The sequence below is a fragment of the Meles meles genome, chromosome 19 (assembly GCF_922984935.1).
Source record: "Meles meles chromosome 19, mMelMel3.1 paternal haplotype, whole genome shotgun sequence".
NCBI lineage: Eukaryota > Metazoa > Chordata > Mammalia > Carnivora > Mustelidae > Meles > Meles meles.
Genome location: NC_060084.1, coordinates 5,959,975 through 6,032,063, shown reverse-complemented (window position 1 = coordinate 6,032,063; position 72,089 = coordinate 5,959,975). Strand labels below are relative to the sequence as shown.

The 72,089-nt window shown below is 42.4% G+C and overlaps 1 protein-coding gene across 1 annotated transcript; it reads right to left on the bottom strand.

The window, feature by feature from the left end:
* Window positions 1–24,647: 24,647 nt before the first annotated feature.
* On the bottom strand, window positions 24,648–45,810 carry MPHOSPH6 (M-phase phosphoprotein 6). Its single transcript, XM_045988182.1, has 5 exons — window positions 45,704–45,810; window positions 39,851–39,963; window positions 30,234–30,324; window positions 25,760–25,854; window positions 24,648–25,346 (listed from the first exon to the last, which is right to left on the bottom strand). The coding sequence occupies exons 1-5, from the start codon at window positions 45,752–45,754 to the stop codon at window positions 25,211–25,213; spliced, it is 486 nt and encodes a 161-aa protein (XP_045844138.1). The 5' UTR covers window positions 45,755–45,810; the 3' UTR covers window positions 24,648–25,210.
* Window positions 45,811–72,089: the final 26,279 nt, after the last annotated feature.

Genomic DNA, 72,089 nt, shown 5'->3' with positions numbered 1-72,089 from the left:
CTTTATTACATATGGGGCAGATAAATGCCTACAAATAAACCTTACTATATTATTTGAATGGAACATTAAATTGCATTAGTTTCATTATACTGGTGGTAAAGACCATGTTTTGGAATGCTCTTCTGGATAGTGTAATTCTGAAGAACAATAATTCCATGCACACAGCTCTGTGGAACGGTGACACCTCCTGCCCAGTGAAATTCCTCAGTCCAGGTCACACATAGTGGGCCACTCAGGGGTTAGGACACCTGCTCTGGAGTGGCTCAAAATAAAGTACTTCTCTACCCATTTGTTGGAAGCCAATATTTCCCTCCAGGATCTCAGGCTTGGGGATGATCATGGCAGGACTGGACAGGTGTTTCTGACCAGTTCAATTCCTAGCTAAGAATTCCACATCAAGAAATAAAAATCACGGAGGAGTCAAGATGGCAGAGGTGTAGCGGACTGAGATGACATCAGGTTGCAGGAGTTCAGCTGGATAGTCATCAAACCATTCTGAACACCTATAAACCCAACAGGAGATTGAAGAGAAGAATAACAGCAATTCTAGGAACAGAAAACTGACCACTTTCTGAAAGGTAGGATGTGCGGAGACGTGAATCCAAAGGGATGTGAAGATAGACCATGGGGGGAGGGGCCAGCTCCTGGCAAGTGGTGAAGCAACAGAGCACAAAATCCAAACTTTTAAAAGTCTGCTCCATGGAGGGACATTGCTCCAGAGGCTAAGCGGGGGTGGAGCCCTCGAATGGACAGGATGGGGGTGTCTGAGTGTCGCAGAGCTCGCGGGTATTGGAGCAGGGAGGCTGGCTACAGAGACGGAGATGAGGAGTGAGCTCTCAGCTCGGGATTACCTTAAACTGTGATCTGAGGTACAATCAGGCCACTGCTCCTTGAGCATGGACCCCACAAGTGGCAGATCGGGGGCCACCAGAAGAGCAGATCGGCAGGAATCTGCTGGGTTTGAGACTCCAAACAGGGCTACGTGCCAGAGACAGAAATGCTCAGTCACAGGCTGGGTGAGCTTGGAGCATGGCTGGAGTCCAGGGAGATGTGAGTGATTGAGCTCTTTTCCCCAAGGGCGCACTGAGCAGTGGGGTCCTCAGCTCTTGGCTGCTCCAGCCAGAGACTGGAAAGCCGCCATCTTCATTCCTGGCCTCCAGAGGTCTACAGAAAGGAGAAAGGGTTCAGGGAACAAAAGCTCCAGAGAACGAACTTGAGCAGATTACTTAGCCCGGCCCCTGGCACGGGCGGTGCAATTCCACCTCAGGCAAAGACATTTGAGAACCATTACAACAGGCCCCTCTTCCAGAAGATCAGCAAGAACTTCCAGCCAAGACCAAGCTCACTGATCAAGAACAGTGGAATTCCAGAGTTGGAGAAAGGAAAGCATGGAATTCATGGCTTTTTCTCCATGATTCTTTAATCTTGCAAAGTTAATTGAATTTTTTAAAATCTTAAAAAAATTTTTTTTCTTATTCTAATTTTTAAAAACTTTTCCTCTTTCCTCTTTTAACGTTTTTAAAACTAGTTTATCTTAACAATACCTTTCTAAAAATATTTTTAAACTTTCATTATTATAGTCATATTTTAACTTCATTGTATCTAACTTCATTTTTTGTATACATACAGGGTTTTTCCTTCTAAAAAAATTTGGGATACAACTTCTAATAGATCAAAATATATCCTAAACTTATATCACCTCACACCAGTTAGAATGGCCAAAATTAGCAAGACAGGAAACAACGTGTGTTGGAGAGGATGTGGAGAAAGGGGAACCCTCTTACACTGTTGGTGGGAATGCAAGTTGGCGCAGCCACTTTGAAGAACGGTGTGGAGATTCCTCAAGAAATTAAGAATAGAGTTTCCCGGGGCACCTGGGTGGCTCAGTGGGTTAAAGCCTCTGCCTTCGGCTCAGGTCATGGGACCTGGGATCGAGCCCCGCATCAGGCTCTCTGCTTGGCAGGGAGCCTGCTTCCTCCTCTCTCTCTCTCTGCCTGCCTCTCTCCCTACTTGTGATCTCTATCTGTCAAATAAATAAATAAAATCTTAAAAAAAAACAAAGAATAGAGTTTCCCTATGACCCTGCAATTGCACTATGGGTATTTACCCCCAAAGATACAGATGTAGCGAAAAGAAGGGCCATCTGTACCCCGATGTTCATAGCAGCAATGGCCATGGTCGCCAAACTGTGGAAAGAGCCAAGATGCCCTTCAATGGACGAATGGATAAGGAAGGTGTGGTCCATATACACGATGGAGTATTATGTTTCTATCAGAAAAGATGAATACCCAACTTTTGTAGCAACATGGATGGGACTGGAAGAGATTATGCTGAGTGAAATAAGTAAAGCAGAGAAAGTCAAGTATCATATGGTTTCACTTATTTGTGGAGCATAACAAATAACATGGAAGTCACGGGGAGATGGAGGAGAAGGGAGTTGAGGGAAATTGGAAGGGGAGGTGAACCATGAGAGACTATGGATTCTGAAAAACAACCTGAGGGTCTAGAAGGGGCGGAGGGTGGGAGGTTGGGGGAACAAGGTGGTGGGTATTAGTGAGGGCACGTGTTGCATGGAGCACTGGGTGTCGTGCAAAAACAATGAACACTGTTATGCTGAAAAGAAACAAAAAAAGAAAAAAGAAAAAAAATATATCCTAAACCTAGCACAGGGCTTTGTTCTAGTCTCCACCCTGAGCAAATTCTCTCCACTTTCTTTTTCCAACCAACTTATCTTATCAATTCCTTTCTTAGAATTTTTAAAAAATTTTCATCTTTACAGTCAATTCCATCGCTTCATCATGTTTACCCTTATTTCTGAATAGATCTAAGTTTTTCTTTCTTTAAAATTTTGGGAGGTAGTTTCTTCTAAGAGACCAAAATACACCCAAAATCAAGTGATCAAGTGGGTGGCTCTGTTCTACTCAGCAGTCTATTTTATATATATATTTAAATTTTAATTAAAAAAAAAACTTTTAACCCTTTTTCTTCTCCCCCCAATTTGGGGTCTCTTCTGATTTGGTTAGCATACATTTTTCTGGGGTCTTTGCCATCCTTTTAGTATTTTATTCTCTCATTCATATATTCTTATCTGGATAAGATGACAAGGTGGAAAAACACACCACAAAAAAAAAAGAACAAAAGGCAGTACCGATGGCTAGAGACCTAATCAATATAGACATTGGTATTATGTCAGATCTAGAGTTCAGAATGACAATTCTCAAGGTCCTAGCTGGGCTCTATAAAGGCATGGAAGATATTAGAGAAACCCTGTCTGGAGAAATAAAAGAAAAAAAATCTACCCAAGCTAAAATTTAAAAAAAGCTATTAATGAAGTTCGATAAAAAATGGAGGCTCTTACTGCTAGGATAAATAAGGCAGAAGAGAGAATTAGTGGTATAGAAGACCAAATGATGGAAAATACAGAAGCTGAGCAAAAGGGAAACAGACAACTACTGGACCGCAAGGGGAGAATTCGAGAGATAAGTGATACCATAAGACAAAACAATATTAGAATAATTAGGATTCCAGAAGAAGAAGAAAGAAAGAGGGGGGTTAGAAGGTTTATTGGAGCAAATTATTGTAGAGAATTTCCCTAATATGGCAAAGGGAACAAGCATTAAAATTCAGGAGGCACAGAGAACCCCCCTCAAAATCAATAAGAAAGGGTCCACACCCCATCCTCTAATAGTAAAATTTACAAGTCTTAGTGACAAAGAGTAAATCCTGAAAGCAGCCCAGGACAACAAGTCTGTAACATACAATGGTTAAAATATTAGATTGGCAGAAGACTTATCCACAGAGACCCAGCAGGCCAGAAAGAACTGGCATGATATATTCAGAACACTAAATTAGAAAAATATGCAGCCAAGAATACTATATCCAGCTAGGCTATCATTGAAAATAGAAGGAGAGAGAAAAAGCTTCCAAGACTGGGGCGCCTGGGTGGCTCAGTGGGTTAAGCCTCTGCCTTCAGCTCAAGTCATGATCTCAGGGTCCTGGGATTGAGCCCTGCATGGGGCTCTCTGCTCAGCAGGGAGCCTACTTCCTCCTGCCTCTCTGCCTACTTGTGATCTCTCTCTCTCTGTCAAATAAATAAATAAAATCTTAAAAAAAAAAAAAAGCTTCCAAGACAAACAGAAACTAAAAGAATTTGTAAACACCAAACTAGCCCTACAGGAAATATTGAAAGGGGTCCTCTAAGGAACGATAGAGCCTAAAAGTAGTAGACCAGAAAAGAACAGAGGCAATAGACACTAACAGTCACCTTACAGGCAATACAATGGCACTAAATTCATATCTTTCAATAGTTACCCTGAATGTAAATGGGCTAAACGCCCCAATCAAAAGACACAGGGTATCAGAATAGATAAAAAAACAAAACCCATCAATACACTGTCTACAAGAAACTCATTTGAGACCCAAAGACACCTCCAGATTTAAAGTGAGGGGGTGGGAAACAATTTTACCATGCTAATGGACATCAAAAGAAAGCTGGGGTAGCAATCCTTATATCAGATGAATTAGATTTTAAACCAAAGACTACAATAATAAGTGAGAAAGGACACTATAGCATACTCAAAGGGCCTGTCCAACAAGAAGATCTAACAATTTTAAATATCTATGCCCTTAGATATGGGAGCAGCCAACTATATAAATTGCTAACAAAAATTAAAGAAACACATTGACAATAATACAATAAATATAGGGGACTTTAACACCCCCTCTCACTGAAATGGACAGATCATCCAAGCAAAAGATCAACAAGGAAATATAGGCCTTAAATGACACACTGGACCAGATGGACATCACAGATATATTCAGAACATTCCATCCCAAAACAATAGAATACACATTCTTCTCTAGTGCACATGGAACATTCTCCAGAATAGATCACATCCTGGATCACAAATCAGGTCTCAACTGGTACCAAAAAGTTGGGATCATTCCCGCATATTGTCAGACCACAATGCTCTGAAGCTAGAACTCAATCACAAGAAGAAAGTTGGAAAGAACTCAAATACATGGAGGCTAAAGAGCATCCTACTAGAGAATGAATGGGTCAACCAGAAAATTAAAGAAGAATTGAAAAAATTCATGGAAACAAATGATAATGAAAACACAACTGTTCAAAATCTGTGGGACACAGCAAAGGCAATCCTGAGAGGAAAATATATAGCAGTACAAGCCTCTCTCAAGAAACAATAAAGTCTCAAGTACACAACCTAACCCAACACCTAAAGGAGCTGGAGAAAGAACAGGAAAGAAAGCCTAAACCCAGCAGAAGAGAAATAATAAAAATCAGAGCAGAAATCGATGAAATAGAAACCAAAAAAAAAAACAGTAGAACAAATCAATGAAACTAGGAGCTGGTTCTTTGAAAGAATTAATAGGATTGATAACCCCCCTGTCCAGACTTATCAAAAAGAAAAGAGAAAGGACCCAAATAAATAAAATCATGAATGAAACAGGAGAGATCACAACCAACACCAAATAAATACAAACAATTATAAGAACATATTATGAGCAACTATATGCCAGCAAATTTGACAATCTGGAAGAAATGGATGCATTCCTGGAGTATAAAATACCAAAGCTGAACGAGGAAGAAATAGAAAACCCAAACACACCCAGAACCAGTAAGGAGATTGAAGCAGTCATCAAAAATCTCCCAAAAAACAAGAGCCCAGGGTCAGACGGCTTCATTTGAAGAAGAATTAATTCCTATTCTCCTGAAACTGTTCCAAAAAAAAAATAGAAATGGAAGGAAAACTTCCAAACTCACTTTATGAGGCCAGCATTACCTTGATCCCCAAACAGACAAAGACCCCATCAAAAAAGAGAATTGCAGATCAATATCCTTTATGAACACAGATGTGAAAATTCTCACCAAAATACTAGCTAATAGGATCCAACAGTACATTAAAAGGATTATTCACCATGACCAAGTGGGATTTATTCCAGGGCTGCAGGTTTGGTTCAACATCCACAAATCAATCAATGTGATACAATCCATTAATAAAAGAAAAAACAAGAGCCATATGATACTCTCAATAGATGATGAAAAAGCATTTGACAAAGCACAGCATCCTTTCTTGATCAAAACTCTTCAAAGTGTAGAGATAGAGGGTACATACCTCAATATCATCAATGCCATCTATGAAAAACCCACAGCGAATATCATTCTCAATGGAGAAAAATTGAGTGCTTTTCCGCTAAGGTGAGGAACACAGCAGGGATGTCCATTATCACCACAGCTATTCAACATAGTACTAGAAGTCCTAGCCTCAGCAATCAGACAACAAAAAGAAATTAAAAGCATCAGAATCGGCAAAGAAGTCAAACTATCACTCTTTGCAGATGATATGATCCTTTATGTGGAAAACCCAAATAGCTCCACTCCAAATCTGCTAGAACTTGTACAGTAAAGTGTCAGGATATAAAACCAATGCACAGAAATCAGTTGCGTTTCTATACACCAACAACAAGACAGAAGAATGAGCAATTAAGGAGTCAATCCCATTTACAATTGCACCCAAAAACACAAGATACCTAGGAATAAACCTAACCAAAGAGGCAAAGAGTCTGTATTCAGAAAACTATAAAGTACTCATGAAGGAAATTGAGGAGGACACAAAGAAATGGAAAAATCTTGCATGCTCATGGATTGGAAGAACAAATACTGTGAAAATGTCTATGCTACCTAAAGCAATCTACACGTTTAATGCAATCCCTATCAAAATACCATCAATTTTTTTCAAAGAAATGGAACAAATAATCCTAAAACTTATATGGAATCATAAAAGACCTCAAATAGCCACAGGGTTGTTGAAAAAAAAAAAAAAGCCAAAGTTGCTAGCATCACAATTCCAGACTTCAAGTTCTATTACAAAGCTGTAATCATTAAGACAGTGTGGTACTGGCACAAAAACAGACACATAGATCAATGAAATGAATGGAGAGCCCAGAAATAGACTCTTAACTCTATGGTCAACTAATGTTTGACAAAGCAGGAAAGAATGTCCAATGGAAAAAAGACAATATTGGGCGCCTGGGTGGCTCAGTGGATTAAGCCGCTGCCTTCGACTCAGGTCATGATCTCAGGGTCCTGGGATCGAGTCCCGCATCAGGCTCTCTGCTCAGCGGGGACCCTGCTTCCCTTCCTCTCTCTCTGCCTGCCTCTCTGCCTACTTGTGATCTCTCTCTCTCTCTGTCAAATAAATAAATAAATAAAATCTTTAAAAAAAAAAAAAGACAATATCTTCAACAAATGGTGTTGGGAAAATTGGACAGTCACAGGCAGAAGAACGAAACTGGAGCATTTCCTTACACCACACACAAAAATAGACTCAAAATGGATGAAAGACCTCAATGTGAGAAAGGAATTCATCAAAATCCTTGAGGAGAACACAGGCAGCAACCTCTTTGACCTCAGCTGCGGCAACTTCTTCCTAGAAACATCGCCAAAGGCAAGGGAAGCAAGGGCAAAAATGAACTATTGGGACTTCATCAAGATCAAAAGTTTTTGCACGGCAAAGCAAACAGTCAACAAAACCAAAAGAGAACTGACAGTATGGGAGAAGATATTCATAAATGACATATCAGATAAAGAGCTAGTATCCAAAATCTATAAAGAGCTTACCAAACTTAACACCTAAAGAACAAAGTATCCAATCAAGAGATGGGCAGAGGACATGAACAGACATTTCTGCAAAGAAGAAATCCAGATGGCCAACAGACACATGAAAAAGTGCTCCATACCACTCGGCATCAGGGAAATACAAATCAAAACCACAATGAGATACAACCTTACACCAGTCAGAATGGTTGAAATTAACAAGTCAGGAAATGACAGATGCTGGCGAGGATGCGGAGAAAGGCGACCCCCTCCTACACTGTTGGTAGGAACGCAAGCTGGTGCAAGCACTCTGGAAAACAGCTCTAAAAAGTTGAAAATAGAGCTACTCTATGAACCAGCATTCACACTACTGGGTATTTACCCTAAAGATACAAATGTAGTGATCCTAAGGGGCATGTGCACCCGAATTTCTATAGCAACAATGTCCACAATAACCAAACTATGGAAAGAACCTAGATGTCCATCAACAGGTGAATGGATAAAGAAGAGGTGGTATATATATACAATGGAATACTATGCAGCCATCAAAAGAAATGAATCTTGCCATTTGCAATGACGTGGATGGAAATAGAGGGTATTATGCTGAGCGAAATAAGTCAATCAGAGGAAGACAATTATCATATGATCTCCCTGAAATGAGGAATTTGAGAGGAAACATTGGGGGTTTTGGGGGAAGGTAAGGAAAAAAATGAAACAAGGTGGGATTGGGAGGGAGATTAAGAGACTCTTAATCTCACAAAACAAACCGAGGGTTGCTGGGGGTAGGGGGGTAGGGAGAAGGTGGTTGGGTTATGGACGTTGGGGAGGGTTTGTGCTATGGTGAGTGCTGTGAAGTGTGTAAGCCTAACAATTCACAGACCTGTACCCCTGGGGCTAATAATACATTATATGTTAATAAAAAATAAAAAAAAAGAAATAAAAATCAAAAGGAAGGAAGAAAGATTGGAAACTAATTTGAAGGCTAAAAATAGAGAGATCTCAATATGTTTGTAGTCTGAATTTGCATACTCTTCCGCCTGCTACCAATATTCGTTTTTAGGGGATTTTGTCATTCAAGAGATCCCACCTTCCTACTGTAGGGTAGTCATGTGACCCAGGCTGGCCAATCAACTTATAACCTTGGCTCCAGAGGTTGGTTCAAGGGTAGACTCCTGAATCAAGAAGAGCCAGTCATGGCTCCCAGTGGTGGAAGAATTTCTAAGGCTATGGGAAAAAGGGGAACCTTCTAGAGCCCACCAAAAGCCCACCAACAATGAAGCCAGGACAGAGGAAAATGGAGCAGAATCATGAAGAAAAACCAGGGTCTGATAACATAGTTTGAACTCCTTGATTTTGCTACACCTACAGAGCCATCATTCAGATTGATTTCCAAATTGGATGAGCCAAAACATTTTCTTTTAACTATTTCAGGTTGGCTTTCTGTCTTTTACAACAGAATTAATTCCTGACAAATACATACTCTAGGGAAGAGCTCAGTGAGGAACAAGGAAAATAATGCTTGACAAAGAAAATAAGCATGGCTGCAGTGTTCTAAGGGAGGAAGAAATAGATGAAACCAAAGAATACAAGACAGGAGTTAGAGTGGGTATTACCACTCAGTGGCCCTCTCCCATAGAAAAGCAATTTTTCTTTCTTTCTTTTTTTTTTTAAAGATTTTATTTATTTATTGGACAGAGAGAGACCACAAGTAGACAGAGAGGCAGGCAGAGAGAGAGAGAGGGAAGCAGGCTCGCTGCTGAGCAGAGAGCCCGATGTGGGACTCGATCCCAGGACCCCGAGATCATGACCCGAGCCGAAGGCAGCGGCTCAACCCACTGAGCCACCCAGGCGCCCAGAAAAGCAATTTTTCTATGAAAATTTCTTGTGAGGTTTTTATCCACACAACCTGTGAGCACAGTCCCTCTGGAGTAAGGTGAAACAAAATCCTTGCCGAGCCTCAGGGTGCAAACCAAATATTTCAGTGGATCACTGGCATGATGTTTGCCTAGGATAACAGTGTGGCTAGGGTGATAAGACATTCTGTTCTGGTTCATCATAAAACTTATTTACCATATTACAAAATGTAATGTAAAGATGTAAAGGTCAAGATGACTAAAATGAGAATTCCAGTTTACCATGGGAAACAGGAAGATTCATAAGCCAACTCAAGGCTTTTGTCCTAAATTATTTTACTTTCAGGATATTCCATTCATGTTCAGGGTGTTCTGGTGACCTGCTAATCACCCGCAAATTTTACCTATTTAGATCTACTTTCTGCGCTTCCTCCAATTCTCATACTAGGCAATGATCCACTGATAGATACAATGTAACCTCTCTCTTTGGCATTGTCTGGTCTTCTCTCTCCTGATTATTTAAGAATAATTCCATAGAGAGTAGGTCCTGACTTGAAACATACATGTCTTTGGTCTGGGTACGACTTCTAGGTAAGACTCACATATTTGCACCAAAAGATTTCATTGATAAACTCAAAATTCACACTTTCGTCTTGAATACCCATGGTAAATAACAAAACTGGTCTGAAAAATCATAAGAGGTCTAGGCCAATACATGTCATTGCCATTGTAACGCGGGACTTTTTTTCTGCGGGGGTCGGGGGAGGAAAGACGCTGTCCAGCGTTTACTTGCCTTCCTATTTGGAAGCCATTCCCCAAGGGTAAGATCTTGGTGGAAAGCAATGCTTTTCCTCAAACTACAGCAGCCTGAAGATCGAAATGCTGCCTCTACCCACATCTCGGCCTCGAGGATTTGGGTTTAATGGACGAATGTTATGACCTTCCTGGGACATGGAACGTCAGTTGAGGCATGGAGAGCGACGGTGGCAGTCTCCCACAATGACGGTTGTGTTTCCTTTTGCTTAGCCCTTTGGAGACATTTGGTCCTGTTAATCAATTTTCCAAGTCTCATCCTTCAACCTTCCCTTGATGATGCAAAATAAATAAATAAATAAATAAATGAATAAATTTTGTTCAAAGATGGAACTGGGGTTCTGTTGCTTGTAACCACAAGCATTCGAATTTATGTCCTCCCCTGCCTCCTCCTCACTAACACAGTGTTTCGAAGACTCACTCCCAATACACAGCTCCACACTTTCATGGGTTCTCAGGGTGAATGGCACCAAGAAGAATGCACCCTTTACAAATAGGGATGACATGTGCATTTTCCCTGTATACCATGCCGGTAGCCCCCTCCTCCTCTCCTGCTCTGTCTAGGGCTCTCTCCCTCCGGCTCAATTGCAGTGGGAAGGGGCTCCGGGCAGGTCCTGGATTCCCATCTCTTCTTTTTGGTTTCTACTGAGAAACGTCTTTATAACACCCAGATAGAAGCCTTTGGGCTGTGTTGTAAGGGACAGGTTGGGAGGGACAAAAGGAAGAGGATTTTGGAGGAAGCCCTTTTCCAGGGAGGCTTATATACAAAGGGCTGATGGCTCTACTAATCTCTCTTTGCTTTGAGGTCAAAGGACCACTCTCTCCTCCTCCCGTGCCATGATTTGTTTTTTTTCCATGTTTGGAATACTAGTTAATATCGCTTCAAATAGGTCACATTCTTGGTGTCTGAGTGGCCAGGTGGAATGCTGTGGGCATTTTGGAGTTGCACAGGGTTATGGGCGGCATGTGTCCCCTCAAAATTCCGGTGTTGAAACCCTAACTCCCAGCGTGACAGTATTAGGTAGAGCTTCGGGAGGTAATTATATCATCAGGGTGGAGCCCTTGGGATGAGATCCGTGCCCTTCAGAGGAAGAGAAAGGAGAGAGCTTGCCTTTCTCTCTCAGCGTGTGAGGATACAAGAAGATAGCCCTCTCCAAGCCAGCAAGCGGACTTTCTCCAGTCATGGGATCTGCCAGCATCTTGGTCGTGTCCATCTCAGGCTCCAGAACTATGAGAAATAAATATGTGTCATTGAAGTCACTAAGTCTGTGGTGTTTGTTAGAGCAGCCTGAGCTACTAGAAGACGCAGGCTTGGGTTCAAAGCTTGAGTCCGCTCTTCAATAACCAGATGGCCTTCAGCAAGCTGTTGAACTTCTCTGATTCTTGGGTTATTTTTCTCTTTTTACTCCAAACGTAGGGGCAGTGGTAATGTTAATCTCATGCAGTCGATGTGATGATTAAACAGAATAGTTATGCAAAGGATTTAGCCAGTGCCTGGCATCTAACGCGGGCCCCATAAATGGAGTAATGGTAGTTGTTTAGTTCCCCTTTCCCTGGGAATGCTTTTACTGGAGACTCAGGTCGCACTGGTGGGTTCTTTCTAGGTAGAGGCCAGATGCTGGGAAGGCCAGTATCATGCTGTGCGTTTACAGCCAGGACTTTAGGAACATTCTGATCCAAATGGGGATTTTCAGTGCCAATTGGCTAATCTTCCTACAAGGACACAAAGGCATCTTTCATGGACAATGAAGTCACACCCTTTACTCTTCCGGATAAGAATCCCTACTGTCTTCTCTTTTTTATTAAGCTGACAGTCATTCATGACTTGCCATGTGCCAGGAACCATTTAATCCTTACAATAACCCTATGACATCTGTACGTTTTCATCTCCAGTTTTTAGACAAGAAACTAGGCTTAAGGGGGACCGTGCCTAAAGTCATACTTCAGGGGCGCCTGGGTGGCTCAGTGAGTTAAGCCTTTGCCTTCAGCTTGGGTCGTGATCTCAGGGTCCTGGGATCAAGTCCTGCATCAGGCTCTTTGCTCAGCGCGGAGCCTGCTTCTCCCTCTCTTCTCTTTCTCTGCCTGCTTCTCTGCCTACTTGTGATCTCTCTCTCTGTCAAATACATAAGTAAAATCTTGGCTCGGTGAGTTGGGCCGCTGCCTTCGGCTCGGGTCGTGGTCCCGGGGTCCTGGGATCGGGTCCCGCGTCGGGCTCTCTGCTCGGCGGGGAGCCTGCTTCCCTCTCTCTCTGCCTGCCTCTCTGCCTACTTGTGGTCTCTCTGTCAAATAGATAAATGAAATCTTAAAAAAAAAAAAAATAAAGGTCACACTCCAAAGCTATTATGTAGTAGAACTGAGGGTTGTTTCTTTTTTTTTTTAAATTGTGGTAAAATATACACAATATAGGGGCACCTGGGTGGCTCAGTCTGACTCTTGGTTTCAGCTCAGGTCATGACCTTGGGGTCCTAAGATCAAGCCCTCTGTCAGGCTCCGAGCTCAGCAGGCAATCTGCTTGAGGTTCTTTCCTTCTCCCTCGCCCTCCCTCTCTACCTCCCCACTGCTCGAGTGCATTCTCTCTCTAATATAAACAAATAAAATCTTTATAAATATATGTACACAATATAAAATTTGTCATTTTAACAATTTTTAAATGTATAATTCAGTGGTATTCAATATATTCATAATTTTGTACAACCAATACCTCTATCCATTTCCAGAATTTTTCATCATCCCAAGGATAGAGCTTTTTAAGCTAAGTTTGTTCAACTTTCTAATTTGTGAAAGGTACTGTCATGCAGTGGTTAAGAGCACAAATTCCTCTGGGGTTCCAATCTCAGTTCTGCCTTGATGAGTTACGAGATCTTGGAGAAGTTACTTGATTTTTCTAGTGCTTCCATACCTTAATGTGTACATGGAGAGGGTGATTATCAGTGGTACCTCTCTCACAGAATGGCTGTAGTATTAAATAATTTAAATCCTATTAAGTATTTAGAATCTGCCTGGGAAAGAGTAGGCCCACCATGAGTATTAGTTACTATTACTCCATATTGCTAATTATAGGGTGCTACTCTAATGATGGGTGGGGAGCTAGAACATGAGCATTGTGTGAAGGAATGAAAGGATAATGATTTGCAGAGTGGGCTTGGGCTTGGGGTGATATATTGCTTCCTGACATAACATTGATGGGGTTTCATTGGGTCACTAAAATCTGATGTGGAAAGATACCAACAAGGTATCTCTTATCACTAGCTAACCAGGTAGCCTGAGCAGGATACTGACAATACGTATGTTCCTCTCTACCTGCAGAGAGGGGGCTTCCCTGCAGATGGAGAGCCCAGGATAATCTGGAGAATGCAAGCTTGTATAGGTACCTACCTCAAATTCCTCTCCTCCTCTGACTCCAGACCAGGAAGGCAGGACTCAGGACTTCTGTGACATCCACACTCCTCCTTCTACAGTGGCAAAGAATATTTTCAGAAGATATTAAAAATTTCATACAAGTACCCAGTGAACACTCACCAAAGTTTTACTGAATTCATTAATGAGAGGGCCAGTGGAGAACCAGAGAATCAGCAACACCTCTCTGGCTTAGTCACGAAGAAAGACCTAAATAAAAACCATCCCTCAGGGCGCCTGGGTGGCTCAGTGGGTGAGGCCTCTGCCTTTGGCTCAGGTCATGATCTCAGGGTCCTGGGATCGAGGCCTGCATTGGGCTTTCTGTTCAGCGGGTATCCTGCTTGCTCTGCTCTCTCTGCCTGCCTCTCTGCCTGCTTGTGATTTCTCTCTCTCTGACAAATAAATAAAAACAAAATCTTAAAAACAAAATAAAACAAAACAACCATCCCTCATTGAAGGAAGGTGAAAGGGCAAAGAAAATTTGACGTCAAAGTCTGCTATTTTTTTTTTCCCATCCTAGACAGGTCCTAAGTCAGGATTTCATAGAAAAGCTCCATGGCTTCAGGGCTCCTTATTACATGCTGATGGGTTGTTTTGGCTGCATTGACTGTAGACTTGTATGTTAATGCATGAGGAACGTGGCAGTGGATGGGGAATTTGTTTTTAGTTATGGTGGGTGCTGCTAGTGACCTTACAAGAGGCGTATGGTCCGTCCATCTAGTAAAGGGACCTGCTATAACCAAGAGAAATGGGACGATTAGGACCCAGGAGGAGAAACAATCATCCACTGTCACCTAGGGGAAGCTGTCAGAGAGTGTCTCCCCAGCACGATCATGAGACCTTCTGGTACTATTTTGTAATGCGTTTCTTAAGTGAGTGAGGGCCCATGCAGCTCTTCCAGTAAAGGCCTGTCCATCTGTAGTAAGACAGAAGACTTAAGCAGTGTGTCCATGTCCTTTGTTGAAATGTTCTTTCTTATAATTATGCTTTCTTATAGTAATTATGCACTTTAAACTGTCAAAATTTCCTGCTTGAAAATTACACTTGACATTTGTATTTCTATGCGGAATTGGGGAAAAGTTGGTTCACCAAGAACAGTAATCCAGTTCATTTGGGTATTTTATTTCTGTCCTGAGTGAAATAATAAAAGGGGACAGAACATTTCCCTCTAAGGACAGCTATGAATGGACAATTGAAGAAAAGCACGAGGAGGCAGAGACCAGAGCGAAGAAGGTGATACCTCGCATCCTGATTTGTATGTCTTGGTGTCTGTGACTTTTACTTCATTGTTAACCAATAATGAATTTCCTGCCTTGTTGAGAGATGGGAGACAGCTCCACTCTGGTATATCCTGAAGCAAAAACACTGAGTGAGCCACTGTGGGAGGCAGGAGTGGATCCAAAATAAAGGAGACAGCCCCTGTCTTCCCCGAACTCACTGTTTGATAGATAGGATTATATCAAGACTTTCCTCAGACTTCTGAGGGTCATTGTCCACAAAGACATTGAAAATGAGACAGCATCGATATGAGAAACATCCTAAGACTGAAGGCAGGAAGATTAAAAAAAAAAATACTTGCACATACTAATCAGAAATAACTTAGTGTAACTATACTCATACCAAAGTAAATTCTAAGGGAAAAGCATTCAGACATTATCTATCCCACACACCCCAACGGGAGCACAGCAGTTTGGCTCTGTGACTCCAGGCTCCTCTGCCTCCTCTGATCTTCCCAGTCTGCTTTGTCCATCCAACCCATACTGTTCGCAGGAGGCGGTCCTGATTCAACATCAAACCCTAGTTTTTCTCTTTCGTCTCTCACCCACTGCATTAGCAACGCCTTCTCCCACTCAAGTTTTTCTGAGCTCCTACCTGTGTCAGGCGTGGTCCTCGGCAATGAGGGCATATCTGGGAATAAGTCAGATGGAACCCTGCTGTCCTGGGAAATGACAGTACGGTGGGGAAGACAAACAAGCAGCAACTCAATAAATAGTTGTTTGATGTGAACGTGTGATTGGTAATATTAAAGTATGAGTGCCCAGGGAGTTCCAGACATATATTACAAAGGGTTCTAGATTTTAACTGCTTGCTACCAGGGCTCCAACCACCAAGCCAACCACCACTGGCTTTTCTGAAAAGAAGCCCATAAATAAATCTGTTGACAGGGGCCCCAGGTGTAAGAAGGCAACCGCTCTCCCCTGAATAACTGCCTGACATCTTAGGCTACTCAAGTCATTCTAACTCAGAAGTCTCCTGCTCCTAGACTCTTGAGAAATAACTCCAGTACCCATCTGGGACCTGTTGGGGATACGTGATGCTGCAGAGCTGGATCGTAAAGCCAACCCCAAAGTAGAGGCACAGCACCCAGAACACAGGGAGGAGCCTATGTTCTAGCCAGAGGTGACAAGCTGCAGAATCAGTTTCATCCAGGAATTGGTTGTGAAACACCAAGACACAATCCTGGTGACAGAGGACCAAGGAGGGGTGAGGGCATCTTTGGCCAAAGGTGAGTGGATGACGGAACTTGGGCACAGGGTCTGTGACTGATTTTATACAGTTAGGCCTCACTGAATACTGGCTCATGCCTTTAGGCTGCCTTCTTTCAGATCTACCCAGAGAAGCCTGTAAAACTTTGCCATCGCCTTCTGGGACCTCAGGATCCTGCACCGAGCCAAAGCCGATGTCCCTTCCTGTCTTCCCCAGGCTAAGGTTCAGGGTGGATACTAGCCTCTATGGAGCCTTTTACAAATTAGCAAACAATTTAATATTGTCTGGCAGATAGACACAGTCCCAAAGATCGATAGCTTAGTAAGGGGGCTGAAGGCTGGATAGCAGGCCCCTGTTACTGCGTAAGCCGTGTATACTGGGAAATGCATAAGCTGCAGTAGCCTGTGTGTCAGCCTTGTCCAGCTTTATGGTCTCCAAGGATAGTTCCCATCATCTCTTCCTTAGAATGCATCCTGGGATGCTCCAGTTAGCGCCAGACTCAAGAGGACGAGCAGTTGCGACTGGAGAAGAAAATGTAGCCATCAGCTCGGACTCTACCTCCCTGCAAGGCCTTTGGCTCTAGCGGCAGCAAAGATGATTCTGGATGCTGAGTGGCAATTCATCAGGTAAGGAATAACGGCACAGACTCTGATAAGACACCCAGAAGGCAGGGCAAGCAAATTTGGGGTTCTAAAGCCCAAACTAACGACCAGGAGTGGTTGCTCTTACCTCTTGCCTTGCCATCCTCAGTATCTTGCAAGATACAGCCTAGCAGGCTTTTCCGGTGAAAGAGGATGAGGAGACTGGGATGGGAAGACAAGGAGAGAATGGGTGCCAAGGTGCCGAAGGGCCTTGGAGGGAATGGTGCAAACCTACTGGGGAAGGGCCTCAAAACGGGTAGAAGAGTGAGTGAGCATGAGGGGTGGGGGAGGGCTATAGAGCAGGGGGAGGAGAATCTTGGCTGCATAACACTTCACCTCTTCCAAGCTGGAGATAGAACAATCTAGAACAATCCAGAATGCTCAATGTGCCAGAGGTCTAGAGCAGTTATGGGAAACCCCTCTGAGGACAGAACATTTGGGGTGAGAACAAATGTTGAGGAGGAATTAGACATAATCATTTCTAACAGATTTTTTAAATTGAATATTGTTTTGTGTGATAAACTAAACTCACACATATACACACACCTCAAGTGTCTGGTTCAATGAATTTTGAGAAATGAATGCACCTGTGTAGCCCACACTGGGGAGGGTAGGAACCAAGATTCACTTTTGTCCCTACGGATACCCTGTTGGTCCTACCCCATTTGTTGAAAAGACTTTACCTTCCCTGCGGAATTGCTCTGACACCTTTGTAAAAAAGTTACTGACCATATAGATAAGGGTCTATTCCTGGATTCTCTTCTATTCCATCGATCTACTGATCTATCCTGTACCATTGACATGTAGTTATGATTTCTTCTTTTTCTTTTTTTTTAATTTCTTTTCAGCGTAACATAATTCATTGTTTTTGCACCACACCCAGTGCTCCATGCAATACTTGCCCTCCTTAATACCCACCTTCTAAGTCTTTTATTGGATAAGTTTTTTTTTTCTTTTCTAACCTCTTCTTTGTAACTTGGTGATATTCTATTTCAATTCCTTTAATGGTTACTCAAAATTTTATCATGTATACTTAATATTCTATTTGAAAAATAATGTTCACATAAATTTGTATTTCTAGTCTTTTCTTGAATAAGAGGATGATCTTAAGATAATTTAACCTCCCTGAAAATACCAAGGAGTGTGATTGTTGGATCATATGGCAAGGGTATGTTTAATCTTTAAAAACATTTTAAAAATTTTTTAAAATTTTAAAAAATTAAAAAAAAATTTTTTCTTTAAAAAATTTTTTTCAGGGCGCCTGAGGGGGCTCAGGTGGTTGAGCTTCTGCCTTCGGCTCAGGTCATGATCCCAGGCTCCTGGGACTGAACTCCACATCACGCTCCTTGCTCGGCTGGGAGCCTACTTCTCAAGCTCCTCCCTGCTCACGCTCTCTCTGGCTATCTCTGTCACTATCTCAGTCTCTCTCTCAAATAAATAAATAAAATATTAAAAAAATTTTTGTAGTATACTGACAGAGTGTTACATCAGTTTCAGGTGTATAACATATTGATTCGACATCTCTCTATGTTATGCTGTGCCCACCATGAGCACAGCTACCATCTGTCACCATATGATGCTAATACAATACAGAGTAAGTATCATTTTGTAAGAAGGTGCCAAGCTGTTTTCCAAGGTGGCTATGCCATTTTGCACTTGGGCCACACAGTTTAGATTTCTTTTTTTTTTTTAAGATTTTATTTATTTATTTGACAGAGATCACAAGTAGGCAAAGAGGCAGGCAGAGAGAGAGGAAGGGAAGCAGGATCCCCGCTGAGCAGAGAGCCCAATGCGGGACTCGATCCCAGGACCCTGGGCTCATGACCTGAGCTGAAGGCAGAGGCTTTAACCCACTGAGCCACCCATGCGCCCCTACAGTTTTGATTTCTGCTTATTACTGAGGCTAAGTTCCCCTGCTGGAGTATTTCACCTCTTGTTTCTAGGTTTGATTTGTGTTCTTAAACTTGGGGAGTAGCTGGTTTACATTTGGGAACAGGCACCACCCAGGCAGAGAAAACAGCATGTGTATAAACCTACTAGTGGTATAAGGAGAGGATCTCACGAGGTGAGATCCAAAGGCAGGTCCAAATTATGCAGGACGGGTGTTTATTTTCAGTGTAATGGGAAGCCATAGAAGCATTTTCAATTCAAACATGATCAATTCCCAGAATTAAATATTAATTTGGCCTTTACTGCTGGCTTTCTCCTTCACTTTACTTACCCAGCTTCTCCGAGCCCTCAATTTTAATTTCATATTCATATGTCTGCCTCCACAGCCTCCAAGCATTTACATTTTGAGAATGCCTTCCACAATATAAATAGAAGTTTCCAGCATTAGTCTGCAAAAAAAAAGAAGGAATCATGTCAAAGCACTGTCTTTTCCCTGGGTTATAAATTGCATGACTCACAGGAAGCAAAAAAAGGTAATTTGCATTAGATTTGACCAAGTTTTGTTAAATTAAAACTTGTCAAGTAATTATTCCACAGATGTATTGCAAGAAAAAGAGGGGGGCACGGAGTAGGAAGCATACAGATCAAAAGCAACTTAAGGAAGGGGACTTGGGTGGCTCAGTCCATTAAGCATCTGCCTTTGGCTCAAGTTGTGATCCCAGGGTCTTGGGATGGAGCCCTGCATCGGGCTCTCTGCTCAGCGGGGAGTCTGCTTCTCCCTCTGCCCCTCACCCTGCTCTCGTCTCTCTCTCACTCTCTCCCAAATAAGTAAATAAAATGGAAAAAAATAAAAATAAAAGAAACTTAAATATCAGCCAGTCACAACATATAGACATATCTACAGCCATCTATCGATCACCTGTCTGCCTGCCTGCCTTGTTTACATGCCTGGTTCAGAGCCCCGTTAATTTGAGTTCTCCAGAAGCAGACCCTTGGATGAGGATTCAAGGGCAAGCAGTTTGTTTTGGTACAGGAAACCCTTGCGGGGAGCGAAGAGAAAGGAGAACGGCCGTTGAGCTGTCCAATCAAACAGGTCAACTCTGAGGGCAACTGGGGCTCAAGCACTGGGAAAAATCTCCAAACTGGTGCTGAACACATACCTCCAGGCACTCGCTCCTGAGCGGTGGCAGGTTGTTTTGATACCAAGTCTGACCAGTGACTGGGTGAGGCTTGTCCCAGAAGCAGCATTCTCTGGCATCTGCGGCATGCTGTGTCCAGGCAGAAGCCGGAAGAGCATTTTCCCACAACTCCAGAGAAGCTCCACAGAGAAGTGGATCCCATTGGCTGGAGCACGGGGAAGTGAGGACGACGTAAGGGAGACAGGCAAGGCGCCAAGCGGATCTTCTCCAGGGTGCACCATCTGGACCTGCTTGTGCTCCACATGAGTGCCCGGCATGGAAAAGAAAATCTCACCGTCGGAGGATTAGTGAGACAAATTACAGTCCCTGCTGCATTATGTCTGTCTTCTACCACTGGTTCTCGCTCGTCCGCTTCGGGTGGTCTAGCTTGCTTCTCCGGGGAGGTAACTCAGAGCTTCAGCTCTGAAGACTGCCGACGTTTGGTCGCCATGGCCTTGAGAGGTAATGGTGTGTCCAGTCCGTTTATCATTCTCCCTGGATGTGGCGGCACCAGGGGGAGTCCCGTGAGTTCCTGGAGTACCATTCACACTCCTGTCTTTCCCCAGTCTTCAGCAGCAACCTTAGCATCTTGTGGGCTAGTCCATGAGAGTCACTCCTGCTGGAAGTGACTCTTTCCTTCGGCTTCTGGCCTTGGGCTATACTTACCCTCCTTGTGATGGTGTGAGAGGACATGCCTACACGATGAGATGGAGTGAGGAGAGACGCCTGTGGTGTAGCGTTGGGCTCCCCACAGGGAGGACCGTCTGCTTGGCACTGCGGCTGACTCCAGGTGACTGAAGACCGCTCCTGGGCCTCTGAGCTCACTAAAAAGGGTTTGTCTCAGTGGTTGACAGAGTGTTGAAACAAAAGATCGGGGAAGATGCGGTGCTCCCAGCTTGGAAAGGAGTTACTTTCAGATTCTTCACCTTGAAGCTCCTCTCTTCCTACGTCCCTTCTTGGGGAAGTTCAATAAAGAAAGGGCTTTCCAGTTTTCCTCCTTCTTTCCTTCCTTCCTTTCTTTCTTTTTTTAAGACTTTATTTATTTGACAGACAGAGATCACAAGCAGGCAGAGAGGCAGGCAGAGAGAGAGAGGAGGAAGCAGGCTCCCTGCTGAGCAGAAAGCCCGATATGGGGCTCGATCCCAGGACCCTAGGATCATGACCTGAGCCAAAGGCAGAGGCTTTAACCCACTGAGCCATCCAAGCACCCCAAGACAACACTAATTCTTATTTATTTATCTACTTATCTATCTATTTATTTTTAGGTAATCACCAAACCCGACACGGCACTTGAACTCACAACCCCGAAATCAGGAGTTGCAAACTCTGCTGGCTGAGTCCGCCAGGCACCCCTAATTCTAAAGCCAATAAGCTTCTGGTTTGCGTGATTCATATTCATGAGAAAGCTTTTCATAGCTTCCTAATTAGTGCTTCTTCCCACCTTTGAAATCACTGATGTCTATTTAATGATCTTGTTTTCTGTGATCTCTTCGTTTGTGAGAAGCAAGCTCAGAGACACCTCAGGCATTTCTTAGTTTTGCTCTTCTGCTCTTCTCAGGTATAAAGTTTGGAAATACTTCATTTCTCATTTGAAAATTGCCAACAATTCATGAGTGCTGGAGGGTGTTTTGAAGCCCTCTGCTCTCACCCACCTGTTTCTGCCTCAACATGGGGATACGTGTTCCAATCTTTCTTTTTCCACTGAGGCTCCTCACCCGGTGGGACCTGCTCGATTCCTGCTGGAGGCCTTCAGGTGCTTCCGCCACTTTTGGTAGAGAAAAGAGGAGCAACCTCAGAATTGTACACTTGACCATTTGCACGGTCATTTCTAAAAACCCAGATGTCAGCTTTCCAGAATCAAGGGGATCCAGGCCATAACCTGTTAAGAAATTCTTCTGAAGGCAGCGCTGATGTTACCACAGTCCTTAGTAGGGATGGGCCAGCCCAGCAACCTAACATTCCGGCATGATTTTCTTCCCTTGACATTTCTCTCCAGCAACATCTACATTGTAGCTTATCCCATTTGATGGATTTCTCCCGGCTAATGCGGAGAAACTTTTTTCCTCTTTTCAAATTGGGTCATCCAATGTACAAGGGCAGAGGTGGGGTGGGACAGAGAGACGAATCACAGGTATTCAAGAAAAGCTTCTCGAACTCTCTAGCAGCCAGGGAAGTGCACATGAACGCTGAGACGCTGCACTGGTGCACCTAAGGGGGGGCGAACGTTTTAAAGCTGGCATTTGTTATACATTGCTACAAGACAACTGCCCCCAAGACTTAGTGACTTCGTAATTGAACTTAAGATTCTTAGAATCTCTTTTATAACAAAGAAGGTCTAGGAGACACACCATCTTGACATCTCCGGACATCTCAAAGCCAGAAAATGGTTTTACAGCTGTATCTTGACTTTGAGGGCTTACTTCAAAATTTAACCCAAGTGTTTTTGGGAACACTCCAGATTTGATCTCTGAACAGTTCCTAATTTTGAGAATCCTTTGGTTGCAAGGAAAGACCAGCCTGGCTCTCAACATTTCTCCAAACTGTGCTATGTAACGGTTCCTTCTGTCATTCGTCTCTGTCTTGTATTTTACCAGAGGCAGCCAGAAGCAGCCTTTGTCCCTTTTAAGATGCTGCCTGCACGTTCCCCAGCCAGATCTTACCAGATGGGACGACTCCTGGAATTCATTTCTGGGAAGAACTGGCCTTGGATGCTTTGTATCTTAATGTTTGACAGAAGTGAGTAGAATGTAGTACCTGGATTAAAGAAGGGAGCAAGTGGTTCATTACAGACTAAGGGTTTTATATTTAAGATCTCCTGCGGAAAACAGTGTATTCTACTTCATTGCTCTTGAGGCTTGAAGATTTTTGAGTTTGTGAATATACGCCTGCAGATAGAATCATCTTGCAAAATCTTTGAGGAGTCTAATATGTTAGGCGGATTCTCAGAAGAGTCACTAAAAATGTTTATGTGAGGTTGGGTAAATAGTAGAACATTTTTATTCAATTCACTAGTATCTATGAAAATACCTATTTTTAATAAATCTCTGCATGAGGAATGTGGGGTTGGAACTAGACAGAGTGAGGCATGGTTCCTGCTTTCAAATTACATAATATTTTATAGAAGGATCTAAATGAGTATGTGATTATATATGGTTGTATCTCAAGTGAGCACTCATTCAATAATTGCTTTTTCAATTTTTTCTTGCTACCATATTCATATGTACATTCTTTAATATTGGATGGCTAATATTGAGAATATCCTATTTAAAAAATTAATCTTTAGTGTTGAACACTGATGGTTAATGTGAATTTAACTCATACCATCTATAAAAAGATTATAAAAAAGGAAATAATTTAAAATATACCACAATAATACTATGTATAGGTAGTGCCGTAGGATTCTGAAAGATTGTTTAAAAAAAGGCTGGTCTTATTTTGGGGCCAGGCTATGTTCTGCCAGTTTCCCAATTCTATTCTTCTGCCTTCCTCTACAGGACATCAGAGAGAGAGTACGGGCTTTGTCAGTAGATTTGGATTCGAGCCCTGGGTCTAGCACTTAAAAGCTGTGTGGCATCGAGTGACTTACTGAAGGTCTCTGTAGCTCGGTTTCCTCATGCGTAAAGCAGAGATGATACTCTATAACCCCTGCCCATAACACAGTGCCTGGCCAAGTGTAAGAACTCAGTGTTCGCTAAGCAAATAAGCATCAGAACTGCCGCTGGCCCTTGGCTCACACTGAAGGGCAGATCCCCTCTGCAGGGCTGTCACAGTGGTGGTGATTCATTTGGAGAATATTTACCAGATCTGCTTCCGCGTTGCTTTATTTTCCTCCAGGTAATATCTTGGTCCGACCATTGTCTGCTCTCTTCTACATTAGGTGCCACATAGGGTCTCCCACGGTCAGGTGAGGGTTTGTGTTTTCTGCTCTTAATGGAGCTCAGGTCCTCTGATACCACTGAATCTAGAATCCGGATACCGTGGAATCCAGGAGCAGAGAGGTGTCAGGTTTGAGGACAGAATCCATCTGACACAGACGTTACACGCGAAGAAGTGACCGATCATCGGGAACAATGATTAGGGTAGAGGTCAGAGGGGGATGTGGGTGTGAGAGCCTGCTGTGAGTGGGAGAGAAGTCACAGTAAGTCACAATCTGCCAGTATTTGCAGACGAGCCTTTCTATTACCTGAATGGTCTTGCTCGATCCTGCCACACTTTTGCAACAATACAGGGCTACCCCTGCTACTCATGGGCAGGCAGAGGTTCTTCCTCATCCATACAATGCTGATGAAGACACTACCAGGAAATATTCAGATTAAATATGCCTTAGGGAAAACAGTGTGACTTTGTACCAGCAAATCTGGGCACTCTTACTTCAGAATGAGTATCCTAAAACCCAGTGTATCTTCTTTCCTGGGAGTAGTAAAAACACAGGGCTCCAAGGAAAAGCAACAAAATATGGAAAGAAACTCTAGGTTATACAAGCGAGCTGCTGGTTTGGAAAGTGGTGACTTCTCTGTGCAAATGATTTCTTTGTCCAAACAGAACTAAACCGGGTACATTTATATGGGTTAATGACTTTCACAGTGATTAAAGTAAGAAACTGATGATTGTTTTTAACCCATAAAAACCAGTATCTTATGGTTCAATTTAACACATTACCATATTCTCAATTAATGACTGGCTTTTTAAAGTTAGCATTTGGATAAAAGTTCCTAATTAGACTAAAACTATTACTTGAAAGCATAAGAGAAGAGAAAAAGTACACGAAAACGTATTTATTACAGAACAATTTTTATTAATAAAAGCCTTAAACAAAACCCCACAATTCCACAAACTAACAATGACCTGGCAGCATGCCAGTACTTTGGGCTGGAGCGGCACGTTGGCTCTTGATGAATTTATATATGATAAGTCCTCATGACATCTGATTCCAAAATATATGGATAAATTGGCTTGGCATGATAAATAATTTAAAGTAAAATATAAACATAAGGGCAACTTAAACACTGCTTTAATTTGTGTATGTCAATTCAAGGTCAGTGACTAGAAAGCTCTATTAAAAAAAAATCTGTGGTCAAAAAGATCTTTAGGAAGAAACCACATACCTCGGTACAGTTGAAGATCGAGGGCTAAAAATCCCGTCCTGAGGAACACCAGTAAGCAAAGGACGTACAACATCCCCCACATGTGTTTCAAAAATGGCATCTTTCCAAAACTGTCTACTTCTTCACAAATAAACATTCTAGTATTAATAATTATAGAGAAACCATCAGAATGAATTCCAAAACACGCTAACTCTCGCGAAGCTTCCCTGAGTTCTGTCTCAAAGTATCTACTTTAATCCTGGGGCTTTAGAAACATCTTCTTTACTTTAACTGTTGGTTTTATGTGTCCATTTTCATCTTCTTCATAACAGGCACGGTCTCTTTTTTTGGCAAACTTTTTTCCAATTGTCCCCACCAAGGTCTCATATCTGTTAAGACGGTAAAGGGCCCAAGTTTAATTAAACAAAAAACAAGGGAGGAGTCAAGACTTGTTGAGAACATCAAACCAAACAACATCGGATAAGAAAAATCAAAAGGATGATTAAAAGTAACCGATTGAAAACTCAAGAACTTTTCTATGGATGATTAAATTCTTCACCGTTTTGTTTTTGCACTATCCTAAATAAAGTGAGATATCTCAAAATATTTAGAAGCAGCACCGGATAAGAGCCCTCAATTGCCTGCCTCTGAAAGGTGTGAACCCCTCCACCCTAGCCAAACGTACAGAAAGCAGAAAGCCATCTTCCCGGTGGGGCGCTCCACGGAAGACTGTGGAAGTGCCCATGGGAAAGCCAGTGAATGCTGGGCCCAGATTATAATGCGGTTCTGAGGTGACTGTTACCTTCTGGCCATTTCTTCATCTGACACATCGAGCTCCACTGCTTCGTCTTCAACTTCTTCCACCTTGTTCTTAGTGTTCATCTGGAGCATTAATTTCTGAAAAATGTAACAATGCTCTCAGGGCTGGAACAGGCTTATGAAAGAAACTGGTATCAGATGTATTTAAAGGTAGAGAAACAGAAGTCAAAATCTACAGGAGTAACCAAAATTTATGAAGGGGTTTAAAAAAAATTTTTTTTAAAGATTTTATTTATTTGACAGAGAGAGATCACAAGTAGGCAGAAAGGCAGGTGGGGGGGGGGTGGCGGGGGAGGGGAAACAGGCTCCCTGCTGAGCAGAGAGCCCGATGCAAGGCTCGATCCCAGGACCCTGAGATCATGACCTGCGCTGAAGGCAGAGGCTTAACCCACTGAGCCACCCCGGCGCCCATGAAGGGGTTCTCTGTGATACTTTCCTCCACAATGTGCCAACTGAAGTCAGCTGTGAATGGAAAAAATAATAAGACAAAGCCCCACAAGATGGGACCTCCTATTAATGAATTTAAATTGTATTTGAGATCGTAAATCTCATTGGTTACTTACAACTAAAGTGGGCACACTGCTAACACACTCTAGTGAGTGAGGGAAAGAAAACTTTCAGATTTCCTTCCAACTTCCCACCTTTGAGCCAAGTGGAAGCAAGCTACATTCAAGAGCAACACTAACTGCAGTTTCTGGTGGCAGCGGAGGGGCAGTGGCAAATTACTGGACAGAAGGACTGGGAGGTGGGCTCGGACATAATGCGGAGGACCGGCCTCATTCTAGAACACGAGGGCGGATAAAGCATTCTACATGATGTCCATGTGCCACAGTCTCACCTCCATTTCTTTTTTTCCACATTATTAACCTTTTCTTGATCGTTACCCCCTGACAAATATCTTTTTTTTTTTTTTAATGTACAAGGCCTTCTTTTTTTAGCAAAGGCAGGATAAGGTAGGGAAAGCAGAAGAGAAACCAGTTTCCATTAGCTTTTCCAACATTTAAAGGACTGAAAAGAAAATAATTCTGGGAATACAAGCTTTGTGAGGGCACAGAATTCGGTTTCCTGCTGCATATCCAGTGCTCCAGAGGCTGATCAACCTCAGGAACAGAGTAAGTCTTTACTGAGGAAATAAACTCCACGCTGGGGGTCACTAAATATACATACAATATTAAAAATATGTTCCTGGGGCTCCTGGGTGGCTCAGGCAGTGAAGTATCCGACTCTTGATTCTGGCTCAGGTCATCTCAGGGTGCTGGGACTGAGCCCCGTGTTGGGCTCTGGCAGTGGGAAGCCTGCTCCAGATTCTTTCTCTCCCTCTCCCTCTGCCCCCTCCTCTCTCTCTCCAATAAATAAATAAATCTTTAAAAAAGGAAGACTTTTATAAAAATGTGTTCCAAGTACATTCTCCTTATAATGAAGTAAGTGCTCTCAAGTTGGGATCTTTTCTTTCTTTTTTAAATTTTTATTATTTTTTATTTCTTTTAAAGATTTTTATTTATTTATTTGACACAGAGAGAGAGATCACAAGTAGGCAGAGAGGCAGGCGGGGGGCGTGGGGGGGAAGCAGGCTCCGCGCTGCGCAGAGAGCCTGATGAGGGGCTCCATCCCAGGACCCTAAGATCATGACCTGAGCCAAAGGCAGAGGCTTAATCCACTGAGTCACCCAGGTGCCCCTCAAGTTGGTATCTTTTCAAAACCAGGTGTATATATACCTAACCCTTCTCATGTTTTGTGACAGCTCAGATCTGCAAGTCAAACAGTTCAAAAACTTTCCCCAGAGCAAACGCGTTCAGCGTTACAGAGGAGCAGTCACGGAAGCCATCTTCTTTTTTTTTTTTTTTTTTTTTAAGATTTTATTTATTTATTTGACAGAGAGAGATCACAAGCAGGCAGAGAGGCAGGCAGAGAGAGTGAGAGGGAAGCAGGCCCCCCGCCGAGCAGAGAGCCCGACGCGGGACTCGATCCCAGGACCCCGAGATCATGACCCGAGCCGAAGGCAGCGACTCAAACCACTGAGCCACCCAGGCGCCCCACGGAAGCCATCTTCTAATAGCCTCCCACATCAGAATCCTTTTCCCCTGACAGGAGACATACCCTGGAGTGCTTGCCTACCCCACCCTAGTCTCTGGGCATCACACACTCATCATCTTTGCTTCCCCCGACTCTCCCTTCAGCCTACAGCCTTCTTTCTCTTCCTAATCCAAAACTTTAAGCAGGCTAAGCCAAGGAAAATACCTATTGTAAACAAACACTTTTAGAGCTGACTTGTGTAAATAGAACACCTTAATTAACATATACCCTCACAAAAGGTGGGGGGGAGAAAACCTATAATCTTTAAATAAACTCTGGCAATTAACTTGGCTAAAACTGTGATTCTCTGGGAGAAGACATTTGCAAACACCTATCAGATAAAGGGCTAGTATCTCAAGTCTATAAAGAGCTTATCAAACTCAACACCCAAAGAACAAATAATCCAATCAAGAGATGGGCTGAGGACATGAACAGACATTTCTGCAAAGAAGACATCCAGATGCCCAACAGACACATGAAAAAGTGCTCCACACCACTCGGCATCAGGGAAATACAAATCAAAACCTCAGTGAGATCCCACCTCAAGCCAGTCAGAATGGCTAAAATTAACAAGTCAGGAAACGACAGATGCTGGCGAGGATGGGGAGAAAGGGGAACCCTCCTGCACTGTTGGTGGGAATGCAAGCTGGTGCAGCCACTCTGGAAAACAGCATGGAGGTTCCTTAAGAAGTTGAAAATAGGGACGCCTGCATGGCTCAGTTGGTTAGGAGACTGCCTTCAGCTCAGGTCATGATCCTGGAGTACTGGGATCAAGTCCCACATCGGTCTTCCTGCTCAGCAGGGAATCTGCTTCTCCCTCTGACTCTTCCCCCTTCTCTCTCTCTCAAATAAATAAATAAAATCTTAAAAAAAAAAAAGTTGAAAATAGAGCTACCCTATGACTCAGCAATTGCACTACTGGGTATTTACCATGTAGTGATCCGAAGGGGCACGTGCACCCGAATGTTTATAGCAGCAGTGTTCACAATATCCAAACTATGGAAAGAACCTAGATGTCCATCAACAGATGAATGGATAAAGAAGATGTGGTATGTATATATACAATGGAATATTATGCAGCCATCAAAAGAAATGAAATCTTGCCATTTGCGATGACGTGGATTGAACTAGAGGGTATTATGCTTAGCGAAATAAGTCAATTGGAGAAAGACAACTATCATATGATCTCCCTGATATGAGGAAGTGGAGAGGCAACATGGGGGGTAGGAAAAGAATAAATGAAACAAGATGGGATCAGGAGGGAAACAAACCATAAGAGACTCTTAATCTCACAAAACAAACAGAGTTGCCGGGGGGAGGGGGGTAGGAACAGGGTGGTGGGGTTATTCACACTGGGGAGCGTATGTGCTATGGTGAGTGCTGTGAAGTGTGTAAGCCTAACAATTCACAGACCTGTACCCCTGGGGCTAATAATACATTATATGTTAATAAAAAATTTAAAAAATTATAAAAAAAAAAACCCAAAAAACAAACTGTGATTCTCTACAGGCATCCTCAGAGAAGTGATTTTCAACCAGGGGTAGTTTTGCTCACCCAGGGGATGTCTGAATATGTTTTTGGTTGTCACAACTGGTGTGTGTGTGTGTGTGTGTGTGTGTGTGTGTGTGCATGTGCACGCTACTGGTATCCAGTGGGCAGAGGCCAGGGATGCTGCTGAACATCTAAAACTGCACGGGGTAGCCCCAGCCTCAAATAATTATCTGGCTCCAGAAGTCAGTGTGCCAGGGCTCAGAAACCCTGGCTTTAAGTGTCAGTTTCTATCAGAAGGCTCCATTTCACTGGTGGAGGACCTGGTAGGACAGTTTCTAGTACACACGCCAGAATTCTAATAAATATTAAACGAACGTCTGTGCGTCTCTACAAACCTGAACCGGGAGAATTCAAATCAATAGCTTAGAAGGTGAATATTTACTTTTCAAACAAACTTTCCAAGAGGTTCATTTAAAAATCTATTTACAAGCCTGGATTAAAACCTGCCCAGTAAAAAGTCAAATTGCTCCATTTTTAAGTAATATTTTTCCATTAGGAAAGATACACATACAGGTGCCACAAAATAATTTTTCATAATAGCATCACATGCACAAAAGCCGGACGTCTCTGTGAAAGAGCAGAGCTGAAACTCTAGCACTCGCAGGGCGCGTCTGGGAGCGTGTGCTGCTCTATGAAATCACCTCCTAAGTCTCCCACAAAACCAGGCTGCAAGGACTGCAATTTCTTTAAATAGCTCCACCAGTATTTCAAGACTTGTTATTTTGTATATAATGAGAAGAAACGGTACCTGGTGGGAAAAAACCGAAACCCAATTATTAGCAGAAAGAATTCAATTGGAAAATTTTAAAATTCGAAGCAATTATATTTAATACCTCAACCTCAGGATTAAATCCTCTGAACGACATTCTTCCGTAGAGAAGATCTTCACATAACAAGAAACTCTGCTCTTCTATTATGAAACACCTAAGTGGGAAAATAAACCTGTATTAATAGCGTGTCTACTTATAGCAAGGCACCACGAATAAAAGTCAACATTTCGAATGAAAAATCGATCTTACTTACGGTCTTTAGTGGAATTGAGTAAAAGTAAGGTAAGACTTTGAACACAGCGGTCAGAATAAAAATTGATTATCTTGGCCAGCAAAGGCATTAGATAACAAGAGCAGGAGCCTGCAGGCACAGCTTCGTCCAAATTACACATTTAATCTGCATAAATGCCTACACAAGGCAGAGACCTAGGCTATTGATAATAAACCTGGATTTTCCTAATCTGAAGCAATTTCCTTGATGATTACATGTCCCAGCCCCGGCCGCCACCTTTCTTATTAAATACCCTGAAACTGGAGTCCCAGGCAGCTTTAAGAGAGTGTACTAGCTGGAGCTCTTAGCTGTGAATGAGTGGGAGTTGACTGAAAGGACACCAGTATCTCACAGGATCACTGGGCAAGCTGGATGAGCAGGAATGGAAAATAGGCAGAGATCAGGGTGGCTAGGTCGTTGACCCAAAACCAAAACCGTGAAAAAAAATCTACCCTAGTAAAAATGACATAAGCTCTGGACAGCAGCCGGCACTGGGAGGCCAGTGGTGCCCCTGAAAGGGAACACAGGTGTGACATTTCAGTCTCGAAGTCTCTGAGACTTAGAGTCATCTGAGACTCCTCCGAGTCACCAGTTTATTATCCCAGTCCCGGGTGAGCATACGTGACTAGAGCCTGGGACGGCAGAACGCGCGGCCATAGAGCACACCAGGGAGTCAACAGCTGGTCTTAGGGCTTCGTGGCAGAAAGCAGACACTAATTCTTGTGTCAACATTCACTCACTCACTCAGACTGTGTGCCAGGCAGTGTTCTAGAAGCTGGAGGGACAGCCACGAGCAAGAGTCTCCGCTCTCACAGAGGTCCCATTCTAGAGCAGCGCCGAATGATACACGGAAGATTTGTATTGTACAGTGAAAAAGAACGAAGCATTTATTTCACTCGTGGCCGTAAGAAAGCAGCTGGAACCCAACTGGCCTCCTACCCATGCCAACGGTAAAGTAGGACTCAGTAGGAAACAATGAACACGTCAAAGCACAGAGCTGTGGTGCCTGAAAGAAAAGAACCAAAGTAAGCTTTCTGACTGAAGGCAATGAATGTCCACCTTCTGCCTGGAAGCGACTTTTAGACCGTGAAGCAGGGAGTGGGGGCCCAAACAGAGCCCAGTTTCACTGAGCTGAAGAGACACACACACTGAAGTTCGGGGCTGCCCGGGGGGCAGAAGTACATGGGTCAAGATACCAGAGAGAGGGAGACACTTAAAGACACCCTGGGGCCCGCATACATGGTCCCCTTGAATGTCGGGCCCCATTCTAGGTTGTCCGCGTGCAGGGAAAGTCCGACAGTGTTAGGGGAAAACAATTTCCAGGGAACAATTAAAGTAAAAAAAATTACGCTCTCAATTCTGTAAGTCTACAGTCAGTTTCACTGGACCAAAATCAAGGTGTTGGCGGGGCCGCGCTCCCTCCAGAGGCAGAGGCTGAAGGAGAGAATTCACTCCTTGCTTCTGCAGACAGAGTCCTGGGCTTGTGACTGCATTACCCTGCCTCCATGGTCACACTGCCTTCTCTTCTATCTCCCTTTGAGAAAGATCTGTGTGATGGTATTTAGGGTCCACCCAGGCAATCCAGAGTAATCTCCCCATCTAAAGATCTTTAACTTAATTACACCAGCAAAGTCGATTTTGCCATATAAACAAACACAGGTTCCAGCGACAAGGACCTGGATATTATTGGGGGACCATTTTCCAGCATACCAAACCTGAGAAAGAAAATTTACTCTAAAACTGTATGTTGAACAAATACAAGACCTTGCACAAGGAGGGTAATGTCCGAGTGTGTCTATCCAGAGTGGAGCAACCTTGCTGAACCCTGTGACACAGAGCAGAAAGCCCACACCTCAGGAGGAGGGATCTCGCGGAAGTCCAGGCTGTCAAACCTACACAAAATAGTTACCAAGCTGACTGGCATGTTAATGACCTGCCTAAGGGAAAATTCAACACTTCATTAAGGAAGACAACAAAATCCCGGCGCTGAACAATGTAATACATAATGTGAAACACTCAGTAAAAAGTTGCTGGTCGTGTAAGGTAGCAGGAAAATGTGGAGGAAAAACAAATCAATAGAAAAAAAAGATGATGGCATTAATAGAAAAGGACTTTAAAACACTTATTATTATTTTTTTTAGATGGGATGGGGTGGGACAGAGGCAGAAATGGGGAGAAAGAGAGAGAAACTTAAGCAGGCTCCAAGCCCAGTGGGGCTTGATTTCCCAAGCCCAAGATCATGACCTAAGTTGAAATCAGGAGCTGGATGCTTAACTGAGCCAGCCAGGAGCCCCTAAAAACAAAAACAGTTATAAATACGTTCAAGGATTTAAAGAAACACAGGAATGTAATGAAGATACAAATAGAGAACCTGAATTAAATTATGGAAACTATGAAAACTGACCAAATAGAAATGTCAACAACAGAAAAAACAGTATTTGAAGAGAAAAATCAGAACAGTCCTTTTATCTATTAAAGAAACTGAATTCATTATTAAGAATCTTTCTACAGAGAAAACTCTAGATCCAGATAGCTTCACTGGTGAATTTTAAAAAATATGTATCTATATCTATCTATGTACATATCTATATCTATCTATTTATTTATTTATTTATTTAAGGACTTTATTTATTTATTTGACACAGAGAGAGACACCACGAGAGAGAGAGAACACAAGCAGGGGCAGTGGGGGAGGGAGTGGCAGGCTTCCCACCAAGCAGGGAGCCAGATTTAGGGCTTCATCCCAGGATCCCAGGATCATGACCGGAGCCGAAAGCAATCACTTAACAACTGAGCCACCCAGGCTCCCCACTGGTGAACTGAAAAAAAAAAAAAGAATTATTTATCTCTTTTGAGAGAGAGAAACAGAGATAGCAAAAGAGATAGCAAGAGAGAGCCTGAGTGGGGAAAAGAGAGAGAAGCTGGCTCCCCACTGAGCAGGGCTCACTCAACACAGGGCTAGATCCAGGATGCTGGGATCATGACCTGAGCTGAAGGCGGATCTTAACTGACTAAGCCAGCCACGTACCCTCTAATAAATAAAATCCTAAAAAAAAAAAAAAAAAAAAAAAAAAGAAGCGTCTGTCTTTGGCTCAGGTCATGATGCCAGCATCCTGGGATCACAGCATTGGGCTCCTTGCCTAGTGGGGAGCCTGCTTCTCCCCCTGCTTGTGCTCTCTCTCTTTCTCTCCCTCTCTGACAAATAAAATATTAAAAAAAAAAGAAATAAGCAGGCCACAAACCTGGAGAACATATTCATAATACGTATATCTGTTAAAGGACCTGTGTTCAGAATATAAAGAACTCTTACCTGTATAGAAGCATATAAGTTTTATTGCAAGAAACAAAACAAAACCCTACAAACACTGAATTCTAGTTAATGATACGCATATCTGCAACTTATTCTGAAATACACAAAAATAAAATGGATTGACAGATGTATAGAGGGATGGATAATTATGCAATATAAGACACTAGAAAAAAGGGAAGCATCTCATTTTTAAAAACAGGCAACAGATTTGAATAGGGACTTCATAAAGGGAGATACGGAAATGCCAGTAAGCACATAAGAGTTCTTTAACATTATTAGTCACCAGGAAAATGCAAATTAAAAATCATAATGAGGGGCGCCTGGGTGGCTCAGTCCTTAAGCGTCTGCCTTTGGCTCAGGTCATGATCCTAGGGTCCTGGGATCAAGTCCCACATCAGGCTCCCTGCTCTGCGGGAAGCCTGCTTCTCCCTCTCCCACTGCCCCTGCTTGTGTTCCCTCTCTGGCTCTCTCTCTCGCTGTCAAATAAGTAAATAGTCTTTTAATAAAAAAATCATAATGAGATACCACTAGAATGACAGAATAGATAAAATTAAAAAGGTAACACCAAACACTGGAAGGACATGGAAAAATGAGAATTACTCTACTTCCTTAGTGAGTCTGTAATAAGACTGTGCAATCACTGTGGAAACCAGCCTGAAAGTTTCTCATAAAGTTACCTCTATGCCAACCTTATGACCCAACAATTCCACTTTTACCGAAGAGGAACTATAAGCGGAAAGAGTTAGGAGTCCCCCCCCCCAAAAAGAAGGACAAAACATAGCACGACACCAGAGAAGTCATTTTAGGCCCCCAGCTGTTTTCAGGGAACTCTCTCTGCAGTTACTTGCTCAAACACACTTCCAGCGCAACTTCCTAGGAGGTCAGAATCACAAAGAAATGCAAAAACTTCAGTAGTTGCACCTGGGTGGCTCAGTGGGTTGAAGCCTCTGCCTTCAGCTCAGGTCATGATCCCAGGATCCTGGGATCGAGCCCCGCATCGGGCTCTCTGCTCGGCGGGGAGCCTGCTTCCTCCTCTCTCTCTGTCTGCCTCTCTGCCTGCTTGTGATCTCTCTCTGTCAAATAAATAAATAAAATCTTTAACAACAACAACAACAACAAAAAAAAAGATTTTAAAGGAACAAAGAGAAAGCAAAAACATTCTACCAGGCCAGGAAAGAGCCTAACCAAATCCGAGACCATTAATCCGTGCTAAGATTCCCTGTGCGATTTCAAAAGTAAGCAAGGGGCACCTGGGTGGCTCAGTCGTTAGGCATCTGCCTTCAGCTCCCGTCATGGTCCTGGGGTGCTGGGATCCGTCCCACATGGGGCTCCCTGTTCAGCGGGGAGCCTGCTTTTCCCACTCCTACTCCCCCTGTTTGTGTTCTCTCTCTCTGTCAAATAAATAAGCAAAATCTTTAAAAAAAAAAAAAAAAAGCAAGCAACACCTTGCATCGGAGCCCAAGACCCGGCCCCATCCATTGTGTACTAGCCCTCAGCGCACTCCCATCAGCCCCTTCCCCTGGAGGGACCCTTACAGTTACAGTGGATTCGGAGTAAAGTTAGCTTCCACCGTCAGAGGAGCACAAGTTTCATTAACGTCACAGGATACATTTACGCAGGCGTGGCTTTTTTTTTCTTCTTCTTCGCAGGCATGTTTTTTAAGTATGCCCACACAACCTCATGTCTGCTTTACCCGTGATGACAAAGCCCCCCTTTCTGAATACTCATTCTAACCCTAAATAAAAGAAACCCACTCACCCTCACTTGGGAGGATCATGGCCTTGAAAGTTATTCTCCAAGATCTCTTTATTTGCTGCAAGAAGTTTCCTTTGTGTGACCACTCTGCGGGTCTGTAGTCCTTATCTGTAACTCGGCAAGGAGTGAACTCGAGTTAGTTCCGCTACAAAATGAAAACAGGATCTATCCAGTTCATTCAAATTCTTTTTATCTAAAGAATCTGTCTTTGGTTGCTGTATGAAAAGTGGTCTGGACGGGCTTCTTGGGTAGCTGACACCTGATCAGCCCAGATCAGAGGCAACGAGGAACACAGCATGGGGCCTGGGGAAGAAGAGCTGTGGGACCAGTCAAAGACCCTCAGAAGGGAGTGGAAGGGCCCATCTGAGAAAGAGTGAGGAGGCCTCCATGACCGGGAAGGAGTGGCAAAAGGGAACACTGGCAGGAAGTCAAAGGTATTTTCGTGGTGCCCCTAAGGTGATGACTTCTTCACTGTGCTGACAGTTACAGAGCGGAGCAAAAGCAATCGTCAGTAAGAGCTCATCTCGGCGTGAATGAAAGTGAGGACACCGTACTATGCTATAGCAGTCACTGCTGGTTCTCCAAGTCTAAAAAAAGGGAAAGAAGCCAGTGAGAATGCTTTTGATGAAGCAGGAGAAAAACGACTAATTTTCATTAATCTCGGCCCGTGATTACACTTCTCAAACATATTCCGCACGCAAAATGGTCTGAGTGCTTCTCAGCATGCACAGTGAGGCATGATGACCATCTCAAGGAAATGCACTTGTGTGATTGAGTTCTGAGTTGAACTAGCCACTTTTTTCGTGGAACATTAAAACTATGGTTCTTCAGACTTGGGTGCTTGGCAAGCGTTTTTCTGAAAATGAATCAAATGAACTTGTCACTTCAAAGGAACAACAGTGCTTGTTGCCAGTTACAAAATTCAAGCTTTCGAGCAATAATGAGAATTCCGAATAGCTTGTGTATGTCATCTTGGGCTTGAAAGCTTCTCAATACTTAGAGGAGATTTTTCTGATGAAACCCACAGTAATATTAATGAATATGGTTTTTGATATCCTATAAGGAAATGAGTTAACATTTAGAAAATCTATACAACTCACTGAACTAATATTTTCCAAATGAGAAATGCATGATGTTATGAAATGATGCCTGGATAAAAGATCTTTTCCAACTATAAGGTAGACTGACGATTATGAAAAATGTACTGATACTGTGAGAGTCCACACTGCAGTTAAAGAAACTACTAGTTACCAGGTTTTGGAATGGTGTAAAAACAATTATCTGAAAAGGTTATTATAATACTCGTCCCCTTTCAATTACATCCCCTATGTAAGGGTGAATTTTTTTTTTTAGTATTTTATTTATTTATTTGATAGAGAGAGAGAGAGATCACAAGCAGGCAGAGGTAGGCACAGCGAGAGGGAGAAGCAGGCTCCCCGCTAAGCAGAGAGCCAGATGCGGGGCTCTATCCCAGGACCCTGAGATCATGACCTGAGCTGAAGACAGAGGCTTTAACCCGCTGAGCCACCCAGGCGCCCCAGGGTGGATTTTCATTATGTGCCTCAACAACAGATACAGCAGGCTGAGTGCAGGACTTGAGAGAACCTAGCCGGGAATGAACCCAACTTCTGTTAATGCCAGACACTAAAAGATGCACAAAAATGTAAGATAAAGCCATTCTTCTCATTAACATTTTTTGGTCTTGAGAAACAGTTATCTTTCTTTTTTTTTTTTTTTTAACACTTTATTTATTTGAAACAGAACAAGAGAGGGAGGGAGCGAGCACAAGCAGGGGGAGCAGCAGACAGAGAGGAAGAAAGGCTCCCCACCGAGCAGGGAGCACAATGTGGGGCTGATTCGAATGTTATACATGGAACGGGTCCTTTGCAGTCTGGAGGCAGGTTTCCTTCCTGTGGGATTCCCTCAGGCTGGCTGCCCTCTTATGAAGGTAGCAGTTCTTGTAAGACGTCTTCCGAATTGGTCACCCCTTTCTCCCCTCGATCGTCTGGGTCCGGAGAGGAAACTACTCCCGCCACACAAGCTATGGGGTACGCACCGTCCCGGGTGGCTTCCCTGCGCCCTGCCCTGTCATACTCTCAAATCACCCCGCTGGGCAGTGTCATCTTCTCCTGCCAGCGACTTACCTAATATCCACGTCTATACACGCACAGGCACTGAACGGTGGCAAAGGTTTATTATTCTGCTAGGGGCTGACTGCTTGTATCCCCCACAAAATATGTATGTTGAAGTATTAACCCCCAGAGATGACTGTATCAGGAGATGAGGCCTTTGGGAAGTGGCTGAAGTCATGAGGGTGGGGCCCTCCTGAATGGGCGTAGTACCTTGCAAAGGAGACTCCACAGAATCCCCTAGACCTCGGGCATCTGGGTGGCAAGGCCGGTTAAGCCTCTGACTCCTGGTTTTGCCTCAGGCTGTGATCTTGGCATCAGGGAGATCAAGCCCTGAGTCAGCTCCATGCTTAGCATGGACTCTGCTCAGACTCTTTCCCCCTCTGCCCCTAACACCACCCCGCTCTCTCTCTCAAATAATAAATAAATAAACTTATTTATTTAAATAAAAAAGAAAAAGAAAAGAAACGAAACCCCTAGCCCCTTTCGCTGGGTGAGGACACAGTGAGAAGGTGCTGGCTATGAACCAGGGAGACAGCCATCACCAAAGCACTACTATGGCGGTCCCTTGATTTTGGATTTCCAACCTCCACAACTATGAGAAATAAATTTGTTTTTGTTTTATTCTTTTAGTAGCTATTATTTATTTTTATTTGTCAGAGAGAGAGAAAGAGAGCGCACGCAGAAGGAGAGGGAGTGGCAGGCAGAGAGAGAAGCAGTCAACCCGTGGAGCAAGGAGCCCGATGCTGGATTCGATCCCAGGACCCCCGGTATCATAACCTGAACCAAAGGTAGAGGTTTAACCAACTGAGCCACCCTGATGACCCTCTATAAGCTACCAAGTCTGTGGTATTTTGATAGCAGCCCAAAAGGATGGAGACAGCTGCCTTCTAGGAAAGGAATCTAAAGGTCATTTTTCTGGGAATATGTTATGTTCGGGGAAAAATACTGAAAACAAGATAGAAACCATCCTGCCTCTCAATAAGTAAAAAAAGAAAAAAAAAGTCTGGAATGCTTTGTGCAAGGTCAGTCAAGGGATAAAATAAAATTATAGGTCCTTACCAGTAATGGTCCCTTCCTACACCACCTGCCCCCAAATCCACACCGTCTCTGGCATTGTCTTCCCCTTCCTCATGGCCATCTTGCTTCCTCTGAGAAGCAGCAGAGAAAAGCAAACAGAGAAGCAAGCAGAGAAAACAAAGTACTTTCCTTCCAGAAAAGATCCAGAGAAGGTCGGCCAAATGAACAAGGGAATACAACATGTTAAAAACAGAACAACAAAAAAAAAAAAATTAGGTACAGGAAGAAAAAACATAAATGTGCCTGAATAAACAGTATCTTCCATCATGTGAGAAAGTTTAAATAATACCACAAAGTTTAAATACCACAGAGCTCACTAAGGCGAGAAAAGTACCAAAGAGAAAGGATAGCTTTAAGAAGAATTTAGATAAAAATCAACGGATGATATGAATCTACCACTTCTTTATGCAAAATTATTCTGGAGCGCCAACCACGCGCTGGAAGAAGAATGGTCTAGTATGGTATCCCCGCATGAGGCACAACCAGGTGGCTGACTCTGGGCAAGCTACTCTCTCAAGCTTCAGATTCCTCAGGTATAAAATGGTTGGAATGACAGCAGCCAGTTCCCAAGTCTGCTCTGAGGATTAAATAATTAAGAGATTTAAGCTGCTGAGCTCAGTTCTTGGCACATGCTATCGACTCAATAAATGTCAGCTAAGATGATTGGTATTAAAAGCAGTAAAAATTTAAAAAAAAAAAAGAAAAAAAAGAAAAGAAACACACCGCAAACTCTTAACTTGCTTTTTAGAAGCTCAACCTAACGAAGAACTCTATTATTCAAACAAAACTGGAGAGGCCTAAAGTACACACCTTCCAACTTAATCCTTAAACTTGTGACAGGGAGCACACCCAGATTCTCATAAAACACTCCCCAGTTATTACCAGAGACGAGCGGCTAGATTCCTTTGTTCAACATAAAAAAAAAGGAGTGTTGTAAATGATGGCCAGTAAAAATGTATCAATCCAAGTAGAACTTATACAGATTAACAATTTTAGAAAACTATTTGCAAAGCTAATTCAAGAAACAGAACAGATACCATTTTACAAGATTTGTGCCACTGGAATGAACCCCATTTACAGGGATTTCCCTCTGAAGGCCCAAAGCATCATTTAATATAATTTCCAATTAACTTACTCTTTTTCTTTAAGCTCTGGCAAATCCAAATACCAATGCTCTTCGCTAATGATTTTCTTTTCTTCCTCTTCTAGTTGCTTCTTGGTCTCCGAGTCCAAGCCCCTTTGCATGAACTGTCAAAACAAAACCAGATCAGTGTCAGAGCTGGTTTTCTCACGTAGAGTTGAGAAAAACTCACATAACTTTATTCCTCCACATGCTTTCCCTCATTTCTCCAGGAATGCCATCTCAGCGGGGAAGGTGGAGGCCCCGGGACCAAGGCAGCTTAGCTCTGCCCTTGACAATGTCACACCAGACTAGCAGGGAAGCCCCTTAGAGCACACGAAAAAGAAATGTGGACTGCCTTCAGAAGACTTTGGAAAGATCTTTTCCGTACTTCAGTTCGTCTATTTTAATAAAAACAAACAGTAAAAAACTGCATTCAGTTAGTAGCTCATCAATATTTCAGTTTTACACAGTAATCAGTGGGGAAGGGCTAAGACAAAAGACACAGATGAGGCCAGGCAGGTAGAGCTGGAAAGTGAGAGGAGCAGAAAGAGGGGGCAGAGACTCAATACTTTCCAAATCGCTGGATGACCCGCCGGAGCCCGCTGGTCTCTGCACCTGCTTATCTTGGTCTGGAATGCCTTTTCTCATGCTCCTCTACCTGGACAACTCCTAGCAATTCTGATACACAGGAAAAGCTACTCCATCTCTGACACCTGCAAGCCAAACTGGCATTTCTCTCCTAGATCCTTCCTAGGACATCCTCAAGCAGTCTCACTGCACCTTAATGTTTTGAGCATCTGTCTCTTCTGAAGACCTTGAGGGCAGGGACTTTGTCTAGATGATCTGCTTCCTCAGTTTCAGCATGACGAATGATATGCAGTAAGGGGTCTGTAAACACAGACCGAAGCAAAGCTGTATCCATAAGCCTGCTCTTCGTGAATATTTGTCCCCTGAAAGGCAGACCACCTCTATGGCTGCTCTTTATTCTAAAAAGTGCAGAAGCTCAATTTGAAATAGGCCAGTAGAAAATGAGCAGTCCAGCGGCTAGCCGCTTCCCTCCAGAAACAGTATTTCCTCAGGGAACCAGTGAACACAGCAAAATGATAAAGTATTAATAAGGGAAAAAAATAAATTCAGAAAACATCTAGGAGACTCTGGAAGTTAAGTCTAGAATTCCACTAGTTTCCAGTTATCCCTCTTTCTTTCCTTGTCCAAGCTCTATACTACTTTTCCCTCCATTCCAACACTTCCAAAAATACAAGCATTTTTCAGCACAAGAGCTTTACCAATGAGGACGAAACGAAATGACGAAACTTGAAAAAATTTGCAAACAAAATACAGTGATAATACCCAGTTCTGATGAGGAACTGGTGAGATTGGATCACTCATATATTGCTGGTGGGAATATAAAATGGTACAACCTCTGTAGAAAATAGCTTGACAGTTTCTTATCCAACTAAATATGCACTTACCATACAACCCGGCAATCGTCCTCTTGGACATCTATCTCCGAGAAATGAAAACTTATGTTCACTCAAAAACTCATACAGGCATGTTCACAGCAGCTCTATTTGTTAATAGCCAAACACGGAAAACAACCAAAATACTCTTCAGCAGGGGGATGATTAAGTCCTATGATAGTTCCAGAGCATGGAATACTAGTCAGCAAATAAATAAATAAATAAATAAATAAATAAATAAATAAAAAAGGAAAGAGCTATTGATACTCAACAACTTAGATGGAGTTCAAGTGAATTATGCTGAGTGAAAAAAAAAGCCAGTCTCAAAAGGTTACATTTTGTACAATTCCATTTACAGAACATCTTTAAGATAACAAAAGTACAGGAATGGAGAACAGATTTCCCAGAGCTTAAGGACAGCAGAAAAGACTTGGTGTGGCTACAAATGGAGAGGCTGAGGGAACCCCACGGTGATGGAACAGTTCTGTATCTTGAATGTGGCGGTAGTTACATAAATCTGTACATGATAAGCTGTATGGAAAGATCACACACTCACACACACACACACACACACACACACACACACACACCCGTAAAATGGTGACATAAAATGGTGGCTATGTGGATTTCCTGGCTTTGCACCGTACTCTAGTGATAAAAGAGAGGGAGTAAAGGGTACATAGGATCGCCCTGTACATTTTTTGCAACTTCCTGTAAATCCATCATTATTTTAAATAAATGTAAAGGAAATGTCTGCACTCTACCTAAAGTCTTTTGTAGTCTTCACCCCTTTGCCTGTGTCTCTATCCTCACCCAGGAAAGAACTGGCAGTTTCTGGAATGCACACCCTGTATTTCCCTATCCTTCTGCCTCTGCTACTCAACATCATGTTTCCGTTTTCTACGTGGCAAAATATCCACTTGTAAAGGCCCAGAGCACATGCCCTTTGGGCCTTCCCTGACTGTTGTTTGGTAAAGCTCTTCACAGACCTGTTCCCATAAAAGAACATCTTTCCCTGCATCTAAGAGTCTTATAAACACTGGCTTATTATTCAGTATGCTGCTTCTGTGTCTCCCAAAAGACAGAGATTCTGAAACGGCAGGCCATGTCTCTTGTTCGTCTTTTATTGCTAGCACTGAGGCTGCAGGTGGTATACAAGAGTTCAGTAAAGTTCTCTGAGGGGCACCCAGGTGGCTCAGTCTGTTAAGCAGCTGCCTTCAGCTCAGGTCAGCCAGCGGGTCAGCCAGTATCAGGCAGGCTCCCTGCTTAGGGGAGAGCCTGCTTCTCCCTCTCTCTCTGCTGCTCCCCCTGCTTGTGCGTTCTCTCTCTTTCTCTGTGTCAAATAATAAATAAATAAAAAATCTTAAAAAAATAAATAAAAAAATAAAGGTTCTCTGAATGTAAATCCAGACTTAAAGTCTTATTCTCCCAGGCTCTCGTTCTTGGATGGTTCTCTTTAAACCCAGATGCCTCACTTCGTAACTTATATTCTTGGAGACACAACTCACCAATCCTACCCACCTGCCTTTTTATCTCCTATTTTTAGTCAAGTAGATATTATCTACGGCATACAAAATAGCTATATATGTGTGTATGTGTGCACACATGCGTGTGTATTGTTTATACACAGAAGCTGGAACACCCTGAGAATATGAATCAAGAGACTCCAAACTTAGGTAGCAATCCAATTCTCCTGACTCTACAGCATTTAAAAACTCTCTCTTAAAGCTCAGTGATTTGGCTTTGCTCACAAGTGAGGGCCTATAGGAGGTCTCACAAATTACAGTGCTTAGGCTGGACATCAATTAATGTCAATAAAGTTTTATTGGAACAAAGATATGCTCATTTGGTTCTGAGGTACAATGGCAGGGGTAAGTAGGTGCAACGGTGGTTGTTTGGCCCACAAGCCTGTCCCCCTTGCAGAAGTTGTTTACCAACTCTTGTCTTAAGAGCCCTCAAAGAGATTTAAGCACAAATATGCCCTCTCTACAATCATTTCATCACACCGGCAGAAATGCTACCTACATCCTTCACTTTCTGCTTCCCAGCAGGATCAGTCTAGACCGCAAAGGTGACCAAGTCAGAGGATTTCGGGTATGCGTGAAAACAAATGTAACAGTATTAAATCCTCAGCTCTTTCACTCTTGCTCTATACTGAGCTCTGGCTGAACAGCTACGCGGGATACGGCAACCTAATATAGCTGCTCCATTCATCCTCACAGGACACTTCCCTCTGTCTGTACATATACTAACTCCTGCTATCCCACCAATAAGTTCTTTCTCATCCATGACTGAAGCTACTAACTCAACTAGAAAAACTGTGTAATTTCTCCCCCCTCTCCTTTGCTTTCAAAATCCTATTGAGTCTTCCCCACACTGGGATAGGGGCTGATGCTTTTTTTTAAGGTAACTTCTCCTTTTTTTTTTTTTTTTAAAGATTTTATTTATTTATTTGACAGAGAGAGATCACAAGTAGGCAGAGAGGCAGGCAGAGAGAGAGGAGGAAGCAGGCTCCCCACAGAGCAGAGAGCCCGATGCGGGGCTCGATCCCAGGACCCTGAGATCATGACCTGAGCCGAAGGCAGCGGCTTAATCCACTGAGCCACCCAGGCGCCCCAACTTCTCCTTTCTTAACTCTTGAGTCAGATCTTTGGTCTGAGTCCTAGCTAATCACACAGCACATCTTCAGCTGATGTGCCTGCTTCGCCAATCCACTCTACTTCTCTGATTACAAACCGTGGGTCAAAAGAAGACTCTGTTCAGTAAAAATTCAAATTTTAGAATTTGAAGTTTAGAAATTTAGAAGTTTAGAAATTGAAGTTTAGAAACTTCAAGTTATATGACTTACCCTCCCTCACTCACCCTGTTCATCCCTAGTTACACCCTGGCTCAACTCCAAATCTGGCACATGCAACATTTGCTCTCCAATCTTTCCAAATAGTATGCCTTGCTTCCTTTTTTTTCTGGAAATTCCCCCTAAACATGATATCTAACACTGTGCTGTAGTGTTTAGTGACAAGCAGTACAGAACATCAGTTAAGGGGCAGTGCTTTGGAGCCAGACTGCCTGAGTTTGGTTCTGTCTACACTACTGGTTAGATTGTGCAATTTTGGGCAAGCTACCTTCTTGCCTGTTTCAGTGCTTCAGCTACAAGAGTGGTGTAATAACTTACCTGCCTCACAGTGATCAGGCGGATATCAGGGCTGGTATATGCAGAGCCCTTAGAACAGCTGTCTGGCACACAGCAGAAACTGTAAATGTTTGCTATTATTATTATTATTATTATTCAAGTTTTTTTTTTTTTTTTAAAGATTTTATTTATTTACTTGACAGAAAGAGGTCACAAGTAGGCAGAGAGGTAGGCAGAGAGAGAGAGGGAAGCAGGCCCCCTGCTGAGCAGAGAGCCCGATGCGGGACTCGATCCCAGGACCCTGAGATCATGACCTGAGCCGAAGGCAGCGGCTTAACCCACTGAGCCACCCAGGCGCCCCTATTATTCAAGTTTTTAAGGCCTGGTTGTTTCCCCTGTTTTAACTCCTGTATTCTTTTTTTTATCTACCCTTGTCTTTTTTGTTTGTTTCCCCCACTTTGAAATTATTTGTTAAATTGATTCAGTTTCGAATCTAAAAATCAATTTTCCTTAAAGTCGATGACATTTACCGTAACTGTTCGAATTCTATTCCCACCGACATTGCGATCAGATTATCAGAACTTCTAGTTTAGTCTTTCTGACTGCAATTTCGTCCCTTGTCAGGTCTTTCTTTCACCAGTGTATTCTCCACGCAGTTACAGAAACCTTGAAAATTAAGGACAGCTAAGACGCTGTTACCCGTGCTCATCGCTTCTCCGTGTTCACAAGATAAAGAAAAAAAAAATCCTTAATCTGGCCTCAAATTCCTCACTTGTGGCCACTGGCTACTTTTCCACTTTTTGCTACCTGCCTTCCAGACACAGCGGATTATCTTTAGTTCTTGGAAATACCAAGATTTCCAAAATCCAAGAAACTCAAGGGTTTCTTGAGTTTTGGTCTCAGACTCGGCTGCACCCCTCCCCCCCGCCCACTTATCCTTCAATCTCTACTTCGGGGCCACTTCCCGCAGGAGCCAAGTAAATTCCCGGCACTACGGCGCTCCGAGCATCACGGCACTCGGTGCCATGGCATCCTGCTTGCTTACGTGTCTCTCTTTCCTATCCCACCGCAGGGTTTATGAGGGAATCTGCCGGATTTATAACCCAGTTCCCAGTGCCCGAGGCAGAGCAAGCGGTAAGTAAATGAATGAATGTCCGAGCTGGAGGCCCTCCGTGGCTTCCCTGGTGCCCCCGCGCGTCTGCCGCCAAGGCCCCGGCCAGGTCCTGAAGCCCAGGTACCCTTGCTGCCCGGCCCGCCTCCCTGGCGTCCCCGCACCTTCATGCGCAGCAGGTTCTTGGACAATTTCGTCTTGCGCTCGGCCGCCATGTTGGCTCCCGCTCGGAGCCGCGCGCCACTACCAGCCCCCGCTGCGCACGCGCACTGCTGCGTGCGTCCTGGCGTCGTCTCACGCAGCTCACGTCGCCCCGCCCCCTTAGCCACCCCCGTGTCTCGCGCTTTCGCGCGTCCCGGGATTTCCGCGCGTCGCTGCAGCGCTCGCCTCACGGAGGAGCTCGGGGTAAGGACACGGCCGCCCACGCAGGGGCGACTTGACGTGGGGGAGGGAAACGTCTAAAGACGCCTCAGTGGGAGGAGGCCCGAGTTCTGGCCCCTGGGAGCGGCCGGTGGCGAGTGTCGTCGCGCGTCGCCGGCCGGGTCGAGCCGCTGAGACCTCTGGATGCTCGCCCCACTGTCCCGGCTGGACTGCGTCTGTCACGCGTTTCCATCGCGGACGGCGGGCTTCCCGGGCCCCGCACCCCGGCCCGCGTAACCGTTCCTCTGACGCTGAGGACACTGACGCTGGGGAAGGCTGCTCCGCTGGCCTGGGAGTCGGAGGGAGGGGGCGGGTGCGGACCCAGGCAGTCCGGGCTCCGGAAATGCGACGGAAGGCCCTGCTGGAGTCACCCTTCGCCTCTGTGCGTGAGCGCGCGGTGGAACGCCCGGGACGGACTCACAGGCGGAGAACGGGCGGCCACGCGTCCCAAAGGACATGGAGGACAGAAGCCTCAGTGCTGCGCGGCCCACCCGAAGACGAGGTCCTCACGGTTCGCAGGAAAGCCCCGGGCCGGACGCCCCACGCGTGTTCTTGGCGCCTGCTGCCTCGCCTGCGTGGTTTTACCTACACGTGCTTACAGCTCGGGACACCGTGCTGTTGTCATCGTGTCTTAGGGACCCTGAGGCCTAGGGAGGGGGGTTAAGGCACTTAACCGGCGTTTGCACAGCTGGTAAGTGTGAGAGCCCAGAGTCAGAAAACTTGGTGGAAACACACACACACACACACACACACACACACACACAAAACCAAAGCAAACCATGGCCCTGGCCCGGCACGGTTTCCCAGTGGAGTCCATAAAGTCACTGTGATGCGGTAAGTGGTTGAAGCTCATTCGTAGCTGAGCGTGAGGCAGTGGGCTGCCGCCGAGCCTGAAGACACGCGACCTCCCTTTCCTGCAGCTGACCTTACTGGCGAGTGCCAGGGAAGAAGAGAAGTGATGATGTGATAGAGTGACCCGTAGGGTAACTTTGGGTGCGGTGGTCCAGGCTGGCTCCCGTCCCCACGACAGTGCTCAGTAAAGCTTAAAAGTTGAGAAAAACCTCTTCCAGGAAGAGTTGGAGACAGGGTGTTCTGAGAAGAAGGGATAGCAACCGAAAGGCCCTGGAATGAGAGCAAGACAAGAGTTGTCATCGTTTTCCAGTGGGGCAATAGAGGTAATCCTGTTTGGGTTGAATTGTGTCCCTCCAAAATTCATCCGAGTTTGGTTGTGGAATGTGACCGTATTTGCAGGTAGGGCCCTTAAAGAAGGGCTTAAGTTAAAGCAAGGCCCTTAGTGTAGGTCCTCTTGCAGTCTGCTGGTGTCTCTGTAAGAAGAAGGAATTGGACACACAAAGAGACCCCAGGGTTGCATGCATCCGGAGGGAGCACTGCGAGGACATAGAAAGTGGCCATCTGCACACAAGGAGAGTGACCTCAGAAGAAATCAGTTCTGCTGACACCCTGAGCTTGAACTTACCGCCTCCAGAACTGTGAAAATAAAGTTTCGTTTAAGCCACCCAGTCCGTACTGTCTCGTTATGGTAGCCTGAGCGAGCTAGCCTACACATAATTAGTGATAGATAGCAATTATAGTAATAAGAATCCTGTAAGAAAAGTATGGGGTTCATGAGAGGATATAGCAGAGGCACCTAAACCTTTCTGGCCTGGAAAATGGAAGGACTCTTAAAAGTGTGACATTGTAATTGAGATCTGAAAGGGGACGATTTAGCCTGGCGAGTAGCCTTCCAATCAGTCTTAGTTTTGTGCTACCATCACTCCCATGCATACACGGGACGCATTGGTAGGAGTTCTGACAATTCTGACTCCATCTTGTCCATGTTTCCTTAGTGGCCTCTCTTGGGGTTGTATGTTCCAGAACCCCTGGAGATGAATATACATACCTTGGAAATGCCAACAAAAGCTGGGATGAGGAGAGGCTTGTTTTGTCCTCCCATGACTTTGTTAGACATAATGTAGTTTCTCCCCTTCTTGACACAGGTGCTGCCATAAGATAACTAAAGTTTAGCCGTCAGGTGTGTGTGAGCCCTTTGATCACAGTACAGTGCCCTTTTGCTGTCTGTTACCTTTATAAAATCTGTACATTAAGGTCTGGATTTTTCGGAGAATAACTGTGCAACTGCTGTGGATTGTTCTCTTCCCAATCCCTGTTGTCAGTAAGTTACCCCAAATAAAACTCTTTGTAAACTGTGTGGAGTGACCTGCTTCATTTTCTAGTCTCAAAGTGCCTTCTCAAGGTGGGGGATACTTTATTGTCTCTGTTCCACCTTCTAACAATATTTCAACCCACAAAACTGAAATTTTGTACCTACTAAACAATAATTCCCCATTTCCTCCTCCTCTGTAACTACGGTTCTATTTTTTATCTCTGAATTTGACTTGTGTTTAGAATTTTGAAAGACGTTCTGTGGGAGCAGATGTGAAGAAGTGATCCAGTCTGCTCTCTGCGTCCAGGAAACAGTGCCTGACTAGGAACTAGATCTTGAAGGATGAGCACACGTCTTATCAACTGAAGAGGAAAACAGTTCCTGGCAGAAATAAGAGCAGACGTACATCAGCTAAGGATGCTAGGAGCACCACATGGTCCTCTCATTACCAGTCTACTCACAGACTGGATTCGGATTCATTTTTTGAAACATTGGTTTCCTCATGTCACTCTCCAACTCCAAAATTCATATTAACTTACTTGTCCGAGAGATAAAGGTTAAATTTCTTCAACCTCAAACTTCTACATTTTTATTTGATAATGAAATTACTTATAATTAAAACTAGTCACCAAAGTCTCTTCCCACCCATCACAATGTAATAAATGAGAAGTGACTTAAGAGTAATAATGTAATTTTAACTTTGAATTAAACCACCTGACTGGAAAGAAAACTCCTTGAATGCTCTATGCTACTAAATTATAGAACACAGAGAATAAGTCTCACACTCAATGTGTTGACCTGTTTTATTTACAAAGTCAAGGAAATGGCATTTTGGGGGAAGAGATACTTCTGTAGGTTTCCACACAATTCTGAATCTGTTCATAATGGGATTTGTTGGAAGTGTGAAAAACTTTTCAGTTCTTCCAGTTATATCAAGAAAAGGTCCTTTAAGTCCCTTCACTCTTGTAGCAGATCTTATCTAAGGCTGTGCAGCCCAACACAGTAATCCTAGTTACATATAGCTGCTGAGCACTCGAAATGTGGCTATTGTGACTGAGTATTTAATTTTAGTTAAATTTAAGAACAAGCAGTGTAAAATATTTTCTCATTATACACATTTTAGTTTTGGAAGGACTGCATTTCACTTTAACCTTTGAAAATTTAGAGGCCAAGGTGAGGTGAGCTATACGTGTAAAATACAGGGTACAGGGGCACCTCGGTGGCCCTGGGTTAAAGCTTCTGCCTTCCACTTAGGTCATGATCCCTGGGTCCTGGGATCGAGCCCCGCATTGGGCTCTCTGCTCAGTGGGGAGCCTGTTTCCCTTCCTCTCTCTCTGCCTGCCTCTCTGCCTACTTGTGATCTCTGTCTGTCAAATAAATAAATAAAATCTTAAAAAAAAAGTTTAAAAAAATACATGGCACATTTCAAAGACTTGGAACAACAAAAAGCAAAATATCTCAATGTTTTTTCATATCGATGACATGGTGAAATAATGACTCAGATGTCTTAGTTTAAATCTAACATTAAAATTTTATCTTTTAAAAATGAGGCTGTGGTAAAACTTAAAATTACATACATGGCTCACATTTCTTCCTCTATTAGTTTTTCTTTTGCAAGTATCAAAAATTGGTAATGGTTTATTAAATGGGGATTTATTAGAAGGATACTGGGTAGTTTCTAGAAGTAATGGTCTAAGAACAAGGCCAAGTTGAAAGGTCAGAAACCAGGGCAACCCAAGGATCTCAGGAGCAGGAGTTAACTTAGTGCCCCTGCAGTAATGATAAACACCAACTGATTTCTCTGCTCTAAGAACACAGGTTTTCAAAATCTGAGAGTCAAGACCTAATAATGGTTCTTGTAGGATTATACAAAATGGTGGAGGGTAGTTTTTTTTTTTTTTAAGATTTTATTTATTTATTTGTCAGAGAGAGCGTGCGAGCACAGGCAGACAGAGTGACAAGCAGAGTCAGAGGGAGAAGCAGGCTCTCTGCAGAGCAAGGAGCCTGATGTGGGACTCGATCCCAGGACGCTGGGATCATGACCTGAGCCGAACGCAGCTGCTTAGCCAACTGAGCCACCCAGGCATCCCTGGGTGCTGTAAACCAAAGAAGAGATAATGTCTGTAATAGCCAAAATAGCAGTGTCAAGTGCAAATACCCATTTGTGGCAAGAAGGAAGAGAGTTCCGTTGACATAGTCCTGAAGGACATATAATTGGTAGAGCCTCAGTTGGGAAACTCACATCCAACATCAACTCTACCCTTCCTCTTACTGCACACCTGGCTCATTTGATAAGCTAGTGTTTATTGGCTGCCTCTTCTATGCAAATTGTGACTAGGTCAGTCCCCTAAAAAATCTAGTTAGTGTAATACATCCTTTCTGCTCTTAGATTTAGTTCCTTACCAAGTCCTCTTACCACTTACTTGTTTGTGGTTATCTTAGTTAAATTAGAACTTAGTGCTGAAAGTTGCCTTGCAGGACATCCAGGTAAATAGTTCCTAAACATTGGTTAGATGTAGTTATGACAGAATTATCAGGAAAAATGAAAACACATCAAAACCCCAGATCATCCTTATTCTTGGGTGATTCTGAGGACCAGTCAGGATTTGGAAACTGCTCAATTAGGTGAATCTCCTAATTGTGTATACCAAGTTGCATCAACTCAGAATTCCAGGTCTGTGAACTTTCCATTTAGCTTTTTTATTGTGCTCCTATTCACCCTTTCTTTTCCATTGTCACAAGCCTATCCTTGAACTTAATGAATGAGTCTTACTAATGATTGTGTGATAGCCATAGACTCCTGTTTTTTTATACCCCCTGTCTTTTTCATTCTTTAACAAATATTTTTGAGCATCTGTTTTGTTCATGGCCCTTTGATAGGCGCTAGGGGAACTGCTCCTCCCCTGAAGATATGGCACAGACAAGATACACGTCCTAAAGACTAAGAGATAAGAGTTATGGCAGGAAACCTAATCTGGATTTGAGGAGCCTGGAGAGCCTTCCTTGGGGAAGTGACATTTAAGCTGAGACCAGAAAGGGAAAGGGCTGAGAGGACAAAGGAGTGTTTCAGTGAGGTAGAAAGTGGTTTGAATGATACCTATGGTATAAATGACAAGTCTGGAGAGGCAAGGTAGGGTCAGATCTCTAAATGCCGCATGTTAACTCAGTAGGATTTCCAAAGACGCTGAAGCTACTGAATTGTTTTAAAGAGGAGAAAGACACTTTAAAATTGGACGATAGAGTTATGTCATTTTTGAGGTCACTCTGGTTGAAAGTGGAGTAGGGAAATGGAGAAAGGAAAAACAAAAGTCATCTCAAAAATTCTTTTAGATACTCTTACTAACTTCTTTTAGATTATTATTTTTTTTTTAAAGACTAGTTAATCCTATTACAAGATAAAATCCAGGCTAATAGTCAAGGCTTCTAATACCTGTCCACTAGCCTTAATTCCCAACCCTGTCTCGTATACCTTAGTTTACTGTCCTTTAGCTAAACTGATCTAGACAGTGTGCCTCCAAACATTCCACATGTACCCATGCCCCCATGTAAACATTCCTACTGTCTTCTATTTCTGGAACGATGCCTGGAATAATGTTGTCTTTCAGCATCACTCAGAACCCAATTCAGATTTCGCCTTCCTCTTACATCAACTGAAAATGATCATTTCCGTTTTCATTCCAAATGCTGATAGGGCTGTTGTATAGTTTCAGGGTTTAGTTTTATACTACCTTTTATTGTTACCTAACATGACTGCAGGTGCGGGAGGACAGTTCTGAGTTTTATAGTTATCTGAATCTTTCATAGCTTCAGGCAGTTAAATACTTAATTCTTATTGAGTGGATATGTAAAAACTGCTGTTTAAAATGGGTGAGACAACATCTTTAAAATTATTCACATTCTTTAATAACATGTTAGCCCCAGAACACCTAATCAGTTCTGTCTAACTGAATTGAATTAAATTTTTTTTTTCATTTTACAAAACAAAACAAAAAAATAAATGAAAGGCCAAGGATGTGGTAATGAAACCAGCTTATTTTCCTGTACTAAGTCTATTCAAAATACTCTATTTAGTTAAAAAATATATGTTTGGACTTTGCATGGAAGTTTCCAAAGAAGCCAGTTGCCATGGGGATTATGAAAAGGAAAAAAATTAAAAATATGACCAGTTTATACAAATGAAGCCACTATGTCCAAACCTGAAAGACCTTTTTGAAGGATGGAGGAAGTCCTTAGAAAAAGAATGCGGAAATCAAGTATTAAGGGAACATGTATGATTGTGGAAGTCAAGCCACAGCTAAGAAGGGTGCTTATTTTCCCCAAGGGGAAATTGTGTGCTAATAATGAGGAGGAACAAAAGAAAAGTCTTAAAGCAGAGAGCTGTAGACACTAAATAGTTTTTTTTTTTTTTTTTTTTTTTTACCCCTGGTAAGTTCTTTTTACTCATAAAAAAGGAGAGATCAGGTTATAGAAGTCAAAGCCGGTAGTTGAAAAGAAGGCTGTCGAGACTTTGAACCAAACCATTTGTGCTAGGAAAAACAAACAAAAAAACCCAATCCTCTTTAAATAAACTTCATATTTTTTGAATTTTTTTTAGGAAAGATATGTGTTTTTGATAGTAAGAAGGCATTACAAAGTGTTATAATCTCTTTCCTTTGTGGGAATGCCCGCCCGTTTCTTTGTTTTGTTTTCTTTGGTTCTCCAGAAGGTTTGACCATTACCTACTACCACCATGGGGTGGCAGCCTAAATTGCAAACCCTTAGGAAGTGAATTCATCCTTGGCGTTGGGTTCTGTGAATTTCACCTTACAAATGTACAACTTTGCATAGATATTTTTAAATGAAGTGTTGAGTGAAATTTTCTTCTTCTTTCTGACAAGGATGTGTGTGAGACAGAGAGCAAGAGAATACAACAAAGCTAAGAAAATATCTAGTGACCAGATGTCTGGGAGAAAACCCTCTTCTTCCATTAAGCCATTTTTGCTCCTGCACATCTACTCTCAACAGCTCAAAAGCCACCGAACCCTCTTAACTCTGAGAGGATCAAATGAGATAACATGTCAAAATACCTTGCCAAATGTAAAAAGCTGTGTAGTTGTGAAGAATGGTTATTACAGCATGAAGGAAGGTTGCTTTTCTAGCACTTTTATTGGCATGGTTGCTTTTTAAATGGAGTAGACTCTATGAATTAGCAAACACAAACCCAAATTGATAAAAAAAAATTGCACATCTTTAAAGTTCACTTAAATCCGAATCTAAGATCGCCTCATGCTTCTGGGCTGGCAGGAATTAACTAAATATTTATTAGTGCTCTCCTGGCCCAAACTTTCGTGCAAAGGTTTAGGGTCTTAAATCTGCTGAAGCATAGGTAAAACTTCTGGTCACTGATCATTAGATCTCACTGGATAATTTGGAGATGGCCGTTGTTCAGCTAGCTTGGTCATTTTAGATTCTGCTCCTCCACTGTTGAAAGTCCATTCTTGGTGTTCAAGAATCTTTGAAAGGACTGGGGGTCAAGTGTCAACCTCTTTGGGTGTACCTCACACGTCCTTCCTTGCCTTTCCAGATACTGCGTCTCACTGGGCCTTCTGAATCCTGACCTCTTTCCAATATTGAGAAAACTTTAACTCTCCTGTTGCTGTCCTAGAAGGTACTCTGGCTATCCCGTCTGCCTATAGGGCACATAGTATACCTCTTCAGTCAGTGTAGGCTTTGACAAAAGTCAGGAAGGGCTGTAGAGAAAACACAACTTCTGCTCTGTGCCATATGCGATAGTAAGGGCTTGGTTGCCTTCTTGGAACTTTTGAGGTGTGTGTAGAGCAAAACAGAAACCAAAAACTCAAAAAATTGTTTGGCTCCTCTGGCAAAATAAAGGCTTCAGCAGGGCAGAATTTTGGTGAGTGCATTCCTGATCAAATGTGTCCTTCTGTCTGGTTGAACAGAGCCCTCATTATCTTCTTGATTTCTTCATTCTACATAGATTAGAGAAATGTTTTCCTTTTTTCATCCAGCTGCAATAATTCCAATATAACAGAAAAAGGAAAAACACTTCCTCATTAACTCTAAAAAGCAATAATTTTAAAAGTTCATAATTTACACTTGTTGGTAAATACCTCCCATATCATTACTGGGCATTGCTTCTCTAGGCTGGTTATCATATTTGGATGTTTTTATAGTAACATTCAACATACAAGGAAGCTAAGTTGCTTTCATTTTGCTGCTTATGGGATAGGCATTAGGAATGAGTAAGCTTATTGATTAATCTAATCAGAAATCAATTGCTATAGGGACACCTGGGTGGCTCAGTCAGTTAAGCCTCTGACTCTAGATTTTGGCTGGGGTCATGATTTCAGGGTATGAAATCACATGGGGCTCTGAACTCAGCAGGGAGTCTGCTTGAGATTCTCTCCTTCCCTCCATCCCTCCCCACCATGTGCTCTCTCTCTCTCACTCTTGTTCTTTCTCTAAGATAAATGAATAAATCTTAAAAAAGAAAGAAAGAGTGAAAGGAAGGAAGGATGGAAGGAAAGAAGGAAAGGAAAGGAAAGGAAGAGAGGAAAGGAAAGAGAAAGGAAAGGAAGAAAGAGAAAGGAAGGAAGGAATGAATTGGGGCACCTGGTTGGCTCAGTCAGTTAAGCAACTGACTCTTGGTTTTGATTGGGTCATGATCTCAGGCTCCTGAGATTGGGCCCCACGTTGGGCTCTGAGCTGAGCATGGAGTCTGCTTGTCCCTCCCTTTGCTCCTCCCCCATCTCTGTCTCTATCTCTCTGGAGTAAATGAATAAAATCTTTAAAAAAGGGTGCCTGGGTGGCTCAGTGGGTTGTCTCCACCTTCAGCTCAGGTTATGATCTCAGGGTCCTGGGATCGAGGCCTGCATTGGGCTCTCTACTTGGTGGGGAACCTGCTTCCTCCCCTCTCTCTCTGCCTGCCTCTCTGCCTACTTGTCAGATAAATAAATAAATAAATCTTTAAAAAAACATAAAATAAAATCTCTAAAAAAATTAATTGCTGTAAATTGAATATATAGCTGTTTGGAATTTAGTAGATATATTTTAAGGGTAGAAAATAATTAAAATTTTTTTGTTATAGAAAACTTCATAAATACTCAAAAGTACAAAGAGGAATCTAACATTCATAAACTCACCAACCAGCTTTATTATCAACTCTTGCCCAATCTTCTTTTAAATATGTTTCCCAGATTTCCTTCTTTCCATCCCTCTTCCAATTATTTTGAAGCAAATCCTAGGCATCATATAATTTATCTGTAAAAATTTCAGTAGGTATCCCTAAATGGTAAAAACTTCAAAAACAACAACAACAACAACAACACCACCCCACAGCATAATCACAGTGCCATCATCACACTTACAAGTTAAACAACGGTGAAAGAACACTTTATTCTTATTTACATCATTTATCTTATTTGTTTTCATAAAGCTTAATATTAAATTTATGTCAACAGTATATATCTAAATGTATTAACATATCCTGAAAGATATCCAGGATACGTTGTCAAGTGAAAAAGCGAGTCATAGAATAATTTTTGTGACATGTTTCAATTTGTACTTTAAAAAATTACAGATAACTATATTTTTGTTTAAACATGTAAAAGGATTAGAAACATACCTCAAGCCAAGAACTGTTGCTACTTTTTAAAGTAAGAATAATCAGAGTTAGCATTGGGGATGGGAAAAGGACTCTCACTTCTAACCTGTTCAGTAGTTTTTATTTTTTTTTAAAAAACGCATATTACTTCTGGAACTAAATTTTCAAAAAATTTATGAAAGGAAGAATTTAAAAATAAATTATGCCAATATGTAAAATGAGAGACATTCTTAGGTCAGGATTCCTGTCCAGAGACTCTCAGTGGAATGATCTTACTCCTGGATTAATAAGAGGAGCAATTATAATGCATGTATAGTGTGCCTGGCTCTGTGACAGGCACTGTCGACAGGCACCTCCGGTCTGATTACTTATTTCTCACCATCACCCTTTGAGGTGAGTCTTTCCATTTCACAGATAAGGAAACACAATGTAGAGTGGTTGAATAACCCGGAAGTTTGGAAGAGGCTGATCAGGCTTGGAACTGAGGTCCTGGGGCTCCTTGCCCACGCTTGAATCACTTCAGTGATTAAACTTCCCTTGGTTCTGAAGTTCTCACTCTTCTAGAATGAATTTCTTTATTTCAGTTTGTACTGGTTTGACTCTTTCATTTTGAAATTTCCATATCAGCCTCAACCACTCTATTTTACTATGAACTCAATGGCTCAGACAAGGCAGAAGGGCAATTCCTCTCATTTCCCCTCTCATCCGTAGACTCTGACTGGCCTGAAGGACTAAGGGGAGAAAGAATCTAAAAGGAACATCGTGCTTTCCTGAGTAGAGAAACATTTAAATAACAAGCAAATGGTTCTTGTCACTAGTGGCTTTCTATGCAGTTCTCCAGCTGCCTACTTTTGCTTTCAGTGGAATTGTCATAAAACTCTTTTGAACTTATCTATTCCATAAACATAGGACAAAGAGATTACAAGTGTGTAAGAACAGAAGTGCCCAACACTTTTATTTGTGATATATTCCAAATGATAGATGTAAACAAGCTGTAACTATCCTTTTTAAAAAGTTATGGATAAGTTCTTGCATATTATAGTAGCAAATTTATTTTTCACAATTTGACCAACAATGCTTTGGGATTGGTTTTGGTCATTTTTTTTTTTTTTTTGGTTAGGAGTAACAAATATATTATTTAACATAAAAATAATGTGATAGGAAAGCAAATTTGTCTACAAAACAAATACCTCCATACTTACAAACACCATGATACATGGATTATTTTTGTATTCACGTTATTATATCCCATATCTGTTGCAGATGATTGAGATATTGCAATATCTCCTGCAGATGATTGAGATGTGTGCCCAAAAGAAAAGTCTCTAACCCAAGGAAATTTGATCCTTCAAAATTCTGCTGAAATTATTCAAGTGATTATTTAAGAAGATGAGCAGTTTGAAGTTTTCTCTCCTTTGCACTCCTTTGCTCTACCATTCCATCAAGGATCATAGTTGCTCCACAGGCTGGGTTGAGAAAATGCCACTGACAAGACAGGAGTCTTCCAGAACTTAGACCACTTGATGTCCCTCTTTACACACAGTGAAACAGTGTAGCAAGTAGGAACTTCACTGACCATGGGAAGATACTGTCCAATGCTGCTTGTATTATTAAAATAAGATTTCAGCCTTTAATCACTTAGATTTAAAATTTTGCCCTTCAGACAAGCTGAATGGTAGGTCACTTTGGTGGATAGTTCACACTGTTTAGAGAAATAAATTTAATACTGCGTATTCTGTAAATATATAGCTCTACTCCGTGTCTCTGTGTCTAGAGTCCCTAAAGAGGATATTTGTGGAATCTCAAAAATACTCATAATTATGTTTGGTGAGATGGTTTAAAATAATTCAATTCTAACTCTTTTAGAAGGCTTAGACAGAGGAGCAACTTTTTGCTCTGAAGGGGGCAGAATTTTCTACTGCCTAATGTCCAGAAATATTGTAGCATACTTTGGGAGACCTTTAGTCAATTTAGAGGTCATGTTGTAGGAAACCCTACTCCGTAGATGGCCTCCTAAATTGGTCTCACACCAGTGTCTGGGGCAATTGATGAATTTAGTCTAATAAACTGCAATCTTATTCCTCTAAGGAGTTTTATTTTTCCTGTGACTTATATATCATTGTTGGCTTTTTCGTTATTTCTTCCTCTGGATCATCTTGCAGTTAGTAGAGGGTCCAGACACACGTTTGGTCATATATGATACATATAACTTTAATATAGATAATTTGGCAGAGGAGGGTGTCTGTAAGTTCAAGATTTTCTTGACATTTTAAGTGCTAGATTTGGAAATTTTCTATCCAACTTTCTGTTTAACTCATTAGGAAATTGGCTCTGACAAGGTGAAACAATTGTGACAATTCCAGGACTAGAGAGGTTGTAGTGCACCACGGTTAAGTGTTTTGGCTCTGATGTCCCAGGGTCTGGGTTTGAATCCTCCTCCTGCCACTTGTGAGCTGTGTGACCTTGTGCAATTTGTATCACCTCTCTGTGCCTCAGTTTCCACATCTGAAAATGGGATGATCATAATACATAATTTATAGGGCTACTATGGGGATTAAATAAATGAACATGAATTCAACACATAGCATAGTGCCTGGTATATAATGAGTACTGAATAAATGCTATTAGATTTAGAACTCACATCTCCTACCTCTCAGTTGATTGCTTTATAGTTGTACCACATTGCTTCTCCTGGTATCCCTTAAAGATAGTAAAATTTTTAAAAAGATTTTATTTATTTATTTGACAGAGATCACAAGTAGGCAGAGAGGCAGGCAGAGCGAGAGAGGAGGAAGCAGGCTCCCTGCCAGGTAGAGAGCTCCATGCAGGACTCGATCCCAGGACCCTGTGATCATGACCTGAACTGAAGACAGAGGCTTAACCCACTGAGCCACCCAGACACCCCAAGATCGTAAAATATTTTAATAGTGTTATTTCTCATTAAGTATCTTGGTTGAACCCAAAGAACAAATAATCCAATCAAGAAATGGACAGAGGGCATGAACAGACATTTCTGCAAAGAAGACATCCAGATGCCCAACAGACACATGAAAAAGTGCTCCACATGACTCAGCATCAGGGAAATACAAATCAAAACCACAATGAGATATCACCTCACACCAGTCAGAATGGCTAAAATTAACAAGTCAGGAAACAATAGATGTTGGCGAGGATGCGGAGAAAGGGGAACCCTCCTACACTGTGGGTGGGAATGCAAGCTGGTGCAGCCACTCTGGAAAACAGCATGGAGGTTCCTCAAAAAGTTGAAAATAGAGCTACCCTATGACCCAGCAATCGCACTACTGGGTATTTACCCTGAAGAAACAAATGTAGTGATCCAAAGGGGCACGTGAACCCAAATGTTTATAGCAGCAATGTCCACAATAGCCAAACTATGGAAAGAACCTAGATGTCCATCAACAGATGAATGGATAAAGAAAAGGTGGTATATATACACAATGGAATACTATGCAGCCATCAAAAGAGATGAAATCTTGTCATTTGCAATGACATGGATGGAACTAGAGGATATTATGCTGAGCGAAATAAGTCAATCAGAAGAAGACAATTATCATATGATCTCCCTGATATGCGGAATTTGAGAGGCAACATGGGGGGTTTGGGAGGTAGAGAAGGAAAAAATGAAATAAGATGGGATCGGGAGGGAGACAAATCACAAGAGACTCTTAATCTCACAAAACAAACTGAGGGTTGCCTGGGGGAGGGGAGTAAGGAGAGGGTGGTTGGGTTATGGACACTGGGGAGGGTATGTGCTATGGTGAGTGCTGTGAAGTGTGTAAGCCTGACGATTCACAGACCAGTACCCCTGGGGCAAATAACACATTATATGTTAATAAAAAATATTTCAGTTGATTAAATATTCTTTTCAGAAATGAACACATACTTCACAAATATCATCTTAACCATTTTTTTCCATGTGAGACATGAACATGTAATAAATGAAGAATTTGGAATGAAATGAAAAATTAAATGGTGTATGTCTGAGTATATTCAGGTAGCACATTATATAATAAATTACTTTTTAATACAGCCATGATTCCTAATTTGCATCAACAATTGGCCCCTTTAGTGGCTCTTTAGATAAATTGAGCCCGACTAACCAATACAAATGTATTACAAATGCGTATCTGGAATGGGAAACTGTTACTGGAAACTCATCGGAACTGATATTTCCAGTAAAGGGAACCCTGGATTTTTCAATAAAAGAGGAAATATCTATTCTGGGTTCATGTAGATGATATGGATTTAGCAATGATTTGTTCTTTGATTATAATCACTTAGTGCCTTTTAAAGAGAGAGATTCACGTCTTTGCAGCTCTCTGTGAAGACAGGCTGTTACAGAAACAATGGCTAATCTTATATGCATAATACTACCGGTTCAGCCGTTAGTGCTAGTCTATGCATTGCGTTGTGTGCAGTGAGTTGAGCTCTGTTTCTATTCTTATTACATGGCAGACACTCTGGGCTTCCTGCTCCCCTGCCATTCTCCCTAGCCTTGTTTCTTGCCAGCAGAACCCTAATTTTTCTCACGTATTTATGGCCAGTGTACTTTAAGGGGAGTTGGAGTTTCCTTTAGCCTTGAGGTGAAGTGACTCTTGAGTAGTCCACACATTCTAATGCTAATTATTCCCCTTCCAGTGATTGCTCTATACAGGAGTAGGTGCCATATTTTTGGCCAACGAGAACTGAGAGATAGTTTTTGAGTAGGAAGGTGCTTTCATGTAAAATTTATGCGTATAAGGAAACACTTCTGTCTCTGACTGTTGTCATCTTTATATGTTGCCTGGAATTGCAGAAGCCAGTCTTAGCACCTTGAGGCGGTGCTAGGCTCAGGGAGAAGCCAACATGCTTATATTTGCAGAGTAGACAGATGGAGAAGACCTGGGTGCTTCATGATGTCTGTGAATTACCAGGTGACTCACCCTGAAACTACTCTACCTCTGGGCCTCTTATTCTGTAATATGACAAAAGGCATTATTTAAACCAATTTTATTTAGCTTTCATATTTTCAATAGAAACATGCTACCTGATGCAATGTAAAATCATGCAATTACAATGCTGGTCTCTTTGTTCTTTTGATTGTAGTTGCCAAAATAAGCTGAAGTCTGACAATTGTTCAATAGGATCAGACATGGGCCTCCTCACTTGGTTTCACTTGCCAATGACCACTCTCTTGATAAATGTAAGTGCTTAAACTTCTCTTAACCAGGAAAATTTCTTTATACCTTAAGTTAGTGTTTTAGGTACAATCATATAAATATTAAAGGATACAGCTTATTAAACTCACAGGGTTCCATTTTTGTTGCAGTTTCTTTTTCCTCCTTAAAGTTCTTTGGTTACCCTCATTCTGGGACCCAGTACACTGAAGGCGGCCAGCATGAATGGGGAACCATCTCAATCAGCTCAAAGAATGCTGTAGACCTTTCGTTACCTTAGCATAGCCATCTCCTTTGAGCTGACATACTGTTTTCCTAATAAAAATGCTTAATTTAGATGTCTTGAAAATTAAGTTTCCTCCTTTTTTTAAAGTCATGAGCCTGTACCGAATCATGTAATAACAGCTGAACTTTAGAAGACCGAACATATGTGAATTGGGATTCGTGTTGTGATAAATGAAACAAAAAGTTAATTTGACATGTATTTCAGATATATTTAATTTTTCTGCTGGATGATTACTAGACATGGATGTTAATTAATCCATATAAATCACCAGGGTTATGGTTTATAGTCACCTTATGAAATGAATGCATTTGGATAATGATCAAGCCTACGGGGAGGTCTTACCACCTTTAGAAAATCTTCCTCCATTAATTTCACTCTTTAATAAGTTGTTCCATTTTTGCTACTATCCCTTGACATGCCTTTACCACGTAGTTACTGACACTATTGTATCTCCCTTTACCACGTGAGTAACTCTTCTTTGAAAGTCGGGGTTTCATCAGGAGATTCGTCATTGGACCCATTAGGGGACCAAACCATGAAAACAGAGGATGGGGACTCAGTTAAGGGTGACACTGTGCAGTCAAATATTCCTATCTAGGCAAAGCAAACTGTGAGTGAACTGAACAGATGGGTTTGTTCAGAGAGACTCTTAGGAAAGTTGCCAGCTGGGGCCTGAGCCTTTGGCATCACCATACAGTGATTTCTTCTTCTCTTGGTAATAGATAAACTAATAGACTGTGATCATTGTTGTTAATCAAAAAACAAAGTCCTATTCCCTTTTCTGGCAGACAGGCTGCAGTACATCTATAGTGAGGAGGAAAATAAGAAATATCCACAGAAAACTTTAAAAATACCTGTTTAAAGCCTATTAATTTAGAATACCTGCCTGCCTTTTTAATGGGTATGTCTATAGAGAGATATTGGGAAGAAACTTGTTCTTTTCTGTCCCATATAAGGCAGAACAAAGATGTAACTCGATGGCACTATGTATTTCTGATTTCTGCCCATAAACAAGTAAAACCTTTCTCAGGTTTCTATCTACTTACTGGGAAATCTTCCTCTAACTCATTCCTGCAGAAACTCACCAGTAGGGGGTGAAACTCCTTTCCACTCTCCACTCCCTAATTGAGCAGTGCTAGCTTTGGTTGATTAAAGTTTTCTCCTTTAGGCAGAATTCTGGAAGTACTGTGAGTTATACTGAAATATTGCTTGGCATTGCATTTGATAGGCGATAACAAGTGCTTAATATTCTTTTATGAGTCTTTATCTTCTGGCATCCTGAAATTTCCTGCCCATCAGAATTAAAGTACAGTTTGTGTTGAAGCTGACAGACATCCCTAATTTTGGAGAATCCTAGGACAAGACCTACAAATTCTGTCTTTAAGGGCATGCACGAGGCCCACGGCCTCAGTTTAGCGTTGAATCAGTAGCTCCTTTCGTGAATAAGAATGAATATTTGTGGGGGCCAAGAGGGTCATGTAGTTATTGTGCCAGACTCTATAAGCTTGATTGCTTTTATGCATCTTATGAAAAGTGAAATAATAAAGTCTTTTTGAAGATTTTAATATGTCTCATTTGTAGGAAGGAGTACCAAGAAAATTGTGTGTGTGTGTGTGTGTGTATGTGTGTAATATCACAGGACAGAGCTGCGATCATTTGCTCAGCCTGCCAGTCCTTCAGGAGCAGCTTCTTCAAGTGCTGAAAGCTTTTAAGTCCTGTTTCATTTTAATAAGGGTGGTGAAATTCCCCTGTAGTAAATACACACAGCCTTATCTAATTATATAAAGATCACATTTGTTTTCACATGTCAGGTATTCTAAACATGTTTTGCAAGCATTTTTGTCCAGTTTCTACCATATATTGTAAGCCTTTTGCATGAACAGATTTTCGGTATTCCAATAATTTTATGTTCTTATAGGTGACACCCACTGCAAAGTACAGGGATTAAGTAAATCCTGATAACTTGCCAGTTTTATCTAATAGATAAGGTAGTGCTTTAAGGTTACAGAAAACTTAAGCAGTTAACAGCAGGAGTTGTCTTAAGCTCTTTTCTTTCCTATTTTAATGAAGAAATTTTATAGGGGTATTATAGACAAACAACATTATATTAGTTTTAGGCATATAACATAATGATTTGATATTTGTATATATTGCAAAATGACCATCACAATAAGACTAGTTACCATCCATCACCATGTGTAGTTACGGGTTTTTTTTGTTTGTTTTGGTTTGGTTTTGGTTATGGGAATGTTTAAGATTTACTCTTTTAGCAGTTTCAAATATGTAATACAGTATGAACTATAGTCACCATTTTACCTGAAGAATACATTTAGGGAAGGATGTGTAAACATTTTAATTGCCTCAGTAGCATTCCTTCTATGATTTCTAATTCCCTTTTTCTTTTAATTTAAAGATTTTTATTTATTTATTTGACAGACAGAGATCACAAGTAGGCAGAGAGGCAGGCAGAGAGAGAGGAGGAAGCAGACTCCCCGCTGAGCAGAGAGCCCGATGCGATGCAGGGCTGGATCCCAGGACCCTGAGATCATGACCTGAGCGGAAGGCAGAGGCTTAGCCCACTGAGCCACCCAGGCGCCCCTGATTTCTACTTCTTAAAGAAAGTAATAGTAGATGTAATGAAATACTTTGGCTACTTTCATGTCGAATCTGTTAAGCACATAATTGTCCAGTATATGTTTTTTTGGTATATATTCCCTTTGACCATATATCCTTGTTGTTTTGTTTTTCAGCATCTTTTCTTTTTTTTTTTTTTAAAGATTTTATTTATTTATTTGACACAGAGAGATCACAAGTAGGCAGAGAGGCAGGCAGAGAGAGAGAGGAAGAAGCAGGGTCCCTGCGGAGCAGAGAGCCTGATGTGGGGCTCGATCCCAGGACCCTGAGATCATGACCTGAGCCGAAGGCAGCAGCTTAATCCACTGAGCCACCCAGGCGCCCCTCAGCATCTTTTCTTTGTTAGTTTCATTGTTACTTTTCCCATCTAGTCAAGTAAGATGTTAAGTACATGGAGGAGGCTGGGACTCTGGGGTGTCAAGATTTCCCTTGACTCATGTGACCCATTAGTTGCCTTCTATCTCCATCGTACCCAGCCGACCCACAGTCAGCACTTTATGGCGACCAGGGGGCCCATAGTTCCAGAGATGCACGGGGACCCAAGGCTGCCCCTGAAGCAAGAAGGAAACACACCAAAATAGATGGTTCTGCCTTGGTTAATGAAGATCACAGATGGAAATACTCGCCCCCCCCCCCCCACCCAGTGGACATGTGGGATTCTTTAGAACTGATGCTATTAATCAATCTGTCCTAAAACAGAAACAGTTGCAAATATGTAATAGCGAGTACCAGTGGCATAGAAAACAAACCTTTAACTCAGCCTGTTGTGTTTTTTTTTGAATTTGGAAAATGTTGCCAGCCTGTTTTTTATGTAATTGAAAATGTTTAGAAGCTTTCCTGAAGAGTTGATTAATATATCAAAATCAAAAAAGGCAATTTTGAGCCTAATTTTGTTTGTTTACCGTGTAATACAGGATTCTTGGCTTTGAAATTCTGCCATGCAGGGTGAAAAATGACTGTCAGTGTGAGACAAAGTACTCTATTGAAAAGAACATTGTGTCTAATATGGAACAGCTGATACCAGCCCGATGCTTACTATCTGGAATTACAATATCTCAATCAGTCTGATTGATTCCTGTGGATAAAGGAGAGTCCAGATTTGGCCAAGGGTGGCAGAAATGAGGGCAGGGAGGGAGTCTTTCACCCCACCCACCTCTTGGTGCAAGAATCCTAAAATGGGGCATTGAAGGGAAGGCACTCTGGTGTAGGCTGGAGGAACTAGGGTAGTTGGGGCCTTGATAAACTCCACAAGACGGCAGTTTCCCCACAGAGGTAGGAGTGACACTGTGAGGGAAGGGTTACATAGCTTCTCTGGGAGGGCCTGGAATTTTACTGCGCTCCCAGAAGCTTTTCCAAGGGCTTCTTGATTTTCTAAATCTGAATGAATGAAAATAAATAGTTACATTTTGGTACTGAGCTTTTGGAAGAAGACACCATGGTTCAAGAACACTTAACCCTGGGGTGTGGGGGGACTTGCTGGCTTAGTCTGTAGAGCATGCAACTCTTGATCTTGGGGTTGTGAGTTTGAGCCCCATGCTGGATGTAGAAATTACTTAAGAAAAATAAGAATCTTTCATGGGCGCCTGGGTGGCTCAGTGGGTTAAAGCCTCTGCCTTCAGCTCAGGTCATGGTCCCAGGGTCCTGGGATTGAGCCCCGTGTCGGGTTCTCTGCTCAGCAGGGAGCCTGCTTCCTCCTCTCTCCTCTCTCTCTGCCTGCCTCTCTGACTACTTGTGATCTCTGTCTGTCAAATAAGTAAATAAAATCTTTAAAAAATAAGAAAAAATTAAGAATCTTTCAAAAAATAAAAACCTGTGCTAGAAAAAAAAAAAAGAGTGAACTCCAACTAAGCGTTTCTGCCTATTTAGTTAAAAACAGGAGTGACCAAAGAGAGGAAAATTCCTGTCCTGCAGTGATTTTTACATCTTCCCTTTCTCAGGAAAGTGCCAATTTCAAATGGTTTCTCATTATTTCAGTCATTGACATCTCCTGGAAACTCAGTATTTTGGTGGCTAATAGCACTAAATCTGCTAGATGGTCTTTCAAGTCCAGAAGCAACATAGTCTTTTTACAGGACCACAGATCTTGGTTTGCGGTTCAGAAAATAAGATCACTGTATGTAGAAAGAGGTTGGACTGAAAAACAATCCTCAGATCAACCTAGGTTCTCACCCCTTTGGGTAGAGCCTAAAGTATCTGGGCCAGGTTATGTTGTAGCCCCTGCTTGAATCTCTCTGCTGGCGGACTGGGAGCTCATAGCTCAGAGGGCATCTAATTATGACTCAGCTTTGCATCTGTTGTCAGACCTGTTTCCTATAGCTTCACTCATCAGGGGCAACAGAGAAAGTCCTCTTATTTGGTTGTGATGGTACTTGAGTTATGCACAGGGCTGCCTTGACCAGCCTCCCTTTTTCCCTCAAGTCAGTGCTCTCCCAGTCCGAGCTTCGCCACACCCTCATCGCGCTGACTCTCGAAAGGACAAGGCTACCACACAATGTAGGGACATCATTCACTTAGAATTTGTTGGCTCTGCAAGACACACATACAGCAGCAGACACACACACACACGTATCGTAGTGTGTATATTAGATAGTGGTAAGAGCTAGAGTGTATCGTATGATATCCTACTGTCAAGGACTATGCAGAAAGATAAAACAAGACACTCAGAGTATGAGAGGGGGCAAATACTATCTTACATCAGGTGGGTTGGAGAAAACCTCTCTAAGGATGCGACACTGGGGAGAGTCCTGATGGAGGGAGGCGGTGATCTATGCAGGGAAACGTTCTCGTCCGAGGGGCACTGATTCATAAATTCAGGCATTTTTGGTATGAATGGTCATCGAGGCATTTATTTCCTTAAAAATACTGTCTTCTCTATCAGGTCCCAAGAAAATGAAGAGACTTTCTAAATATGCTTGCTCCAATTAGTATAAACCACAGATGGATGTGAGCTTGTTTGAGGCTTTGGGGAGGCACGGAATTTGTCTTTTTGTTTTTTGTTTTTAGTGGGTTTTCGGGTTTTTTTACTATTTTTAAAAAACTTAAATTCAATTAATTAACATACGGTGTATTGTTAGTTTCAGAGGTAGAGTTCAGTGATTTATCAGTCTTATATAACACCCAGTACTCAGGGGCACCTGGGTCACTCAGGGGTTAAGTATCTGCCTTTGGCTCACATCTGGGATCAAGCCCAGGCTCCCTGCTCAGTGAAAAGCTGCCTCTTTCTCTCCCTCTGCCCCTCTCCCTTGCCCCTCCCCCCTCTTCCTCTTCTTATCACCCCCCCCCATTGCTTGTGTTTGCTCTCACTTTCTATATCTCAAATAGATAAGTACAATCTTTAAGAAAACCCAAACACCCAATGCTCATCACATCACCCAGTTACCCCGTCCCCCTCCAGTAACCCTCAGTTTGTTTCCTATGATTGAGTCTCTTATGCTTTGTCTCCTTGTCTGATTCTGTCTTGTTTTATTTTTCTCTACCTTCCCCTATGCTCTTCTATTTTGTTTCTTAAATTCCACATATGAGTGAAATCATATACTTGTCTTTCTCTAATTGACTTATTTTGCTTAAATAATACTCTCTAATATAATACTTACATAATACTTCCAGCCACATCATCGCCGATAGGCAAGATTTCATGTTTTTGGTGGCTGAGAACTATTCCATTGTATATATATCATATCTTTATCCATTCAACTGTCTGTGGACATTTGGGCTCTTTCTGTAGTTGGCTATTGTGGACATTGCTGCTGTAAACACTGGGGTATAGGGAGGCACAGACTTTGTATCTCCTTGCCCATATGAAGGCCTTTCTCCCTCTGGTGTTTCTCTCTGAGTAAATGTGTGCCTTCATGGAGGGTAAAGCAAAAGGACCCCTTAGCCAGCCCAGTCATCTGCATCAACCCCGGTGATGCACAGGGTGCTGGGAACCGCAGCCATCTGCTCTCACATCCTCACCTGTGGGCATGGCACCTCACTCTCAACTGTCCCTAGACCTGTGAAAAAGAGGCACGTAGGATCTTTATGTTTCCTCCGATGCATCTGTCCTTGTTTCTAGTGCTTACCATGCCCTTTTCTGAGGACTCGCAAATCATCTGGGTCATCATTTTAGAGTATTACTGTGTTTAAAAACCAAGCTTGCACATCCATAGATCATGGGATGCACGTTTCCCCCCATGCTGGGAAACTGGAATACTGTTTTTCTAGCTCCATTGCCCCAGTACCTTGTTCTGTTCTCTCTGATTCCTTAAAGATTACTGACAGGGGCTCTGCGATTACATCTACAAAGTCTCTCCATACTCTGGGATGTAATTTGTTTAGGCCTGGAGATCCGAACTCATTTAAAACAGCGAGATGGTCTCCTGCTATCACCTTACTTATCTCATACTTCCGTTTCTTCTCAACTACATTTATTCAGCCCTCCTGAGTCTAAAGATCATTCTCCTTGATACAGAAGATGGAAATACAATAGCAGTTGTGATATATGCCTTTCTCTGTGTTGCTTGTTAATGTTGTATCATCTGCCCCAAGCAGTGAAGTGTGTTTCTGAGGTTCATCTTTTTTACTTTGACTGCAGCTGGTAAGGGGTGGGTGTGTTTCTGAGTTTGTGGATGAAAGGGTTAAGCATATTTCACAATGGCGCACTAAGGGATTAACCCTCCTATCATTTTCTTTCAGTTCAATATTCCTGTGCACATTTTATCTTGTTTGAGTGTGCAGTTATGAGTGAGGGCTCTGGAACCATACAACCAGGGGCAAATCCTGGCTGTTCCACTTTCTCTAGCAGGAAGACCATGGGCAGATCAGTTTACCTATCCACATAGGAGTTGTTTGTAGAATAGTGATAATACTTACCCTTGTAGAATTTGAGAGTAAATAAGTTAAAATTCTTCAAGCGTTCTTGGCATTAACTTTGTGGTTCACTAGAGTTCTTCTTGGTTCTTCACCTTGAAAACTCTAATTTCGGAGCACCAGGGTGGCTCAGTGGGTTAAGCCTCTCCCTTCGGCTCCGGTCATGATCCCAGGGTCCTGGGATCAAGCCCCACATGGAGCTCTCTGCTCAGCAGGGAGCCTGCTCCCCCCCCCCCCCCCGACCTCTCTCTGCCTGCCTCTCTGCCTACTTGTGATTTCTGTCAAATAAATAAATAAAATATTAAAAAAAAAGTAAACTGTAATTTCTCCTCTGCTCATTTACTTCTACTCCTGGAAGGAAGGTTCTGCCTAGCCCATTCAGGGTCTTCTCTCCTGGTCAGTCTGTTTCAATCTTGCTCACTAGTTTTTGTTTGTTGTTGTTGTTATTGTTGTTGTTTGGTCTTTTTAAAGATTTTATTTGTTTGAGAGAGGGAGAGACAGTGAGAGAGAGCATGGTGGGGGTTAGGGAGGGAGAATGTGGAACTCAATCCCAGGGTCCCAGGATCATGACCTGAGCCTAAGGCAGGCGGCCAACAGACTGAGACACCTAGGCACCCCAGGCTCATTAGTTTTTAAACTCGGTGCAACTTTTTTCAGTTCTCAGCATCCATATCCCATTTTTGGGGTTCAGATGGAAGATTGGTTTTCGTAGGGGACAGATACCAGAGTAGAATCTAAATCCCAAATTCATGAAATCCTTGTTGATCAACTGCTATATGCCTATCATTGTACTGGGCACCAGTGAATAAATGGTGAGCCAATATGGCCTATCTTGCTCACATGGGACTTACAGCCCGTTGGGGGTGGGGTGGGGTGTAGAGCCAATTAAAAAAAAAGGGTTGCAAGTGCTATGCATGGTGCAGGGTACCATGGGAACACAGAGGCTGTACCTGACCTAGGAGCTGAGAGATAGGTTTGGGAAATCTTTATGGAGAAAGTTCCTTCTAAGCTGAGACCTGAAGGACAAGTCCGGGTTAGGCAATCAAGGAAGAACATTCCAAGCAAAATGAGTAGGACTGGACAGGGCGTGGGGGATGGGCAAGAGAGAATCAGGCACTCGGAAACCTACAAATGTGTTGATAACATATACTTTTTCTGTAGGTAATCACTTTGCCTGAAGTTTGAGTCTGAAGAAAAAATGAAAATGGGCCTTAGCAAGTTCACGAGCTAGAGAAGGTCCCTTGGTGTCTGTTCCTTGGGGAGTAAGGGATGGAGCCATAAAAAACGGCATTAAGGGGGGCTCCAGGTGAATGGAATGGGTATTGTGAAATGTTCTGAATGCTGAGGCAATGGGCGGAGGGACAGTGCTGCCAAGTCCAGAAGAAAAGAATAATACTGCGTAGGAAAGTGGACCTGTGCATAGCCAGGAAAAAAAAAAAGACAATTTAGTTTTATATGTTACATTTTAATAATAGTCATTTGTAACTGCATAATGAAATTTGTGAACAAAAGTTCATTTCCAGAAGAATAATCTCGAACTGATATGCAATGCCTCAGTAGGATTTGGCCAGGTTTTAATTTTAGCTTGAATAAATAATGTAAGATACCAGGCTGGGCGAGATAAAAGGAAATCTCTATACTTTCATCTCTCCATGATGGAAATAATAACTACTTTATTTCAAAACAAGTTTCCAATTAGTTTCTGTGAAATATTATTATCCCCTTTTTCCAGATACCGTAGCTCATTTTGAAACTTAATTTTGATAATATATAAACATTTTTAAAACTTACTCTACAGGAATGACAGTTATATTTGGAGAGAGGAATGCCATTGGGCTATAACTGTATTATTTGGGACTGTTCTAAATAATAGTAAAAATAATGAAAAAGAATTAGTCAAAATGTAATCTTTTCATGGCTATTCATGATCTGGCATGGACTTATATTTAGGCCATTTCCTTTAAAATTGTTCAGTGGACTTTTTTTTCTTCAAGACTAGTAATGCCTCACTTAAGGCTATAAGCTTTCTTATCCCTATTTAAAGAGTTGATATTATTTAAATAATCAATGAGCCCATTCAGTAAACACTTGAGCACTAACTATGAACCAGGCACTAGGCTGGGGGCTGGGGCTTCTGTAGTGAGTCAGGTAGATATGACATTTGCTTTTGAGGTGCTTAGTTTAGGGGTAGCTGAGAAAGTCTGAGGACTTTTTGAGGGAGAGGTCTTACAGAAATAAAGACCCACATTTTAATTTGTATTTTAAGTCAGGACTTGGCCCTTATCTATAAATCATATCAGATGGATAAACTGAGGCACAGATTACTCAGTTTCAACCCATTTGTAACGAAGTGGTGATTTCAGTTGAAAAGTTGGTCCCCTGATGAGTTCTTTACTCCCCAGACCCCATAAGCTCACTTTCCTATAATTGCAGTGTTCTCTTCACTCTGTTTTTCTTCCCTCAATGCAGAAAGACAGAGGGGTGATTTTTCAGATGAAGAAAACAAGGCAGGGGAGTTTACCCAAGGCCACTTATCACTTTTATGGAGGAGCCAGCATCACAACTCCTACCCTTTGAGTTTCCAGGCCGTTGCCTAGCTACCAGGCCTCCCTGCCTCTTCCACCGCACGGAAGCCGAGCAGGCACTTAATAATCATAATTGATGGTGCTGGCTAAAAAGGAGAGCTCAGAGTGGTTCTGGGGAGTTTGTTTTCACATACCAATGAATTTTATTCTTCTTGTGGTCAATAACCTATACCCATTTGTTTTAGATAGCATCCCTGTCTTGGTCCACCATGAAGCTTTCTTATCTACATCGATGATTTCTCTTTTCTCTTTTTCTCAACTGTTCTTTCTGGGGGAATCCGGTTGCTGTTTACAGGTATCACACACTTTAAAAAAAAAAGTCTGTCTTAAAAAAAACAATGGTTTCCCACAGAAGAGCCTCACTATAGCAGTTTTAAGGAATAGAATATAGTTCAGTGAAAGTTGAATAAATTACATGGGAAAGTAACATTTCTTTTTAAAGTGTTAGCTCCCTTAATTATTTAACTATGTTAAAAATATTTGAGCACCTATTTGTCCCAGATACTGGTGGGAATAAAAAGGTAAATTGGTTTATCTTTCAATTGTGATTTATGGAGTGCCTGACACATGTCAAAGACCATGCTAATGCTGGAGATTCCGTCGTTTTCCTTGGGTTATGAATACTCCAGTGGGGGAGGGTCAGACAATTTGAAATGATCACACAAGTAGACAACTGCAACTTTCATATGTGCCTCATAGGAGAAGCACATGATCCTGAGAATGCCCCTTATGGTAGCTTTAACAGTCAGGGAAAGGGATGCTTGAGTTCAGTGCTGATGAATAATAGAGGGAACTAGACAAGTCGGAAGGAAAGAGCATCTCAGTCAGAGGCA

Bases quoted from the DNA above. Each gene is read 5' to 3' on its own strand.
- MPHOSPH6 (XM_045988182.1), bottom strand. From the start codon at position 45,754: ATGGCGGCCGAGCGCAAGACGAAATTGTCCAAGAACCTGCTGCGCATG. The intron at 25,855-30,233 runs GTATTAAATATA...TACATTTTTCAG, and splicing joins GATTTAATCCTGAGGTTGAG to AAATTAATGCTCCAGATGAA. The intron at 25,347-25,759 runs GTAACAGTCACC...CCGTCTTAACAG, and splicing joins GATGAAGAAATGGCCAGAAG to ATATGAGACCTTGGTGGGGA.